General features: G+C 42.2%; 1 protein-coding gene across 3 annotated transcripts; it reads left to right on the top strand.

The window, feature by feature from the left end:
* Nucleotides 1-18,602: 18,602 nt before the first annotated feature.
* SYK (spleen associated tyrosine kinase) lies at nucleotides 18,603-55,358 on the top strand. Of its 3 annotated transcripts, none has more exons than XM_080972708.1 (14): nucleotides 18,603-19,353; nucleotides 34,522-34,973; nucleotides 36,175-36,335; nucleotides 38,053-38,191; nucleotides 40,562-40,643; nucleotides 42,074-42,114; nucleotides 43,535-43,603; nucleotides 46,402-46,516; nucleotides 47,685-47,856; nucleotides 49,695-49,904; nucleotides 50,564-50,750; nucleotides 51,381-51,521; nucleotides 52,223-52,335; nucleotides 53,458-55,358. In XM_080972708.1, exons 2-14 carry the CDS (start codon nucleotides 34,566-34,568, stop codon nucleotides 53,528-53,530), a joined length of 1,911 nt encoding a protein of 636 aa, XP_080828834.1. In that variant the 5' UTR covers nucleotides 18,603-19,353; nucleotides 34,522-34,565; the 3' UTR covers nucleotides 53,531-55,358. The 3 variants fall into 3 exon arrangements, with proteins under 3 accessions (XP_080828834.1, XP_080828836.1, XP_080828835.1); XM_080972709.1 differs by lacking the exon at nucleotides 18,603-19,353 and adding an exon at nucleotides 24,885-24,966; XM_080972710.1 differs by lacking the exon at nucleotides 43,535-43,603 and having other exon boundaries at nucleotides 18,604-19,353.
* Nucleotides 55,359-72,089: the final 16,731 nt, after the last annotated feature.

Here is a 72,089-nt window from a genome sequence, read left to right as displayed (position 1 = left end):
TTATACCCTAAAGTGCACACATTATTTCTGCATTTATTGACTGCAGTACTCTAATAATTTCTAGGTTAACTTGAAAATGACCGTTGATGGGAAATTCATAATTTTGAGGTGGTTTGTCTATGGTTTCATTTGAAATGTTATCTGCCAAGGTACAGCTCTCGGCGGCCTCAGTCCATGCCTCTGTGCATCTTCTGGGTTTGCATATGGTCCTTGGTTGCCTTAGCAACCATTAGCTCCATGATTGACAGGCCAGCATTTCCAAGCACTCTTTATCTTCCTAATTTATTCCTTTGTATTTCATTCAATCACATTTGCAGTGATAACATTTGAAGAAATGTTTTCTTTTCTGTCATTAGCTGCATTCAATGTGTTTTGCGCACAGCGTTAACAGTTTAACATGAGATTTCTCCATCCAGTAACCCTGATGAAATCCAGTAACGAGAATGAATGCTGGTATTTGCTACTTGAATCAATTGTGTTGGCAGAGACAGAGAGGCTGAACTTTCATTAACTGCTGCCACTTCCTCATCCTGTGAGTAACATGATATCACAAAGTGTAGCAAATGTTCTTCCTCTCCTCAATTTGCTGAAGTTTCACAGATAAAACTGACAGGCACAATCCATTTTGGTACGGCTGCTAAATGTTTCCTTTCATGAAATGCTCTCCTTATAAATGCAGATGCCACTAAGAACTCTGTTGATGTGTAAAACATTTTTTGAAAAGCAGGCAAGAGTTTTATTGAATTGAATGTAATGACTAGGAAGCATTCTGTTAAGAATTTTCTGGCTTGCCTGGAAATATTTCACAGGCTATACAGGGGGGAGAAAGGAAGGAATGCACAATATCTATGATATCAAAGCTGACAAGAAAAAAAAATCTGCTTCTGTACCAGTTCTTCCCCCATCCCTACTTTTATTTCCCTTCTCACAAATTCTTATCTCATGCTTTTTGCCACCTCTTGTAGCAGATGTGTCTAGCACAGAGAGGATCAGCATGGTGCCCTCCCATCGTGCGGGTGGCACTGTGGTCTAAACCACTGAGACTCTTGGGCTTGCTGATCAGAAGGTTGACAGTTCAAATCCCTGTGACGGGGTGAGCTCCTGTTGCTCTGTCCCAGCTCCTGCCAACCTAGCAGTTCGAAAGCACACCAGTGCAAGTAGATAAATAGGTACCACTGCGGTGGGAAGGTAAATAGTGTTTCTGTGCGCTCTGGTTTCCATCACAGTGTTCTGTTGCACCAGAAGTGGAATAGTCATGCTGGCCACATGACCTGGAAAGCTGTTTGTGGACCAACGCCAGCTCCCTCAGACTAAAAGCAAGATGAGTGCTGCAACCCCATAGTCAGCTTTGACTGAACCGTCCAGGGGTCCTTTACCTTTTTTACCTTTCTACCTCCCAATGTAGTGTGGTCTACAGCTAGGGGTAGTAAAACCTATCCATTTCAGTTTCTCTTCATTTCTCACTGTTCTAATCTTAAATTCAGTTCTCCACATTTTCATATTGGTTTGTGAATCATATAAATTCACGAAAATCATCAGCATTTCACTGAGAATTTTTTCTCCTATACTTACATTTATATGCAACTTTCTCTAATGTACAAATGTTACAAAGCTATTTCTCCTAAAATAACACATTTGTCACTAACGTATGCATTTTCATTTTTCATTTCTATGTTGCTTTATATTTTTAAAGAAAATACCTCAAAATGATTTACAACACATTAAAACATCAAATAAAACAATCCAGAAAAAGCATTACTGAAGAAAGTCAAATATGGAGTATACACTCAAAGCAACATCATTAGCAGGAAACTCAAATATTATTTTAAATATTTCAAAATAAAACATTAGAAAGTAGATAAACTACAGAACACACATAGCACAGCTAACAAAAACCTTGAAGATTTCAAAAGAAGACATTACTAAATGAAGTCAAATATAAAATGCACATTTGAAACAGAATAATAAGCAGGACACGGGTGGCGCTGTGGGTTAAACCACAGAGCCTAGGACTTGCCGATCAGAAGGTCGGCAGTTCGAATCCCCGCGATGGGGTGAGCTCCCATTGCTCGGTGCCTGCTCCTGCCAACCTAGCAGTTCGAAAGCATGTCAAAGTGCAAGTAGATAAATAGGTACCGCTCCGGCGGGAAGGTAAACGGCGTTTCCGTGCGCTGCACTGGTTCGCCAGAAGAGGCTTAGTCATGCTGGCCACATGACCCGGAAGCTGTACGCCGGCTCCCTCAGCCAATAAAGTGAGATGAGTGCTGCAACCCCAGAGTCGGCCACGACTGGACCTAATGGTCAGGGGTCCCTTTACCTTTAATGAAACATTATCAGAAGCATAGAACCTTGCTGCCGCCGCCACTGCTGCCGCCACCAATCCTGTCAATGGTGCTTCAATGACCTGGGCCTGCATTTCAATGGTCTCTGTACCCTAGCAAATACATTATTGCACACAGTTTATACATACACCGGAGAACTGAATTACTAACATACTTGGCAAGTAGCTTCTCTTACAGGCTATGGGCCTAGACCAGCCTAAAATCACCCAGCTTTTCTTCTTGCCTCCTGGAAAATGACCAGTGTGGATTTCTGGTAGCTTCCCCAGCTAACTCCAGATTGAGGATAAGGCTTGGCTATCACTTAAAGATCTTTTGCTGGCCTGCACTGCATCAGGATGTTAGCAAGGGAGAAGCCAGAGTCACAAACGTCAACCTTGGTGGCTCATTTAGAAGAGTGGGGAAGGAAAGCAGGATGCAGAATGGACTGCTAAGGTTTTGGGGGGAAATTAACATTTTATGCATCTTCTGCCATTTAACCCTAACCCCTGCACTCTCGATGACACCAACATAAATAGGAAGTGAAAGAAGCACGCTGAGAAGAAGAAAAGAAGCTGTGGATAAAATGGCAAAACAGGAAGGTCTCTGGGAGGGCAAAGAGCACAGCAAGCTCTGTACAGTTGTATCTCCCACAATGGCCCAATTAAAAAGAGGTTTGTTTGGCAATGGTATTTCCCTCATAGATCGTCTTCTTCTATATGATTGATAATTCAAGCCTTAAGGATGCTTTCCCAACCAGTTTTATCTAGGATAGATGTTATCAGCCCTGAGTGCTCACTGGAAGGACAAATCGTGAAGCTGAGGCTCCAAGACTTTGGCCACTTCATGAGAAGAGAAGACTCCCTGGAAAAGACCCTGATGTTGGGAAAGATGGAGGGCACAAGGAAAAGGGGACGACAGAGGATGAGATGGTTGGACAGTGTTTTTGAAGCTACCAGCATGAGTTTGACCAAACTGCGGGAGGCAGTGGAAGACAGGAGTGCCTGGCGTGCTCTGGTCCATGGGGTCACGAAGAGTCGGACACAACTAAACGACTAAACAACAACAACAAGATGCTAGACTGTCATACATCTTTTTTTCTTTTCTTTTTACAAATTTATTTGGTTTTTCAGATTAAAATTTTACAGTCACATGTGCAACATACAACATAAAAACAAGATGCCAAGGAATCTCCTGGACTTCCACCCTCCGCTTTGTGGGTCCTATTATCAATCATTTCCTCCCGCATCTTTTATGATACTCCAAATCCTTTACCTCTTCCATTGCGTCCAGAATTCAGCATTAAACTACAAGTGATATTCCGATCCTACTAATGATTTTTACAATGGTCTTTAAGATAAGTTATAAAATTTCCCCATTCCTTATTAAAATGTTGGTCTTCCTGATTTCTGACTCTTCCAGTCATTTTAGCCATTTTAGCATAGTCCATTAACTTCAACTGCCATTCTTCTCTGGTAGGGACTTTATCCTCTTTCCATCTCTGGGCCAGTAACAATCGTGCAGCCGTGGTCACGTACATAGTCTTTTCTGCTCCTTTGGGATTTGGCACCTAGAATTCCTAAAAGGAAGGCTTCAGACTTTTTAACAAAGGTTGTTTTAAACATTTTTTCCAACTCATTATATTAGACTGGTATACATCTAGGTCTGTAACTAAGCTGGATTTCCACTGGCTCCTTCTTAAAAGTTTGGTATGTTACTGGCTACTTTCTAGCGAGAAGGCTGATTGCAGGGAACAAGGGGGAATTGCAGGGTCTCTGCGTGTGGCAGTCCTCTGGTGGCAGGGTGGGGGAGAAAGCAGAAATTGGGGAAGGGGCAGGCAGAACTGGGTGGAGGAATGAGGGGGGAAATGGGAGGGTCGGAAGAATTTAAGCGTGTGACGGAGACCATTCTAGGGCTCTGGCGACAGAGCGGAAGAAAGCTGGAGAGCAGGAGAATTTGTGGTTTGGGGAAATAGCTGGAGGGAGCATTGGGAGGAATAAGGCAGATATGGGAGAGAGAGGACAATGTAAGTTTGGGAGGAGGGTTAAGATCCACCACAGAGAGAGCGCACACTCTAATGGGTTAATGTATCCAGGATCAGAAGGCTCTGTGGTCTCCCTGGATTGGAAGTTTACATTCATTTACTTTTCTGTTTGCTTCTGTTATAGACCACTTCACCTATCAGGAATGGCAACGTAGTAATCATGGCAACTCATCCGTCAAATACAGAGGGTTGCTCTGGGGCTCTTGTTTCATGTCTGAATGACAGACACCCAAAGGAACATGGAAACTTTTCCCCAGGCTCAACCTGAATCGGAAGCATGCTTGTGAATTTCAGCTTCAAAATGTTTCCCGAAATCCAATTAGATAAAATGAGATGTTTTGATGCCAAGGGCCTGTCCTCTCAAGTCTAGTAGAGTCCAATGCCTTGTACATCTCTTTCTAACGACATCAATGTCCCCAGCATAATGAGACTTTAAAATTAAATATAAGGAAAATTGGGAATCTATTATAAATGGGGTAAAAATAGAAACCCATTCAACTAGGATAAATAGGCATACCCTCTTCATCTTCTTATAAATCAACTCATCCATACTGGTGGTAGCTCAGCCAGATCAATCTGTCATGGCCAGTTTTGTTGCACAAGGACAAAACTGCACAAAAATGAAATACCTTATTATGGCTTTAACAACTAATTGGCTCTCCATTTTCCCAATACAGGGAAGGCAGAAAGCCAAAAGGCTGTTTTCAGCTTTTAAATAAGCGTTTTAATGATTGTTCGCCCTTGGTGAAATTATCTTTGCAGACTGAATCTGATGGGCAGGAGGTCATCCTTGAACTGAATGACAAAGTGCTGAAAGCTGAAATTGGGGCATGAAAAATTAGCACTTCTATAAAGAGCCTCTTTGAGAAATGCACGCACAGACAAAATAGGACTCTAAGCTGCCGAGGTGTCACATGCAGCCATATTTATAACCATTCAAGAGCAGCTTTCACAGACCAGTTTTGGCTCTATTTTTACAGAAAGGTCAATTGTCACCTGTTTAGAAGCATGAGGAAAAGCTGGCCAATTTTGCCTTGATGCTTAAAGTACCTTCTTGGGAACTGTGAAAAAGAACTGCCTGCAGTTCCTATGCAATTGAACAGTCCCATCCCCTAGCCTGATTGACAGACAGGAGAGCTAAAAGGAGCAGTCCTCTAAATGGAAACAGTGTGATAGGTAACTTCTAAATGCCAGAGGGATGGAGTCAATGCTTTTTGTTGGTGTGAGCAGTCAGCGTGCCTTAATATGTGCATTAAATTTGCAGCCAGATCCGTCCCCCACTTTTACTGAGCGCAGCAATGGGATGGTCATCTGCAAGGCAGGCTGTTTGAAAGGTTACTGAGGAAAAAGCCCTGGCTATCACTCATGGAAGGGTAAAAGTGATGTAATGAGACAAGGAATTGAACTGAAGGATCTTCTGCTCCCTTTAATCCCTATCACTTCTACAAACCAGACACCAGAGAGAATGCCCGTGACTTCTCATTAGCAGGCAGGCTCTTGAGAGGTGAAATGTCATATTCTGGGAGCCAGAAGTCACAGAACATTTTTTTAAAAATAAAAATTAAAGAAATTTTAAAACACTTTCTAATGTTAAACTGAGACCACTGTTACAAACTTGAGGTTCATTCTTGTTCTGCAGTATCTGGATGCTACAGGGAAATGATTTTGAGCTTTTTGATATGTGAGACTTAAATTCAGCTTTAAGCTCAGCTGTTACATTAATGTCTCATTGCTGCATTCCAGAAGTAACTACAGGGGAGAGGCACTAGTCATGTGAACGAGCTTTCTGGTCAACAACATGGGTTTCACATTCACATTGCAAATTGATCTGGTGCAGCAAGAAAACTACTTCAAACCTTATTTGTGACAATACTCCAATTCTATAGTTTCAAACACAGAAATGGATCCTTAGTGAGCAATCCTATTCACATTTACCTGAAAGTGAGCCCCAATGAACATAGGGGGACTTAATGAATAAATGCATAGCATGGTAATACACATTTCATGGAGGGAATGTTTTCAATGCTGTTCCTTACCTTCATCTCATTATCCTGGCCTCTGTTGTAATGTTATTTAAGTATAGCTCACTTTCTCAGAAAATCCCAACTTTTTGGGTTCAAAAGGGAACATTCTAAGAGGCAGCTAGGTTGTGCCTTTGATACAGGCTTAGATGAATATTTCATCCTCAAGTCTTCTCCTGGATCTATCTAAAACATCTGAAAATGATTGTGTCTATTGAAGCTTTGAAGCAGAGATGCTGAGCAATGCAGAGATGAACTTCATTTGTTGGGCATGTTGTTCACTGACTTTTTACCCCTGTGATAGATAGATAGATAGATGATAGATAGATAGATAGATAGATAGATAGATAGATAGACTGGTCTTTTGGAGGGGGACCACTACCCCAACCCTAGAAATTAATAAATGGACAGATTTTGATTATTTAGGATATACAAGCTGCAGAGGAGTTCCTGGAGTAGCCTCCGCAAAAACGAACAGGCCAAGCTAGGGCCATTAAAAAATACAGGGCTATTGACAGCCATTGGCAATGAAAGAGAACTGTCCTCTCCCCTTGCCCGGAAGTATGAACAGAGACTGGGGGTTTGAGAGGTTGCCAGGGCAACTGGGCATGATGTCACAGAGAGAGTTTGGGGCTGGCTGGCTGAAGGCAGGCAGAGAGAGATGCTTTGACTCCAGTGCTGCACTGCTGTGAGGTACAAGCCCCTCTTCAGATGGCTGTGCTGTCGAATCTGGATTCCCTCCATCTAAATGCAGGTGTAAATATGTGAATAAAACTTATTTCTTAAAGCTACGACAGCGTCCACTGCGTCTTCAATTCTCCAAAGCAGCCCAGACCCTGGCTGAGGGCCAAGACCTCTGGAACCCTGTGCGTGGCCTGGCAGTGATTGGGGTGGCCAGTAGCAATATTTTAGGACCCACCCTCTTTTCCTGTTTTTTAAGTTATAATTTTATTTTGCAAATTACGGTACGATAAACGACTATCTGATATAGCCTCTCCAAAACCCAGTGTGGGTAATGGGAGTTCATGTTAGGGATGGAAACCATGCAGTGTTAAATTGATGTGATGTAGTTGGGTTGTTGTTTTTTAGCATTATGCAATCTGCTCCGGGATGTTATGGGGAAGTGTCAGATAACATCATCACCATAGCTAAAATAAGGCAGACTCATTAATATCCTATACAAAGGGACGGGATTAAGCTTATGTGTCGGTGACCATGGGAAGGGTTGCGTGGGCTTAGATCAGCGCCTGCTGTGCTAACTGAGGCTGCCAGATCTTTATCATATGTCTTGCAAAAAGCTATCCAGTTAGTTACATTCTTAAGTAACTGTAACAAAAGCAGGATGCTAAAGTCCAGATCTCCCAGGCTGGGGGTGGCCAAATGCTGGAACTTGTTTTTAAGCAGGCTCAGGATTCATATCATGCCATATCAAGTTTGAACTAGCTCTCTCTGTCTGCGTCTTATCCAAAGTCCCCCATGGCAGCCCACTGGTTAATAATTCTAAAGCTTTGAGTGTGACTACATGCCACTCACTGAAGTTGTATTTGTTAATGTAAGATTGCCTTCTTCTATGAGGAAATGTATAAGACTACTCTGGTTTTTCAGCTTTGCAGGCTGCTATTACAAAATAGTGTTTAATATGTACTGCAGAGAATGACTGAGAAGGCAGATCTGCTCTTCTTCAAACCACCCGTGAAATACAGTTGTAACCATGCCACTAATCTGAGTTCCTGCAATGCACTGTGCCATCTGCTGGGAAAAGGAAACAATCCAACACAGAAACTTCACTACCCTCTCTACAGGATCCAGAGAATACATTAAAATGCCAATGTCCAGCAATTATAACAGTCAACAGTATATTTCCCACCTGGGAAATACTGAATACTTGCCTTATGCAGAACCCACACTGAAATATGTATCTATCACCTATCTCTGTATTTATTCAGATGATTTTGATACTGCCCTTTGCTCAAGCTGCAGGGTGGTTTACAGCAAGGAAATGGATTTTTAAAAAAATAAATACCGGTAAATCATGCAATCCCTTTGAAACACATAGGAAATCACTTAAAGATCAATTACAAACAGCAGCTGCAATCAACTGTACTCCAAAAAGCTGCTGAAAAATATCTTCCCTAATGAAAAGACAACAGTAGAGAGAGGGGACTTGGCAGGGAAGGAGTGCCATATATGAGGACACATCTCTGAAAAGGCTCTTGCCTACCCCCCTCTCCATCACATACCTTATACATGCCCAGAAAACAACTGCTACCCCATGCAGCTGCTTCAATATGCTTTTAACATGTTTTAATATGTTCATGGCCTGCTGCCCTTACCAGCATTCTTGCCACAGTATTTCGCAGTAGTGTCAGAGGAGTCAAATATACGGTTGCAAATAAAACGCTTTAAGTGTGTCGTAAAAGTGCATTATACACATGTGACACTAGATGGCGATGGTGAGCTATGGCAAATTCAATATGATTTTTTTTTCCCAAAACTTTTTTTAAGAAAGCATTTTCACAACTTTTTTTTATATGTATCTATATTCCACCAGGGACTGGCAGAGCTCCAAGGAGTTTGTGGTAGAGGCGGGGGTGGGGGTGGGCATATATACTATACAGAATGTGCATAGATACACCATTAAAATACCGTTAGCCAAATTATACACACATATATATGCTAAAATACAAACTAAAACACATGAGTTTCTACAGTACTTTTTTCTGAGGGGAGGCAGGGGTACGCATACCTCTAAACATTTTGTGAATTTTTGTATTTTTGTCCATTTACTGTATTTATTTTTCCCAATTTGAACTATAAAATGGTGATTTTCTTGAGTAAAAATGAGAGTACCCCTAAACATTATTATTATTATGTTTAAAAAAGCACAGAGTTTCTATATTTCATTGACAATTGGATCTTTACAGTCCACCATGTTATCCTTCTCAGTTTTGAGGCAGCAACCGCAAGTATTCTTAGTGATTAAATGTTTTTTTTTTACCTTCTACAAGACTGTTTGTGTGATTATTGTTTTAAGGGGGAGAAAAGAGGGAAATACCAAGAGAATCCAGTCTGCCTTAAAGCATCCTGGATTATTTAAACTAAAGGCTAAAACCAGCCTATCTAAGCTTACCTTTTAAGTTGCAAAGGGGTGGTACTCTGCCGAACTCACAAACGTGGAGGAGGAAGGAAGGATAATATCTAACAAATATATCCTCTCCTAGCATCTATTCACATCCCAACACTGTGCCCCTTAGGAGCTCCTGTAACTACATGCTTTGTCAATACAGAATTAAAATACTGTTTGTTTGACCTCCTTCTGCGGGGTGTGCTCAGGACAACTAGTTGCACTTCCCAGAAAGTCTTCAATGTAAGATAAAGGAAAAGGACCCCTGAACAGTTCAGTCCAGTCAAAAGCGGCTATGGAGTTGCGGCACACATCTCGCTTTCAGGCTGAGGTAGCCAGCGTTTGTCCACAGACAGCTTTCTGAGTCATGTGGCCAGCACGACTAAACCGCTTCTGGTGCAACGGGACACCGTGATGGAAGCCAGAGCACATGGAAATGCCGTTTACCTTCCCGCAACAGTGGTACCTATTTATCTACTTGCATTGGCATGCTTTCAAACTGCTAGGTTGGCAGGAGCTGGGACAGAGCAATGGGACCTTCCAATCGGCAAGCCCAAGAGGCTCCATGGTTTAGACCACAGCGCCACCTGCATCCCTTCAAGGACATCCACCATGTAGAGCACATTACAGCAATCCAGATTGGAGGTTACTAGAGCATGACTAAATCTGGCCAGGCTATCCCTACCACAATATGGCTGTAGTTGGCACACCAGCCAAAGCTGGACACAGGTGCTCATGTCCACAGAGGTCAACCTTGAGTGGCAAGGCTGATTCCAGAAGCACCCCACAAACTACACACTTGTTTCATTGAGGAAAATGCAACCCCATTGATTCTGCCAAGCCCCATACATGGAAATAACCCAGTCAGAGCACATCCAGCCTTTCTTGACTTCCAGTACTTCCTGGAAACAATGGAACAGAGAAATAGAGCAGAGTGCCATCTGCATACTGGTGTTGTTGTTGTTGTTGAGTCGTTTAGTCATGTCCGACTCTTCGTGACCCCATGGACCAGAGCACGCCAGGCACTCTTGTCTTCCACTGCCTCCCACAGTAGCTTCGAGAACACTCTCCAACCATCTCGTCCTCTGCTGTCCCCTTCTCCTTGTGCCCTCCTCACTAAAAATCCACTCTTGGCAGCTTCATGGAGATGTTAAATAACATGGGCAGGCACACATTTTTGGTGAAACCATACTTGGAGAGAGGAGTGGAACCGCAGAAAAGCCAAATCCCAACACCTTCAGACAGCCCAAGAGGGTAACATGGTCAGTATTATCAAAAACCGTGGAGCACTCCCTTTCCCAACAAATGTGACTGACCAAACACTGTATTTCAGTCTCAAAATGTGGCCTGAAGGCAGATTGAAATGGGTCTATATAATCAGTTTTCATCCAGGCACACCTGACACTGTCTCCACCTTTTCAAGTTGCATTTATATGCATTTGTGTACCCTTTTCTTGGCTGGGAACTTCATTGCAATATCAGGAGAACTTCACATTGGATAATTTTGAGCAGTGGTAGTTGCAGTAGAGAATCAAGAAGCCTTAAGAACCCAGGCAAGCAAATGTGATGTGCACAAGTTTATGAAAGCACCAAGCTGAAAGCACCCAGCAGAAACAGTGTGGTTGGTCAAGGGAGCCGTGGACTCAGAAAGGTTGAAAACCACTGCTATAAGGCACGACATTTTTATCCAGTGGTTTCCAATTTTCACATTGGCTAGAAATATAGTGTGATGTGCAGAAATACTAGTGCATTTGTACAGCAAAGCCACCATCAAACGTCAAACCTGATGCTATTTACAGTTTGCTAATTAAGAGGCCCAATTCAGAGCAATGCATGCAGGGGAAAAAGGAAGTTATGCAGCACTTTACTTACTGTAAATGAGGGTGGTGTCAATACAGTGCTCAGAAACCTGGCATGAATTACAAGTTGCCAGTGAAGAAGGAAGAGCTTTCCTTCTGAGCAATGCAAAAATATTTATTTTTGCATAAGCTAAGCAAAAATATGAGATGCCATCTTACTCGCTTTATCTCTGAAGATGGCAATGTCACACAAATCCTTTGGCTTATTATCAGCTCCCTCCTCTCTTGAAAAAATGTAGCCTTTATTTATTATTTGATCTCTATGCTTAGCTGCAGCAGTAGACCACCAGCTCCATCCTTATTCAAGAAATGTAAGAACTGCCGCAGGGACTTACACCCATGGCCAAGCTAACAGCATTCTGTTTCTTGACAATGGCAGCTACTACTGAGCATCTAGTAACACTGGATCTCACATTGCCCAATTAGTTTGAAGAGCTTCCTTGGGAGCACTTCAGAGTTTACTTTCAGCGCTATATATTGTTTATTTTATTTTATTTATTTATTATTTTATTTTATTTTATTTTATTTTATAGTGGCCTGCATCCAAGGGCTTCACTGCAGTGGACATGATCTCATATTGTCTTCACAACAAACCTGTGGCCAGCAGAGGACTCTTCCCTTCACAAGCAGATGCAAACCACCGTCTGTCTCAGTTGCTGGAAAAAGACAGGCTGGATCTAAGAAACCTGAGCATACAGTCTTTTATTCATATTTATTTATTTATTTGCAACTTTCATTTAAAAAAATTGGCAAGGCATAGTACAACATGTAAGGATACAATCAACAAAAGATCCATAAAAACATTAATAAAACCTCCACACAAAAATAATAAATGCTGACTGGTTAAAAGAAATCAAATCATGTTGTAAAGGTCTACCTAAACAAAAAGTTTTTAAAAGATGTCTGAAAGAAAGAAGGGATGGTTTCTGGTAGAGAGTTGCACAGAGCAGGGCCTGCTAGACTAAAAGCTTGCTTCCTATTGAAGGTCAAGCTAGCCTTAAGGGGTGTGGAGGACCACCAGAAGTACCCCTTCAGAAGATCTCAGTGACCAAGGTGGAGCATAACGAACCAGGTGGCCCCTAGTGTTGAACCTCAATTGCTTATGGCTTATGAATTACTGCAAATACTTTGAACCTGACCCAATAGCAAATCAGCAACCAGTGCAGCTCTCAGCATCGGAGCATCATGTTGCTGGTAATCTGTTCCTGTGAACAGTCTGGCCTCTGTATTTTGCACTAATTTCAGCATCCAGATCAGATGCAATCTCATTAAGGTAATGAAGATTTGAGGTTAGCAATGCATGGACCACTGTGGTCAGGCTGTCACGGTCCAGGAGTGGAGTACTAGCTGGAGCTGCTGAAAAGCACTCCTGGCCACAAAAATCCCTTGTGCCTTCAGTGAAGGAGAAATGCAAGATAATGTTGCTATTTCATGTTGCATGCATCTTATTCTCACAGTCCTGATTTTCAACTTCTCCTTTACCTCCAGTTTCACAAATCCCTTTTCATCTAGCCTGCCCAGTCCAGAGAAGTGGTATTTAACGTGCTCTCCGCTTGGTTTGTCTGAAAGCCTCAGGATATCTGCATGACTGAATATAATACAGAGTGACGTACCGCCAATTTACGATGCAGCTTTAAACTGCACAAACCCATTTGTGCCCCACAGTTATGAACCCTCAGAATCTGAACTGACCAGTTAACTTAGTACACATCCCCAATAGCCTCCCTCATCTCAAGGGAAAAGGCCTGCTGGCAGATCCATCTTTGAATGATGAGTGAGATGATAAAAATACAGGCATCCTGCTGGTGGAATGAATGAGTATTCAGAAAGCTGCATGGTGAAGGGTAGTAGAGGGAGAATTTGGACGTGGCACAAAATGTCCACGGTTTTATTATTTATTTGATCTCGAAGTAAACTCAGAGCAGAAAAGCTATCCAAACCCTATAAAAGATGACATGCAGAAATTTGAAGGAAACCAGTAAGACAGCAAAATATATAGCAGAAGAACAGAACAGAAGCAATGGCAGGAGAGGGTCAAGAAAAAATAATGACCATCAAACTTTAGTTGGCGAGGGCATCTGGTGTGGAATTTGGGAAAATACTAAAGAAGGCAATACTCTGGCAACTCAAGTGCTAAGCCAATTAGGTAAAAAACTAGCAAACTGTATTGAGCATAGAAATGAACAGGCAACCAGCACACTCAGTTAACATAACACAGAAGTCATGCTCCTCTTGCTACTAAAATTTGGTAGGGGACCTTTGAATATAAACATAGCAAGACTGCAGGTTGGAACACAAAATAATCTGGACTAGGATTTCCCAAGGATTTAAAAATAAAAATAAAACGGCCACTATTTATATAAATACCACTCTCAGAACTTTCTGTGTTTCATCTCTTTGCGTCCTCCTCGTCTATTGATTGAATTTTTATTTTTTGAATTTATATACCACCCCATACCCACAGGTCTCAGGGTGGTTCGCAGAATAAATAATTCCCCCATGATGTGTCTATATTTCCATGGCGCAGAATAACACTTCACATATCTAATAGAGTGGCATGTACTCCATGAAAGTTTGTGCCATAATACATTTGTCAGCTTCCAAGATCTCACCAGAGGTTCTTTGTTGTTTTTATCTAACACTAATAGACGTTTATCAGAATATTGCAAACTGTGTGAGGGATAGTTACCAGAATGTCCATAACCTGCAAATTTCAGCGTTTTAATTTTCATTTGTACTGTGCATGCAATTTTAGCCATCCCTTAATTAGGGGAAAAATAGCACGGCAGCATATTTGTCTGTAACCACTTAGGCTCAGGGTAGGGAGGATGCAAGCCCACAGCAGGGGATATTATTCACATGTGGTTAAGCTAGCTGGACACTCTGTAGACTTGCAGTTTCCGTTCTCATCACCAGCCCTTTTAAACAGTATAATGTCTGATAACAATACAGGTGTTCTCGATGTTTTCTCTAGCATGCACATTACTGCTCTCGTTTTCTCTATATTTGAGAAATGAAGAAAACTCATATATGTTCTAACCATACCATGCATATGCAGAATCTTGAATCTGATGCATAGTCCCCTGAAGATCTCAAGGAACTGTGGAGTTCATTTGGACAAAGGCATTTCCAAAGTTAGGCTGTGCTCAACCCATTAGGAATGTATACTGATCATGACTAGCAACTTGAAATATGTCCCAAAATAACAAACCAGTTCAGTATCAGGTATAGGCATTAGCATTATGTGCTTCACCTTCCTGTTCTAACTATGAAGCAGCAAACTGTATTCTGCACCAGAGGAACTTTAGAGCAATGTGCACAGACAATCCCATGCAAAGAGCACTGCAGCTGAAATATATATATTTGAAATTAAGCCCACAGCATCCTGAGAAAACACTAGTGGGAGCTGAATGTTGTCATCTCCAGCCTTCATTTTCTCCAGCCAAGCACCCTATGCCCTCCCCACAGTCCCCTATTGATCTCCATTTAACCATCTCCCCAAATCTCTCAAGTATTTTAATAATCCCAGATGTGATATTGTTGAAAATCTAAAATTATCCTGCCCATTTCAAACTGAACAGGTGCTTTTTTTGGAATTTTTTAAAGTACTACAGTTATAAACAAAATAACACACCTGTCATTTAGACATCAAGAGTTTCCACCCTGCTATTACTACCAATGCTGATCATATTTTTAGGGAAATTCCCTGTTCTGCTTTACTAGAATATTTTGCCCTGCCCCGTTTTAGATTTGAAGGACACAGGTGAGCTGCAGAACGCTTCATATAATTCAAAGCAGCCATGGGTGGCAGGATACACTGAGAGAAACTAGTAAATAATGAATTTATGATTCTGCAAGTCTTTCCTACTTTTCAGCAATGGCATTTTTCCATATTTTATGGTAGAATTACATTCTACGGTCAGGGCTGTTCTTAACCTGCCACAAAACAAATTACCTCTAGCAATATCATTCTGCACGCAAAATAGATGTTATCTGCACAAAATTTGTAAAAATGTGTATTTTGTTATTTGCACACATGTTTTACAATGCTTGCTTATTTTCTGAGATGGCAACAGCAAGGCCTGACCGATCTTACCACTGCCTAGCCCCTTCTGTATGGGCAGTTTGTCATGGAAAGAATTTCTTAATTATTTTTTTTAAGTCTGACCCAATGCATCCCGATTCTATATAATTGCAACTCCGATTCTATATAATTATACCAAAGGAGCTCCTGTTTAGAAAGGCTGTGTCTTGACTTGAGTTAAGACTGCATGACTTGAGGGGGCACAAACATTTCAATAAGAGGATGGTATGATGGCAGATGGCAGTAAATTTAACACTGTGTGCACACTGAAGGGCATCACCCAAATTACTCATGCTAAGCAGGGTGAGGTCTCAGAATTAGCTCAGAAGTACAGAAGGGAAACATCTGTTTGTGGGCTGTCAATGAAATCTCTGCATAGCAGAGAAATAGGCAAACATACCTTTCAGGGCCTTTGAAGAACTAGAGAGGGAATGCATTTCAGAAATACATTTATGTAGCAAGTAAATGATATGTCAAAACCATTTTAATAGCTGGAGACAATTGTTTCCATTAATTTCATTAATTCAGGGGTTGTTCACACAATAGTTTAATGTAAATGTGAACAGCAGGTTTGTGCAAAAATGATTTTTTTTTTAAATGACCAGGAATCAACAGCTCCAGTATGCATGCATATGACAGATCACTGCCCCTGCCCCACAACCCTGCTCTTGCACAATTCCTGGGGATGTGAAAGTGTGTACATGCATGCCTGTTGTTTTTTTTATGGTAATGGAGGGTAGGTATGTAATTGAATGTATGGGACATGCATATGCCACATAGATACATCCCATCAAGAACACCCACTAGTGTATATGGGAAATATTGGCTTACAATTCAGAAGCAGAACAGTTAAAACATCTGTGGACATACTTGCACCTGCGTGCACATGGAATAAACAGATCTGAGCTACTCATTGTGTAAAATAATACCCCCATAGGGATACAGCCTCAGTCTCTTCATCCCAAACAGTTCATTTCCAGCACTGTAGATTTATCCTGCTTGTGGCACTCTTAACTTTTCAAATTACTAATTATTTCACAATATCCAAGGGAGAAAGAAAGCAGCTCAACCTGCTGGATGGGAATTCTGCCTATTGGGAAATTTGGAAAAGGCAGGTCCTTAGTTCTTGCACAACCTAATCCACCTTTTCCCTCACTCACACCTTTGCAAAGAAGGAGTGGCTGGGAATGCCCTGGCATTATGGGAAATCGCTGCGGCTGGGGTAGCATACCTACTAAAACTTAATTTCCAAGAGTAGCTGAAGCGTGGAGCAATGTTCTTTGCTGTTGTGGCTGAGGTTAGCTAGAAAGCACATATATATGCAAGGACAATTGCCAAATTAACAATACAGTGCCCCCCCCCCATTACTTCCTTGAAAATCTGAAAGGTTGTGCTATCCTCAATTATCTATCATGCAGGCAAAGGAAGCTGCCACATAGATAGCAAAATGGATGAGCCACTCATGAAGATATAATGCTTTGGCAGGCACATTTTAACTACAAACAATCCAATATACTCAACCAAAGGTGTGTGTGTGTGTGTGTGTGTGTGTGTGTTCTCCTAATTTCCAGATCAGGGATGTACGACTCTAACTCCCATCATCCGTGACTGGCTGGGACTGATGGCAAGTGCTGAGTCCAACAACATGAGGAGTGTGAGGAGGTCTCACAGTGTGATAGGTCAACCCAGTATAATCAGGAGCAACTGCATATGTAAAGGTAAAGGGATCCCTGACCGTTAGGTCCAGTCGCGGACGACTCTGAGGTTGCGGCACTCATCTCGCTTTATTGGCCGAGGGAGCGGCGTACAGCTTCTGGGTCATGTGGCCAGCATGACGAAGCTGCTTCTGGCGAACCAGAGCAGCACATGGAAACATCGTTTACCTTCCCGCCGGAGCAGTACCTATTTATCTACTTGCACTTTGACGTGCTTTCGAACTGCTAGGTTGGGAGGAGCAGGGACCGAGCAACGGGAGCTCACCCCGTCACGGTGATTCGAATCGCCGACCTTCTGATCGGCAAGCCCTAGGCTCAGTGGTTTAGACCTCAGGATCACCTGCATCCCAGTATTGTCAGGAGCAACTGCATATGTATATACTTCCAACTCATCTGCCTACTTCCTCCATTCAGATATGGGTATCCAAGGAGGTAAGACCCAAGGATGTTCACATGTTACAGGCATGGAAATCCACAGTGATGTCACTGGGTCACATGCAAGAGTGCTGCTTTCGGCCCACCAAAGGGCTTAGGCATACTCAGTCTAACTGACAGACATCCCTTTTGAAAAAAGAACACATTTTTTTTTTTTAATTCTAAAACTCTCCTGGTATGCTCCAGGGCATATACTAGTGACTATCACCAGAAGGAGAATATTCTACAGGCTGCATATGAACAAAATGAATTCAAGGAACTGCAGAAAGAAGGGGAAGGGAGTCAGGTTAAATGTTAAAATGATTGTAAGATTAGATGTTTTGTTATATTGCTTTTACTATTCCCCGTTCCCTTGGCCAGGCGATGTGCTGATTTTACCTACTTGCTCTGGCCATCCTGCAGTGCCATCATTTTTATAAAAGACTTCCAACATTTACTAGAAGACACAACACCAGATAAATACAGTGCCTCGCTGTCATGTTGAGATCTGCCCAGCCTTGGGGAGGCCCATATATTTTTCTGGAGTGATCCATGAAAATGGCAGGGCAATCCACCCTGTTTCCTTACAGAATTATTTTGTGTAGCAGGACGTAGGGAAAAGGCTTTTCGGGATCGCCTGTTATTTTAACGAAGGAAAATAAAATTGTAAAATTAGTGAAATGTATGAATTTGAAAAGCATAAATATTTTTAAAATATGTACAGTGGTACCTTGGGTTAAGTATTTAATTCGTTCCGGAGGTCCGTTCTTAACCTGAAACTGTTCTTAACCTGAAGCACCACTTTAGCTAATGGGGCCTCCTGCTGCTGCTGCTGCGCCGCCGCTGCACAATTTCTGTTCTCATCCTGAAGCAAAGTTCTTAACCCGAGGTACTATTTCTGGGTTAGCGGAGTCTGTAACCTGAAGCCTATGTAACCTGAAGCATATGTAACTCGAGGTATCACTGTATCTACTTTTAGTTAAGTATTTTTATTTATTCACTTGATTTAGGGAGGTGCAGCTGCACGCCTCAACCCACTCCATGACTTCAACGTTAAGAAGCACAAGATTTCAGGAGAAATCATAGAGTCACAGAGTTAGGAAGGGGACCCCAGGGGTCATCTAGCCCAACCCCCGCTGCTAGGCAGGAGCCAATCGCTACGGCGCGCGCAGAAAAAGCAGAACCTGCGCTTTTACTTGGCATGGAAATAAAAGCGAGGGCAGGGAAGGGGAGAATACTGCCGAGCGCAGAGGCGCCGGGGAAGCGGCAACCGGGTCGGGCCCCATCTCCCCCAGCGCCTCCGCCCCACTCGGGGTACCGAAAGCCCCAAACACCGCGTCCCCCGCCCCCCGTTAAACCGCCCTTAAGCAAATGAAGGCAGCTGGCCTTGGCGCCGACGAGGAAGTGCCGCTCTGCCGAAACCCAGCCGCTGAGGAAACTCGAAAATGAGGAAGCGGGCGCTCCAGTCATCCTGAACGGACCCGGGGCTCCTTCGGCGGGGCCCGGCAGGCGTGGCCCGCGAGAGACCGCCGAGCCCAGGCCGGCCTTCTTCGCCGCCGACACTCGGGCTGCTGCTTCGGCGAAAGGGCGCGACAAGCGAGGAAGAAGGCTCGGCGGCTTGCGGGTCGAGCCTCGCCCAGGCAGGTGGCCGGCGGCCGGTCTCCAAGCCCGCGGTCTCTTCTATCCTCTCACCCCTAGCCCCCGGCCTGGGAAGGCCGCGGCTCCTGAGGAGAGACAGAGACGTCACGTCAGTTTTCCCGCCCATTCCCCTCAGGTAAGAGACGCTTCTTCTGCCTCAGTTGAAGGAGGGACGGGGCGGGGGGGGGGATGGGAACGAAGGGAGCCACGGCTTGGGGCCTGAGGGCAGTGCCGGGTTTACGTATAAGCTAAACTAGCTATAGCTGAGGCCGCAATAAAATTTAAAACCCTGGATGTCCATTTCCAAAATATGAGATAAAAAATAAATAAAATAAAACCTACATACAGCAACAGTGTTTTGTGTTGTGTAGGCTCCTGTGATGTAAGTAATGGGCCCTGCCTCCTAGCCTAGAACATCAATGGTTTGCTCATTTCTAGATATACCTCGGGTTAAGTACTTAATTCGTTCTAGACGTCCGTTCTTAACCTGAAACTGTTCTTAACCTGAGGTACCACTTTAGCTAATGGGGCCTACCACTGCCACCTCGCGATTTCTGTTCTCATCCTGAAGCAAAGTTCTTAACCTGAAGCACTATTTCTGGGTTAGCGGAGTCTGTAACCTGAAGCGTCTGTAACCCGAGGTACCACTGTATAGGGTGCCTACATTCTGCATGTACAAATGGCTTTAGATACCTACGAGGTCCATAAAACACCATATATTCAACACACACAAAAGCAACAATTTGTTGTTGAGAAAGGACAGCTGGACATATAAAGAGCCCCATTACCTTCAGTAGCTTACTTTCATCAAACCTAAATCCAGCCCTGCCTGAGGGGGTCGCTTGGCTGAAGAAATTCACGCGGGAAAGAGCTGGGGTGGGGAAGGGGGGCAAGAGTGAAGTGGTACATCTCTCTCCCCCCCCCCCACCGCCATAAGTAAAAGTAATAATAATAATTATTTATTATTATTATTCTGGTACTCTGGGTGGCACCCAACAGAATATTAAAAACATAATAAAACATCAAACATTAAAAAATTCCCTAAACAGGGCTGCCTTCAGATGTCTTCTAAAAGTCAGATAGTTGTTTATTTCCTTGACATCTGATGGAAGGGCGTTCCACAGGACGGGTGCCACCACTGAGAAGGCCCTCTGCCTGGTTCCCTGTAACCTCACTCCTCACAGGGAGGGAACTGCCAGAAGGCCTTCGGTGCTGGATCTCAGCATCCGGGCTGAATGATGGGGGTGGAGACGCTCCTTCAGGTATACTGGGCCGAGGCCATTTAGGGCTTGAAAGGTCAGCACCAACACTTTGAATTGTGCTTGGAAACGTACTGGTAAAAAGGTAAAGGACCCCTGGACGCAAGAGCCCATACCCAGCAGGCATTAATCGGGCCAGAAAGAAAGCCACAAGGGACAGTGCATGAATGGCAGGGTGATTTGGCACCCCGGCATTACATTGGACCAGGGTGAAAAAAGGTAAAGGACCCCTGAACAGTAAAGTACAGTAAGAGGTGACTATGGGGTTGCAGGGGTCATCTCGCTTCAGCGGCATTTGTCCACAGACAGCTTTCCAGGTCATGTGGGCAGCATGACTAAACCACTTCTGGTACAACGGGACACTGTGATAGAAACCAGAGCACACAGAAACACGTTTTACCTTCCCGCCACAGCAGTACCTGTTTATCTACCTGCACTGGCGTGCTAGGTTGGCAGGAGCTCAGACAGAGCAACGGGAACTCACCCCATCACGGGGATTCGAACCGCCAACCTTCCGATCGGTAGCCCCGATCCCAACAGTAGTTAGGGATAGCCTAACTACTGTTGACTATGCTCTGGTAACCTCAAGGTCAGATTACTGCAAAGGGCCTCTGAAGACAGTTCAGAAACTGCGGAATTCAGCTGCCAGGTTGCTCACTGGAGCAAGACAGTTTGAGCATATTACACTGATCCTGGTCCGACTGCGCTGGATACCATTTAGTTTCTGGGCCCGATTCAAAGTGCTGGTTTTGACCTATAAGGCCTTAAACTGCTCAGGACTGCAATACCTCAAGAACCGCCTCTTTCCTTATGAACCTACCCAGACTCTGAGATCATCTTCTGAGGCCCTTCTTCGTGTGCTTCTTCGAGAGGTCCGGAGGGTGGCAACATGAAAAAGGGCCTTCTCTGCAGTAGCTCCCCGTCTGTTGAATGCTCTTCCCAGGGAAGTTCGCCTGGTGTGTTCATTATACACCTTTAGGTGCCAGGCAAAAACGTCTGAAGAAGTGTGCATGTACATGAAAGCTTATACCCAGAACAAAATTAGTTGGTCTCTAAGGTGCTACTGGACAATTTTTTAATTATTTTGACTGCGTCAGACCAACATGGCTACCTACCCAAACCTTTTTAACCAGGCCTTTAGTTGATCCGATTTACATCCTATGCCCTTTTAAAATGTTCTTTTGGGGGGGAGTGTTATTGGGTTGTTATTTTGATTATATGTATTGTGGTTTTGTTCTGTGAACTGCCCTGAGACCTCCGGGTATAGGGCGGTATGTAAATTCAATAAATAATAAATAAAAGCAATAAGGTCACATGCTACAAAAAACAAAGCAAAAAAAACCCCTCTTGCAGCCATTCCTTTTTCTCTGTGCAAGTCTGTGGTCATTCCTTTTTTGGTTGTTCCTCCTTGTAGTTCCCTATAGCAAAATCTGAGCAAAAAAAAAACACAAAACTAAATGCTTGGAAGGATTTCATAATTTCTTCCCTTGGTTTCGGTCTCAACAATATTGCAGTTTATTCATTTTGAAAGAAGCATGAATATTTTTATTTTAATAACAGTATGGTAAAGTTTGGGGGGAAAGGGAAGGGGAGCTGGACATGGGGGTGGGACCCCAAGCCTGTCTTTTGTAACACTCTTGTGCAGGCTTTAATTTGGTTGAGTCCGTTGAATGCAAAACAGAATTCAGGTTTCACTACTGGGGCAAAGGAACATCATGTTTGTTTCTACATTGTAGAAGTTTGCTTGAAGTGAAACATCAAATGCATCATTTTTAGAAGGTGCATTTGGGTTCGCCACACTCCATTATGAAACTTTCAACTTCTGCTACATGCAGTCAGTGTGATAAACGGGGAAATATTTTCAGGGCTGACTCCCCCTCCCCCTTTGTGCTTCTTGTGTGAAGAGAAGAAATAAACAATCTAATTTAGCCATGCCCCTATTTCTGTATGTTTTTATTTATTGGACATATTGGCCACTTTTTAAAAAACAATATGTTAACTCAAAGTGACCTACAATTATTTAGTCTAATGCAACTAAAATATAGCATCATGGAACTGCATTGGTCCAATTGGTTCAAATCAGTGCTGCAAAATTGTTAACTGGGAGCGGGCAATTTCAACATATCGCAACAGTGTTTTAACAGCCAAGCAGGCTCCCAGTCTTTCTGGACCCAATTCATTGTCTTGGTTTTAACATTTAAAGCGCTTAACAGGCTGGGACCAGGATAGCTGAAAGATCATCTATTCCCATATATACTTATACAAACCTTAAGATCCTCTTCAGAGGACCCATGAAGTGAAACAGGTGGTACCAGGGAGAATGTGCTCCCTCAGGAGGGCCACAGTACAGTGGTACCTTGGGTTAAGAACTTAATTCGTTCTGGAGGTCCGTTCTTAACCTGAAACTGTTCTTAACCTGAGGTACCACTTTAGCTAATGGGGCCTCCCGCTGCCACCGCACCACCACCGCACAATTTCTGTGCTCATCCTGAAGCAAATTTCTTAACCCAAGGTACTATTTCTGGGTTAGCAGAGTCTGTAACCTGAAGCGTCTGTAATGCGAGGTACCACTGTATTTTCTTCAAGGCCATTTGGGCACCAGGTTTAGTCTTCCAGTCCCTTTTTTTAACAAACTACCAGTATGTTTAGTGTTCTGAACTACTGGCTTTGTTTTTCTCTTTGCTAGCAGCTTTTATTCTGGAAGTATTTTTCCATGTATAAGATGCCCCCATGTATAAGACGACCCCTATTTTTTTAACCCAAAATTAAGAAAATGAAACCTTAAAATAGAAGTGAAAATCTGGATGATTGGTGGTGGCAAGTTGTTGATCTTTTGGGGGGCAATTGCCCTCAAAGTTTCCAGCATGAGGTGCATGCAGTGCACCGTGGTGCAGAAGCAAAGGCAGTGACGGGGGCTCCACATGCTCCCCCTCGGTGGTAGCTGCTGCTGTGGGGAAGCAGGCTCCCAAGCAAGATGCCAAGGAAGAGCCGGGGGAAGGCAGCGGCCACTCTGCGTCAGGCCATGCCGTCGAGCAAACTGAGCTGAGGAAGGTGATGAGCGGGCTGGGGGCAGGGTGGGAGTTTGAGAGGGGAAGAGGAAAAAAAGGAAAGAAGGCCAAGGAGAGGTAGCTGAAGCAGCTCTCAGTGGCGGCAGCGGCGGCTGCTCTTGATCCGGTGGTCGAGCCAGTGGGGGCTTCAGGAGGCGAGCGAGTTGGCAGCATGCAGCCCCGGGGGGGGGGGGGGAGAGAAAGGTGGGATGGTAACAAGAAGGACCGCCTCAGTCTGCCCAAGCCAAAATCCCAGACATATGCTTAAATATTTTTTTAAATTCCCCCAGATGCCCATGTTCCGTGTACAAGACGACCCCCATTTTTTTAGAGCAAAAAACCTCGTCTTATACACGGAAAAATACAGTGATATTACTGGGCTGCTTTTTATAAATACAATAATAAAATATATAAGTAAACCTTAGGACTTGATGGTTGCAATGTGCTCTATACAGGGTTACCCTTGCACCCAGTACAGAAGCTACAACTGGTGCAAAATGCAGTGGCTAGCCTGCTGGTGGAGACAGACCATGGCCAGCCCACAGCTCCAGTGCTTAAAAGCTTGCACTAGCTGCTCATGCATTACTGGTAGCCAGATTCAAAGTTCTCGTATTAATATACAAGGCCCTCCACAATAAGGGTCCAGTAGATCTTAAGAACTGCCTGATCTTTTATATCCTGGCCCAATTACCAAGATCTATGCAAGAATCTCTGTTGGTGGTTTCCAATGATTTAGAGGCACAGCTCATAACTACTAGATGTGCATTCAGTGTGCTGTGTCCAAGCCTGTGGCACACCCTCCCAGCTGAAATTAGACAGGCACACTCCTTTCTAGCTTCAGGTGCATGACGAAGTCTATCTTCTTCCAGCAGACCAGGTTTTATGATAAAGTTTTAATGTTTTATTATCCTGTATTTGTCATGCATTTGTTTTCTGTAGATTGTTTTTATGTACACTGCCATGAAATGCAAACAATTAAGTGATATATAGATGTCTTCAACAAACGAATAAAAGATAGAATGTAGCTAGACGTCCCAGATGGGATTGTAAATCCCAGTTTTCACCAAGAGAGACATCTAGCAATTAAGTCTTGCCTGAACAGTACAGTGCATATGTGCATTATCCTGTTTATGATTTCCAATCCGAAAAGATAGAAATCAGTGTGCAGAAATCTTGTTTCTGCTTGTAGATCTTTCTTGTTGAATGATGGTGAATATGTTTAAACAGTATTATTTTATTCCTTGTCAAAATAAAAACTGAGCTCAAGAATTAGAACACTTCTGATGGGAGGAGCAAGTATTCTGCATTTAACAACGGAGGTTATTTGCCCCTCCCAAGTCAGTCTTAGCTTGGCCAGAACCTAGACAAGTTACTTGCCAGGAAACCCGAGTGAACTCTTCTGAGCTTTCCAGCGGGAGTTTGAGATACAAGCATAATAAACAGGTAAATAACATCATTGGAGATTAGATAGATAGATAGATAGTCACTTCAACAGGAGGTGCCTAGTTCTGTTCTAATGGGCTTTCTTGTATTTATTGTAATCTGCTTTTCAAAACCGAAAGGGCCAGTTACAGGATTCACTTCTCCATCTGTAAAAGTTGCAATATAAAGAGTGGCCGTAATGCACGTAACAAGTTACAAGAACAGCAGGAACGGCAGAAAGAAAGGAGGAGGGAAACCTTTAATACTGATTGTTAAAGAAAAAAGACTGGCAAGAAATTAATAAGCTTTCACTTGTGTTTTTTGCAAAACAGAATGACTTTTGTTCCATTGTGATAGAAGTATTGTAAAATTTATCCAGCGCCACGTTAGAAAAAAAATAATGAGACAGCTATTTAGTTTAAGCTGGCATGAATCCCAGAGATAAAGGGAACAATGTTGAAAGGAAGGGATAGAATTAACATTGTACTAGGAAGATACTTATTATAAAATTACACAATTTAAAACAGTAAGTACATAAACATTTTAAACACTGCATTTACAAACCTTAATAAAGGTATTTAGCATACTTTCTAGTAGGATTGCTAACTATATACAGTGGTACCTCGGGTTATATTACCTTTGGGTAAAGTAATTTCGAGGTACGAACGCAGCAACCCTGGAAGTGTATACTTCCAGGTTTTGCTGCACATGCATGCGCTGAAGCACTCTATCATGCCACACGCATGCAGAATCGGCGTCTCCGGATATGGACTTTTCGGGGTAAGTATGGACCCCCGGGACGAATTAAGTTCGCATCCACTGTACTATAGGGCTCAACAGAAAATACTCCCCTAAACAAAATTTCCTAGAGGTCTAGACACAAGCATGAGTGAAATATAGCACAGCAAGTTTCAGATATGTTACATTATAGATCCACAGATGAACAAATCTGATAGTTATGTGGCTGGTACTCAACCAGAGATGTCTCATTTAATAATTGATTTGGGTTAAGGAGATACAGCACCTTTCTACATAATATTCCACATGGTTGTCTACTAGCATTGACAAGAAAGGTACAGTTTGAAAGCAGAAAGACAGGGGAACAGAACAGCTGGCACAAATCCAGCAAAAATTATTAGCAGGTAAACCCTATTGAAATATATGGAGCTTAAGTAAAGTTCACCTCCACTGCTGTCAATATGACTCCATTCAATTCCATTGCTATAAATATGGTTTACCTTTGGTTTGTAGAACCTACAGCTTTCCATCTAGGAGAAAACACTTTCCTCCATGGATCTGAGGACCAGACCACACACCTGACATAAGAGATCTGTGACCAGATCTCTTGATATTGTGAGTTTTAAACTTTAAAACAGGAGATTCTGAATTTGACTGAAGGCATGTTTAACCCATCCTCACTGGTAGTATTAGCCCTTCCCCCAGATACAGATACACAAAGATCTGGATGATCAACAGTAACCATGGAAGATGGAACTAGGAAACCCCGCTCAGGCCTCTACAGTGAGCAATAGCTTTGAAATGTCCAATCTAGACTTTTTGTTTGAAATTGATTCAACATTGAAATTGAGTAAACATTGGAACCCCTGGAGTCGCTTGCTGTTCAGAGATTGGGGTTGCACGGAATAGTATTAACAGTTCTGCTCAACTTTTGCCAGATTTTCCTATCATTGCCCCACATCCTATTGCATTCCTAGTGTATGGACCCTGTCAAAACACTGTAAAAAATAAGTTCAATGAACTGTGCTAGCAGCTGAAGAGATTATATGGCAGCAGAGGAAATCTGAGAATTAAAGCCACTTCACTGAGTGGAGGACATTTTATTTATTTACAATTCCCTGGGCAGCTTACAGTAAAAAAGAATTTAAATACAACAGATCTTGAAGTGAGTGCCAGTGATAGGAACCCCTTTCAGATAGTAGTCAAGGATGTGGAAGTGGGATCGCGTATGTTTGACCATACATTCATTGCACAGGATTAAAAAGAGCACCTGTGCATGCAAAATGTGCCAGTTTCCCAACTGCACAGAAAGTGCCTGCTGCATTTATAGTCGTACACATGGGGCTGTTTCAAACCTTATACTGAAAACGTGAAGGCCGAGCATACACAGTCTTACTTTGAGCCTCATGCATTCATCCAAGTTCTGAACAAGGCCAAAGTTTGGGTGTGCAATGCTCAGAGTAGTACTTAGGGGTTGGTAAGGTTGGTCTTTGCCAAGGGTGCAGGCCAGAAGGTGCAAAAATTGTGCCTCTCTTGGAACTTCAGCTGAGGAATCTGAATGCTGGTATGGGCTGTCTCAGCAGCTGCAGAATCCCCTTACCTGTCCCTGTGAGGGCTTCTCCCCACCCTCTGATCCCCCTGCTTGCCCCAAGACCAGCCTTTCAGCTGATGTTGTAACTGAGAAACAACATGTACCTCTTAATGTACGGTAGCCAAGCCGCTTTTTCCTGGTTTCTTTCCCGGCTTGACCAGTTTCCAGCACGTGGGCCACTGCAAGTTTACCCCAGAGAGCAAGGGCCATTGAGTTAAGCAGGGCTTACTTCTGAGTAAAGAATGCACTGGGGTGCAACCTCCAGGTTATTGCCTTTCTGCTGGCTTCTTGACTGAAGTAATGAAAAGGCAAGTGAGGTATTGTCAGAATTTCCTGCCTCTGACTTGCCAGATTTAGGCTGCAGTCCTGTGTACCTACTTTCATAGGAGTAAGCTCCACTGAACTTGGTTGGATTTACTTTTGAGTAGAATGCTGTTAAATGCCCAGTTCAAAAGTCATTTGTGATGATTGAATTGCATCATGTACATACATCTCCTTGTCAAGGGTGGAAGGGAGCCTAAGGCACACCTCTGCCAATGCTGCATATCAGGGTGGATAAAAATCATATATATATCCGATTTTTTTTTATTTAAATCGGATTTTTTAAAATTTAAATCGGATTTTTAAAATAAAATGCTTTTGGAGGAAAAATCTTTCTAAAGATAGTTTTTTTATTTAAGTTACATTATAGTCCAAAGGCTATTCATCAGGAAATAAGGATTTGTTTTAAGCTTTTCATGTGTGGTAAAACTTAGCCTAAGTTTGTTTAACCACAACAGTGTTTGCCTTTCCACCTGCCTTGTCCTGCTCTACAGTTTTCACAAGGAAGTTGCTGCAAGAAAAACTCCGAAGGGGCTTTCTGGACATTAAGGTCAAGATATAAATGTTATGGCAGGTGCTAGGCACTAATGCCACCAACTTTGTGGCTACTTTGGGATGTGAAGGTATTGTATACTGTTAATTGGAACTGTTGGTAAGCTTTGTAGGGATATAGGGAGCTGCCTTACACTGAGTCATACCATCAGTCCATCTGGCTGATTATTGTCGGAGTAGACAGGCAGAAGCTCTTCAGGATTTCAGGCAGGGGGCATTCAGAATCCCACCTGGAGAGCTGGGGATTGAACCTGGGACATTCTATATGAAGTGTTCAGTTTTTGATATATTTCAAATTAGCAGTTAATTCTTAGTGTTTATGTTGTAGATCTAATTTTTATTATGAGTTTTGGTGATTGTATTAGACTTGTGTGAAGCACTTTGAGCAAAAATGTGTATGGTCATGGGGACACATTTTCAGAGAAGCACAGGAAGCGTTTCTCAAAAACTGACAAAAAGAGTGTGATTCTTGTAAGACCAGAGTATAATTAGCATAGGCAGACTAAAGCCAACAAAGGCTTGAATATAACTTTTTGTTTGCATTGAGCATAGTCAGCTTCAAGTGTTGTATCAAGCTGTTGCTATTGTTACTGTTACTGTTATATTTATTAGTCTCTTCCCCTCAGAAAAATGAATCTCAGAGTGACTTACAAAAATGAGTGCACTGCAGTTTTAAGAATATAGACAAAGCAGAACCGGGGTAGAGGAGGGCAAGAAATGAGTGATATGTAAAACAAATCCTAGGAGGAAAGAGTGAAGAAGTTGGGTATGTTTAGCCCAGAGAAGACTAAGCAGGTGAAGTATGAGCAAGAGAGAACGTTTTCAAATAGTTTTGGCTCTTAGTGACACAGAAGAAGACAAAGGGCATGACTAGATTAAATGGGCTTAAGTTACGAGAGGGTTAGAGTTGTGCCTGAATGTTAGGAGAGGCATCTTCACAGAAATAATAGCTCAGTAATGAAATCAATTAGCTGGAGGAATGATGGGCTCTCCCGTGCTGGAGGTCTTAAAGCTGAGACTAGACTTAGATATCTTTTGGGGATGTCTTAAGCTCTAGATTCTCTACGCTGAGCAGAGGATTGGAATAGGTGACCAGAAGGCCTTCTCCAACTCTTCTACAGCACAGCCTTCCCAAGTTTGATGTCCTCCAGTTGTTTTGGACCACAGGCCTCACTGGCCCTCACCACTGGTCATTCTGCCTGTGATTAACGGGAGATAAAGTGAAAAAAGGGGAAGACAAAAACAGGTTTCAGTTCTGCCTGTTTTAAAGGCATATTTTCTCACAATCTGTACTTTGCTCTGATATGTACTGGATTGGCGTAATTCCTGCCTATGAGCTGCAGCTCAAACATTTGGTAAAAAGTTCAGTGGCTTCTAGATCTATCATTAACTTTTATGTAAATTTATCGACCTGTAATCTGGACAGGGTGAGAAGCGTCTTTGCATAGCTACCTCTAAGAGGATAATTTTCTGAATGTTGCTAGTGAGTTACTTTCACTTGACACAGCAAGCGTATGTCCTTCCTTTGTAGTGACCTCTTCCAGCCCAACATCACTGAAGTAATGTTACACATCTATGGTGCAACCTGAATTGGAGTACAGTGTACAGTTCTGGCCACCTCACTCAGAAAGGACACCGTAGAGCTGGGAAAGGTTCAGAAAAGGGCAGGCAACCAAAAAGATCACAGGGGCAGAGCAGTTCCATTATGAGGACAGGTTACAACAATTGGGGCTTTTTGTTTAGAGAAACGGCAAGTAAGAGCAAACGTGATAGAGGTGTGTAGAATTAAGCATGGTATGGAGAAATTGGGTAGAGAAAAGTTTTTACCTTTTGAAAAATTACTTTAACTTCAAGACATTCAGTAAGGCTGAATGTTGGAATATTCAGAATAGGCAGAAGTACGTAGTTAAACCATTGAATTCACTCCCACGAGGTAGTGATGGTCATCCACTTGGATGGATTTTAAAAGATTAGACAAATTCAATGGATACAAGCCAGTCCCTTTGTTCTACCTCCACTGCTGGAGACGGTATGTTTCTGAATTCCAGTCGCTGGGAATAGCAACTGGGGAAGAATACTGTTCTCAGCTCCTGCTGATGGGCATTTTGCTGGCCAATGTGAGAACAGGGTTGCATGCAAACCATACATTTGAGCCACATAACTTCTCCCAAGACTCCCGGGATCTGGCGTTACCTCCTTTCAGAGCTACTATTACTAGCACTACAATTTCCAGGATTCTTGTGGGGGAGAAGAGTCCTGGGTTTAAATGTGCTTTAAATGAAACCCCCCCCCCCCCGGGAAGTTCACCAGGTACTTTAATTATACACCTTTAGGCGCCAGGCAAAAATGTTCTTTTTTAACCAGGCATTTGTTTGATTTGATTGAACTCCTATGCCCTTTTTAAATGTGTTTTTTTGGGGGGGGGCGTTATTGCGTTGTTCTTTTTATTTTGATTATATATTTTGTGGTTTTATATTTTGATTTTGTTCTGTGAACTGCCCTGAGACCTCCGGATATACAGTGGTATATAAATGCAGTAAATAATAATAATAATAATAATAATAATAGTTTGTATGCAGCCCAGGATGCTGGTCTAGATGGGCTATTGGCCTGATCCAGCATGCCCTTCTTATGTTCTGATTTATTGCTTTACTTCTTTATAAACATAAAAATAAAGCGAATGCTACCAAACTGACTTTTCGGGTACATTACTGCTGTGGGTCACTGCAAATTACGGATGTGCAATTAGTGGCAGGTGACATGCATATGTATACTGAAGAAAGACTTCTGTTTCCTTGCTATTCCTCTTTCATTGTATCTCTGCATCTGTCCCCTTAGCTTCTGTGCCCCCCAAAAGACTATAGGATGCCAGGCAAGAGGGTGATCCCTCTATTTTCTTTACTAGACTAAGCAAGCATAATGACTCTTCAGCCATGCATTTCTGTACAGAGGTTGGGGTGTAAGCAGCAATACAGCATAAAATGATATGCATGGCGGGTGACAGAATCAAGTTCTGGGATGTGCTGCCCCTGCTTGAAGTTTTTCAGTGCACTGGCTCATGCAATTTGGGCCTTTGTTTATCTATAGTGGGGCTCTGGCATTTCCCCATCTTAGCATCTCAGACTAACACATTGCCAATCTTGCCCTAGTTTTGTATTTTTTACAAGTTGTAAAACAATGGGATATTTCTGGGATATTTAATTTTATTGTGCAAGTCCTTCATATATATTTCCCCATTGCTTCTCTTGTGGAGATGAGAGAACCTAAATTTGGAAGATAATTTGACTTTTCCTAATTAACAACACTTGTTGTTAAGTATCAACTTGAGTGTTATTCAGCTCATGTTTTGTGTGAAAGATTAGCTTGATTCCTATCTAAGCTGTCTTAGAAAACTGCATTCCTCCTCTTGTCTAAAAGTTAAAATCCATCTGGAAAAGTGCTATGTTGGCATACTAAATATTTTTCCCCTCATTTATGCTGAACATAAACATTCAGGGCATTGGATTGACAGTTATTTTTAGGGCAACTTATTGCTATTTAACTTTTTTATTACACAGCTGAGCTTTTCATTTTTGCATATCATTACTGTCGTAGCTCTGACTCTAGTGCCTTTTTTATTTACATGTACCACTTCCTAGAGATACCAGCTTTACGTTTTCACACACTTGCAGATGTATAACTATTCAGCTTTCTTCCCTTGCATCATGCTAAATCATGGGTTGGGGTTGGGGGGTTTTCTTCTTTTGTACAGTTCAGTTAAGTGAGTGGCTGGTAAACTCAAATGTCACTTGAAAATGAGAGAAGCCTTAGTCTCTACACACATAAACAGAGCCCAGGAACCCATAATATAGTGCTGTCAGCATCCAAACCTGCATCCATTTCCAACAAGGTAGCAGCACCCATAGAGCTTTTTGACACCCATCCTTGTTACCACCCCATGGTGTGCCAACAGCAAGTCTGATAATGCCTCCCAGCAGATCCTTCTGTTGTCTGGACCTAAGTAATATGGAAAATGTGCCCCCAAAATTCCATCATTTTACACAACTTGGGATTCAAAGAGATACCGTTGAAATTCTCAGGGGCTCTAACATCCCTGGAGAAACATTTAACTTTTTCTATTGAATTAAAAAGAAGATTGTCATTTGGCCAGGGGTCCTGTATTTCAAGGGCTTCCTGGGATGGTACCCTCTTTCCATACACCCAATACTGGGCATATGGGATGAGGCAGGCAAAGACAAATTTACCTTCCTTCTTTTTTTGCCTAATTAAGCCAGAGGAAAGCCAAAAGCTGAGCTGCCACTGCCAGCTCATGCCTGCACTGCAGAACAAAGCTTCAAATGCCGCTTGTTGGGAAAGAATGAAATCAGCTTCCTTTCCAGGAACCTTCTACAGGAAAAGAAATGGCTCCCATTTCTTTTTCTGCATAATACACATGGCAAGGAAACAGCATCATATCTCAGAGGTATTTCAGATTCCAGCTCACAGAACAGCAGCAAGGTAGCAGTGGCAACTCACCTGCCAGGTGAGAAGAAAGGAAAGAAAGAAAGAAATCACTTACCTGCCACCTCATCTTTAAAGCCCTAAATGGCCTTGACACAGTATACCCGAAGGAGCGTCTCCACCCCTGTTGTTCAGCACGGACACTGAGGTCCAGCTCCAAGGGCCTTCTGGTGGTTCCCTCACTGTGAGAAGTGAAGCTACAGGGAACCAGGCAGAGGGCCTTCTTGGTAGTGGTGCCCTCCCTGAGGAACGCCCTCCCTTCAGATATCAAGGAGATACAGAACTACACAACTTTTAGAAGACATCTGAAGGCAGTCTTGTATCGGGAATTTTTTAATGTTTGACGCTTTATTATCAGACCCTTTCTTGATCTGTCAGTCATTGAAACAGTTCTGATTTTGGAAACAGGGAGGGTCCGTTGTACCTTTCATTCTCAGTTTCACTAGAGACTGGAAGCTAGGCACTTGTTTTATATGTATCATTCTCAGTTACTTCCCTTATATATATATATAAGTTAGTGTTTATATATCTTGGTTTTTGCTGAGGGAAAGGTGTTTCATTGATCAATAGTTCTGTGCTTGTCTCTGTTATCTTCCACTCATTTTCTTGCACACTGATAAAAAGTGTCTTTTAGTTAAAGTAGGCAACTTTTGAATGTCCACTAGCCACAGAAGGAAACAGAAAGGTAGGTTAGACGCTTTCAGCTAGAGAGATACAAATACTTAAATGCTGAGGAGCTGAACATTTGTGGCTTCCTGTGTAACATGAAAATAATTTTTAAAAGCATAATCGAAGTGCATTGCAATCTAGAAAAAAAACTAGTGTAGTGGGTGGAGAATAACACAAGCAACAAAGCTTATAAGATGGTTTTTTTGGTCTAACCATAGACCAGGGCTGCAGTATGATAAGCAAACATGGACTTTCCTGTAATTCAGCAGCAGTTAGAAAGATTTAAAAGGCAGTTGCACTTGTGGTAGCAAACCTAGCATGTATGTTTGAGCTGTAAGTATATAGTGGTATAGGCAAAAAGTCTCATTTCTGTTGAAATGGGCAGAGCAATGGGTAAGCGTGTGAGCCAGGAAATCCCTGATTCAAATCTCCTCAACTATGAACATGGCCTTAGAAGAGCCACAAGCTCTCATCTCAGCCATACATCTGCAATATGATAATATCTTTAGTTCACTGGAATACTTCTTCATATGCCACCCATATAATCCAAGCATCACTTCCACCTGTGTTGAATTAGCCAAGTTAACTTGTGTGTTTTCAGGATTAAATCTCACCTACAACCAAGGGTATCTCAAGAGAAGAAAACAATAAAGGTAATTTGAAGGTTATACAGTGGTACCTCGGGTTAAGAACTTAACTCGTTCTGGAGGTCCGTTCTTAATGTGAAACTGTTCTTAACCTGAGGTACCACTTTAGCTAATGGGGCCTCCCACTGCCGCCACACCGCTGGAGCACGATTTCTGTTCTCATCCTGAAGCAAAGTTCTTAACATGAGGTACTATTTCTGGGTTAGCAGAGTCTGTAACCTGAAGCATCTGTGACCTGAGGTACCACTGTATTTCCCCCCATTCTCTCCCACCTATTAATAGGGAAATGATTCTGGTCTAGTTGAGTTCATGGCAGTAGGGGCAAACAGATTTGTAGGACAATAGTCAGAACCATGGCTCTTCATCTTCATGGACACAATTCACAGAATGAAGGGTAAAAGAATCACCAAAATATAGATTCTCTGTAGTTTAGCATTGCATCCTTTTGGCTACATATGGGGCTCTCATTGTGTTGTGTGCATCCCAAAGGTGGCCCTCAAGGTGATATACTTTAATATGAGGTCACATTTCTTCAGACAATTTCTTCTTTCCTTACAGGTACAAAATAATCACTATAAGCAACTAAGAAGTGAAAGGAAAAAATGGCAAGTGCTAATCCTGTTAGTCACCTCGGCTTTTTCTTTGGCAACATCACACGTGAAGAAGCTGAAGACTACCTGATGCAAGGCGGGCTGAGCAATGGACTGTATCTCCTGCGACAGAGCCGCAACTATCTGGGTAGCTTTGCTTTGTCCATGGTTCACGGTGGTAAAGTTTATCATTACACCATTGAGAGGGAAATGAGTGGTTCTTACGCCATTACAGGAGGAAAGTCCCACAGGAGTCCTATAGAACTCATTAACTACCACTCAGATGAAGTTGATGGTCTTGTTTGCCTGCTCAAGAAACCGTGTCATCGACCACCAGGAGTGGAACCAAAAACAAGCCAGTTTGAGGACTTGAAGGAAAATCTAATTAGGGATTATGTGAAACGAACATGGAACTTGCATGTAAGTTTAGTTCTCCTGTGTTTTTCTGTTTTGCATTTGACACCTGGTGAGTATGGAGATGTGTGAAGGAGAATAAGAAAAGAAGTGAAACCTCACACTTTTGCAATGGCACCCAAGCACTGTGAGCATAAATGACAAAATTCCCCAGCTAAAGAAAAATACCATTCTTGCCAGCACTATTCAGGCAGGGGTTGGGGTGGAGACTACTTGTAAGTTTTCCAGTTTCAAAATCCATGTAGCGATCAAATTTACTGTCAGAAAAGCACAGGGTAGATTTTAGGGTGCTGTGTTTTCTTGCATGGGCCAGTCTTTTATGAAATCTGTTGGATTATTTGGCATTTTATTTTTGCCTTCTAAAATGTGCCTTTTGAAGTATTGTAGCCTATTCTACTACTAATTGTACAGTTTTTAAATAAACAGATATACCAGGGGGTTAGCAAACTTTTTCAGCAGGGGGCCGGTCGACTGTCCCTCAGACCTTGCGGGGGGGGGGGGGGAGACTATATTTTGGAGAAAGAAAATGAATGAATTCCTATGCCCCACAGATGCATAGATGCAGATGGATAGATGCAAATGACCCAGAGATGCATTTTTTTAAAAAAGCACACATTCTACTCATGTAAAACACGCTGATTCCTGGACCGTCCGCGGGCCAGATTTAGAAGGTGATTGGGCTGGATCCGGCCCCCGGGCCTTAGTTTGCCTACCCATGAGATATACAGTGGTGCCTCGCAAGATGAAATTAATCCGTTCCGCGAGTCTCTTCGTCTTGCGGTTTTTTCGTCTTGCGAAGCACGGCTATTAGCGGCTTAGCGGCTATTAGCGGCTTAGCGGCTATTAACGGCTTAGCGGCTATTAACGGCTTAGCGGCTTTAAGAAAAAGGAAACAAACTCGCAAGACGTTTCGTCTTGCGAAGCAAGCCCATGGGGAAATTCGTCTTGCGGAACGACTCAAAAACCGGAAAACTCTTTCGTCTTGCGAGGCATTCGTCTTGCGAGGCATTCGTCTTGCGAGGTACCACTGTACAGAAAAAAAGTGCTTTGCTTAATATAGCTTAAAATGTTGTTGGGCTAAACATGCCTACCTGCCAAACACACACACACACACTGGCAAAATACTCTGGATATGCCCAGCACCTAGCTCAACTTCTGGAACTGCTTATTTTGTATTCTTACAACTTTCCCCCATTTTCCCCTGCAGGGCCATGCCCTTGAGCAAGCGATTATTAGTCAGAAACCACAGTTAGAGAAATTGATTGCTACAACAGCACATTTGAGAATGCCTTGGTTCCATGGGATAATAACTCGGGAGGAATCAGAACAGCGTGTTCTTCTGGGCACGAGGACCAATGGGAAATTTTTGTAAGTAAACATGTTTTTCTTGCAATTTCTAGAGGCTTAATGCCGACAACCTGAACTGCAGTAGGAAGACTAAGTAGTAGAGTCATTATTTCTAACAATACCAAAGTTTGCCAAGTATGTTTATCTTTACTCATCCATATTTCCATCTGGCCTTGCCTTCCTGGAAGCAGCATTTATGGCTTATTTGCCGAGACATCGTAAGTTATTTATGAAATATTGAATTGACTCCCCTTTTTCCTTGTTATGGATATGGGATAGTGTTTTTCAAGACAGCATTGTTAAGCTAACAGTGGATTATACTTTAACTGTTATTAACCAACTTTATAACTATTTTTCTATGAGAGGCAATGGTGATGTGGTGTTCTTCAGCATACTGGAAACATTAATTGTTCCAAGCACATTCCACTGTTTTATTATCTCAAGTACTAATCCCTTTTGGTTGTTGAGTATATTCAAACCCAATGATCTTGGGGTAAGATTGTTGATTTGACTGTGTGCAAACCCAAATTTTATAAAGACAGAGATAACTTACCTAAGTCTACTCAAAAAGCAGAATTTACTGCTCTGGAAAATACTGTTTGGTTGCTACCACACTGTTGCTCATGACAGGCATTAAAGGCCGTGAATTTCTTTGCGGTGGAACAAATTAAGTGAATCCCCATCTCATATTTCATTCACGTTTTATATTTTGGGGGTTCTCTCCTCTTTTATCTGACTATGTCCTGTAATAACAACATTTGTAACGCATGGTTGCCTTTATTTCTGTTAACAGCTACGTAACCTATTTATAGATAGGCCAAGAAGTGCACAGTGTTCTAGTAATTCAGGAACTGGAAAATCCGACTCACCCATGTAGCTTGGACTAGGCAAAATCACATTAGTTGTTCTGCCTCTCTCCCCACTACCACCCCAGGCTGTGGCATAAAAGAAGTATGATAAGCCAATAGATTTGCTCTTCCTACCACATTACTTCTGTCCTTCACTTTGGAAGCCAGTTGTTTTTAAAATGAAGGACTGCTGTAGTAGACAAAAATGGAAATCCTGAATTTTAAGGGTGTGATGTTTTCTGTAAAAAAGTAAAATCAAGCCACACTTGGGGGGACCTTTGTGTAACTTGCAGGGAAGTGAGAACTTGTAGATGTTAGTGCCTGTTAATAATAATAATAATAATAATAATAATAATAAATTTATTATTTATGCCCCGCCACTCTGGGCAGCTCCCAACCGAATATTAAAAACACAATAAAACATCAAACATTTAAAACTTCCCAAGGAATATTAAGGAGCTAGGAAGGTATTTGTTTTATGACAGAGTAATATTCTGAAGTAATTATTATTTTATAATAATTGGGATTATTATGATAATTAAGGAACCCAATAATCCTTACTAAATGGACTAGGTAACTGCACCAGTCAATTCACACAGATGTTTTTCTGGATACTGCTCAGTCTGTCGAATCTCAGTTGCGAAAACAGCTGTACTTTGGCTACTAGTTTGGGGTCTGGGGGTGGGTGGATAGTATGGCACTATTGTCTCCAGCAGCTATTAGACAAGTTGTGGGTGACAAAAGTAATTCTGAAGACCGTAGAAAACATGTTGAGAGCTTTACACAGCTAATAACAGTGAAGAAGAATTAGCCTCGTATTTGTTTACATAAGAATGACTCTTTGCAGTTTGAAAATTGTTCCTTTGTTTATTTCTTTCTTTTCTTTGCAGAATCAGGGAAAAGGAGAATCAGGGATCCTATGCTCTCTGTCTGCTCAATGAAGGAAAGGTGGTACATTATCGTATTGAGAAGGACAAGAGGGGGAAACTCTCAATCCCAGAGGGAAAGAAATTTGATACACTCTGCCAGGTTTGTCAAGTGTCACTCGCTGAGCTGTCTGTTATGTCTGCATATTGACAGCATAGACAACAGGAGTTTTGCTTTGCCGTGGGTCTATAGATTAAATGTGTTATGCAAAATCACATATTTTCCTGTTTTCCATTGTGGGCAAAAGTATGGGAGGATAATGCTTACTTTGGTTAATATGAGCTGTTTAGATCTTCCTTAGAAAAAAATAGGTTAATTTGGGCTACGGTTGTTGTTGAGCAAATTGCAGGAAATCCCAAATCATCTAATTTATTCATGAAAATAGCAGAGTTATAGAAAGACAGTGAAATTCCATTTTTGTTATGCCCTCTCTGAAACACTATGTGCCATAAGGGAATATAAATTTAGGATTGCATTATGAGACATCTGCTGTTGCCTTTATTCCCCCCCCCCCCCCACCGTTTTGAGTCAAATAACAAAAGGCTCTCAAACTGGCAGAAATGTGCTCTTTTTGAATGCAGTTTTGTTAACAAGTATGAATTCAAGATTTTCAGGATGTTATACATGTACTTGGTATTAGTTCAGTGTACGTTGGGCTTGGATCCATGATGCTTGAGTCAGTGTGTAGGGTCTGCCATTATTTTCAGGTGAGTTTTCTACAAAGGAGTAGCAACAGCAAATGCATGAGTGATTTGTACAGTACATTCAGTTTTCATAATTCTAGTGTATCATGGGAAAGGCAAAATCCCTACGGCAGTGATGGCCAAACTTGGCCCTCCAGCTGTTTTGGGACTACAGTTCCCATCATCCCTGACCACTGGTCCTGTTAGCTAGGGATGATGGGAGTTGTAGTCCCAAAACAGCTGGAGGGCCAAGTTTGGCCATCGCTGCCCTAAGGGAATGTGTGAACTTTGGACCTTTTTTTGAGCATACACATCTTTCTGCTGGGGAGGTGTGCAAGTTGTTCCTTACATGTTCCATACAAGCAACAAAAGAGGATGTACAAGTTAGTTGAACATTTTCCATTACCGCTTCTTTTTAACTGAGGAAACCACCCTCGGTCTTGGCTCCCAATTATTATGAATAATAGTAGTATTCATTAATGAAATGTTCAGTATTGCACTTTGCAAATAATAGTGGTCCTACCAACTGTGGTCAAAAGCGGGGGAAACTGTCAAGTCTTTTGCTCTGTAAACCTGGTTCTTTAATTCTAATGTGGGTTGGAGAGGATGGATAACGTGTTGTGAACTAATGAGATAAATGAGCTCTGCACATGTCCAGAGGAACATTCATAAGTTATAGGGCTGAGGGTATTTGAATACATGGTTGAGACCTAATGAGTCCTAGCACATATGAGATACTGCATAGTACTCTATTGTTCTCTGTTATTGGGCTGTCTGTATGAAAGAGAGGGAGAGGGAGGGTTTGAATTTCTGAAGTGGCACAGGCATGATAAGGACTGAATTTTGAATCCAAAGTACATACCACTTGCTTTTGCATCACTGTAAGCAAGACATAACATATGTGTTTGGAAATTAAATATGACATTTCTTGAGTGGAGATACTCAGCACCTCACATGTAGGATATATCTGTGTTTGCAGAGCAGGGCCAGGCTTCAGTATCACCCTTCTCGTCTGATCTTATTCTGCAACAACCATTCCAGTGCACAAGACACTACTCATATAGGGACTACATGAAGTCGGGATACCCAGTTGCACAGGGGCCCCAAACATGGAAAGCCCTGCAAGTGAATAGTGGTCATGCATTTGAATTTTTCAGCAGGCAGTGCACACAAGATAGATTTGTTGCAGGAAAAACACCTGGGGGCTTAGCTAAAATTGCTGCCACACACCATCATCAAAACAGGTATGGTCTACATGCAGGCAACGTGTGAACAGGGCTACTGTGGACATTGTCATGTTTGAAACATGGCATGGGATCCTTAGCTAATGAGTGCTAATCGGTGACCTGATTGTGTCCTTCCTGCAAAATGAACTCTTTTCCAGAGGGCACAGCCAGAATCTCTTCACAAAGGTCTCCATTCACATAAATTCTTCTGTGGCTCATAGTAAAATCTCCTGGCCACCCCTACGCTACAGTATTTTGCTCACCACAAAATTGACCTAAGGGGAGCAGGTGCATACGATAACTTAATGACTAATGGCTAATGAGAAAGTGGAGCTGCCTGGGGATAAAATTATTGGCTTCAGAAGTGGGGAAACAAAATGAAATATTTGAACCTGAGGACCAGAGAACCCATAGAGGGCAGCAGGACAGGTGGCTGAATTTTACATATTAACTAGAAATGATTAGCTAAATGTCTGGCCCTAAGCCACTGTAGCAGCTCAGTAGCTTGTTATTTCTCCTTCCTTCTAGTCTATTCTTTCTTATTTGTTTTCTTCTCATGATAGCTAGTGGAACATTATTCCTACAAAGCAGATGGACTTCTAAGAATCATCACAGATCCAGTTCCAAATCCTAACTTGAAAAATGGTGAGTGATTGGGTTTATTTTTAAAATGTAGAATTTGAGTCCCCATGGTGGTGTACATGAAAATCATCCATAAAATTATAAGAGCGTAAAATACATAACTGAATCCAATCAATTTTCTAAAAACACTTGGTAAATCAAAAAATGGTTTCAGCAGGTTGATAGGATATTGGAATTGTGGGTACCTGTATGATTCCAGTAGGAACAGTGTCCCAAATTACTGGTGCGGCTACACAAAAGGTCTTAGTAAATGCGGAAGCTGAAAGAATATAAAAACTGTGGGACTGTCAGGAGGACTTCTCCATATGATTGCAGTGATTGATCCGTGTATACTCATTCATTTAGCCTTTATTGGCATAATGATTGATCTGTGTATAAGGGACAAGGAGGTCAGGCCATTGGTCAGTCTAGCTCATTGTTGTCCGCAGTGGCTCTCCAGAGTTTCAAACAGATTTGCAGCCATAGGTTGCCCAATCTTACATTACCTGTAGCAGTGCAAATGTGTAAAGCAGCAACACCCTGTGTTAAGCAAGTGGGCCAGGGCTTTCTCGGAATCTCTTCCAAATTCCCTTTTAGTGCTGCGCCTTGCATCAGGGACACCTTTTCAAGTCTTGGGGCTTAATAACAGCAGAGCATAGCATGGATAGTTGCTGGCATCCATCTGTCTCCATGAATGAAGTCAAACTGCTGTGTTTGTAGCACGGAAGGGACCTCCTGGTGGCACAAGCCTGGGCAGTGTGTCTGGAGGTCCTGGGCTTCCCAGATGACAAGACCGCCCTCTCAGCCTTGCTGATTTAGTCCAAAGGAAAGCAGAGCAATACGTTTGATACCAGCTTGGCTGCAGAAGTTGCCAAAAGAAGGCATACAAGGTGCCATCCAATTGCCTTAGGGACTCCACTCTGAATTTGTGTATGGTTTACTCCTTAGCCTTTTTTTCGAGTAAGACTATATTTATCAGGTTGCTGCAACCTCAGAGTCACTTGGGGCTCACCCAAAATTCCTTTTGCCTCATGCTGGTACTGGTCTGTGCTTTAAAGCTCCATGTCCCGGCACTTTCCCCAGGGAAGACCCGTATTTTGCCATCTTCTCTGGGGAAGGGCCATAGCCCAGCGGTAGAGCATGCAGAAGGTTACTTGTTCAGTCCCTGGCATGTTCAATCCAGGGAGAGACCCTTCTCTGAAACACTGGGGAGCCACAGCTAATTGATGCAAGATGACCCTGAGCTGGGTGCAGCTGTGCTCTGAGTCTGTATAAGGCTGATTCCTGTGTTCATTTCTTGTTAGTTCAGTAATTTCATTTCTTATGCCACAGCTACACTGATGTTTGCATATTTATTCCCTTGAGAGTGTCCTTCTCCTGTCTCCCCCCCCCCCCCCCCAGAAATGTATTTTGATAAAAGCAGCAATAGTAATTAGTGTACCTCATTATCTTAGGCGTATTCACCCCACCGGATCACAGGCCTAATTTCAGCAAGGTAAGAAAATTGTGCTGATGAAAAGCATTTATGGTGGTTTTTAATAATAAAATAAAGTTCAAGGATGGTTAATTTTCACTTTTTGAGATTCTTAATATATGAACATTTGCTATAATTTTCAGATATATTTGTCTGTTTTATATGCAATAGCATTAGACATTATGTGGATTAATTTTTTTGCTCCAGCTTTTAATTCTTCATAAGAAGTATTTTGGGGTGAAAATATCATGTATTCCAGTCTGCAGTGGGTGGACTCCAGTTGGTGTTGTTCCACAGTAGAAAGTATGGGAATTACTCCAAACTTCCAGAGCAGGTTAGGGAAGGGCATTGGGAAGAACCACCAAGATAAATCTTCTTTCCTGTGCTGTTGACCGAGCTATATCTTGCATCCATGGAGTGGCACCAATTGGCTTCTACTCTTGTTTCACTTTGTACAGTGTATGATGTATTCTCTGTCCAAATTTGGATATGAGAAAATACAATTATAAAATCACAATAATTTAAATTAAGATGTTCTGCGTGCATTTGCTTGCTCTGCAATCATTGTTCTTCCAAAAATTTGGTTACACAAGGGATTTGAATGTGTTGACAAGGACTAGAGTAGATAGTGAGAGAAAGCAAGATAGGAGAACTGGGTGGAGGAAAAATAACGGGAACGTTTGGTATAGAAGCAAGAACATTACTGAGGGCCATAAAAGCCATTTGAAGAGTGAATGACAGGAACCAGAACACGAGAAATGAAAACTCATGGTCTCAAGCACTGAGCCCTTTTGAAAATTCCTGCTCTGTCTTGTATGATAAAGCTTTTCTTGTCAACGTTCGTCTCAGGGGTGAAGGAGGCAAAGCATTGACTTCAGACTGAATGGAGATGCATTTTAAAAGTTTGTTCACTTATTCAAATTGCCACACCCCTTCTCTCTCCTTTACACCCAACCCATGGGTGTTTGCTTGAAACACAGCTGTGCTTCTAGCATCTTTTACAATACAAACCCTCACTTGTTGCAGTTTAGCATGATACGGTGATAACTCCTGGATGCATTCAGGAGGACAAATACATTGTACAAACAGATTGCAAAGTGGAGCAGTCTCTTTTGAGTTGGGTTTGAAGCAACCACTGACATGCTTACATGGATGAACTGGGCTGAAGAGTTTCAAGGTGTTTTTCATTTTTTAAAAAAAGAAATATTTGGTTTACAGTCTGGCAGTGCATATTATAAAGGATGTGTACAGGGCAAAAGTGAAGGTCCTTGTATGTGAATCCTAGCTAAAAATGCAAAAGTTTGCAACCAAGTCCTATTCTCAGTAGAAAGTTTGGAAACCACTATTGTAGATGACTAAAGAAAATAAATGTGTGTGTGAAATATTTCTTACTTTTTCTGATACACTTATTTATGCTTTTGATATCCTTTACGGTTTCTAGACTTGGTCAACAGGTGGAATTTTCACCAGAATCAAGTCATACACTTTCCCAAAGCCGGGAAGCAAAAAGGTGCATAAACATGGTGTTTTGTAAATTTGCAAATGTGTGGAAGGACTTACTCTCATGAAGCTCACTTACAGCTCTTTTCAATGATTTGGCTCCACGCCTTGCTGCTAACGCTCTGCGCACATTTGGCAACTTTCTTCAGCTTCTACTTCTGGCCTAATATAATTAACCCATGGCTCAAATTTAGCTATGTAAAAGAAGTGATTGCATTTTATTTGTTGCCAACATGCTGTGCCATAATATTCATAACTGTAATAATAATGAGATCAGTTTGGTAGAATGGAGTTGAAAATAAGCTAGTATCACATGTGTGTGCGCATCTTTGAAAACAGCCTTTATGTTTCAGTGAAACAATATTTATAGTTTTGTTTTAAATCTTAGTTTTTGATCTTAGTTTTTGTGTGAGTTATCTCTCTCTCTGAAACATAGGAAATGTGGAAAACAACTGTCCCTGCTTCTTTAGAGAAGATATTCCACTCCTCTGTTCTTCTACCTCCACCCCAGGTTTGGGGGCTAGTGCCACTATTGTACCAGCTAATAACATGAAAGCTAGCACTGAGCATATGTACTCTCCTGCCCCCATCCCACCCTACCCAATTCCAAGACCTATGCATTTTAGACACAATGATTGCTGGAAAAAGCAAAAGCCAATCACAGTGGCTGCAAGCTGAAATTAATCCTTAATTCTCCTGGGAAAAGGTTTATTTGAGGACAAATGGATGAATGGTGCCCATTTGTATATTACATTACAAATAAAATATTAATAAAAATACTTCCTAATTTGTGGAGCAGATTGGCACATGCCTGCTTCTTTCCCATAACGTTGGGTCAGATCAATTCTCTGTGTGAATTTTCACGTCTGTCTCCTTCATGCTAGTCCTAATGAATTCTGATATGAACAAACATCGTATTTAAAAGTAAATCTCCAAACATTTAAACTGGTTTAGCCCTACTTAGTTGGCAAAAAGACGTGGCTTAGGATAAAATTTTAAAATATTGAGAGGACAGGAAGCACAGGTATTCCACAGTTCCTGTCTTGGTGTTTTTCTTTTTTGTTGAAAGTCAAGAGTTTGCATCTTCCCTAGCAAGTGCAAGTACCAAAGTATGAAACATATGTGTCAGTTGGGAACCTCATATCTATGTTTTGCTCACTACTTATCCCCTTTAAATATATTGCTCCAGTGTCTCAGAAACAATTTCCCACTTCCATATATTAACAGGATACACAAGAAATAATATACGCTTGCACTCTTTATAGTTATTCCAGAAGATGTGCACTTGTACTATAGTGTTTAGAGACTTACTTCTGAGTAAAAATGTTTAGGATACAATTGCTTGCTTTGCGGAGAGAATAGAGTTGATTTGTCTGATGACATGACTTCCCTTTAAATCGGTCTTATCTTAAACGCTACATTTTTTCTTCACCCAGGCATCTTTAATAGTGTTATTGATTGGTAGAGATGCAGGAATCTAAACAAGAGTAAGGCTGATAGACAACACCAAAATTATTTTCCGGATCTCTGTTTCTTTGCAAGTTACACTGAGTGACACAAGCCCTGGACTCATTCCGCTGCAATCCCATCAAAATTTACAGAGTAAATATTTAAAAGATCAGCTCAACAACCTTAACAGCAGAAAGGCCCAGGGTGTACATGTTGCTTTTAAACATAGATGTGGCGCTGGGTCCCACAATGCATTTTTTCCCCATACACCAGCCTTTGGCAACCTGGTGACTTCCAGATGTTTTGGACTACAGTTCTCATCAGCCCCAGCCAGGACAGCCATGCTGGCTGGGCTGATGACAGTTGTGGACCAAAACATCTGGAGGGCACCAGGTTGGCAAAGTGTGCTTGCTGTACACAATCTACCCACAGGTATTCCTGGCTCAAGAATGCATTGACCTTTAATGGAAGAAAACTAGGTAAACACAGATACAGGTGGCAGAACTTTTCCAGACACCAGAACTCTGGGAATTTCACCTGTTTGACCTGAGTGCCCTCCAACTGTCAGCACTAGTTGCAGACAGAATAAAATGTAAGGTGTGTTTCAGTCATTTAGTATTGCCCTTTTGTTGACTTACGCTGAAAAGGGCCAGCGACATAGATGAGTGAGTTCTCAGCACAATAGCAAACATCTGGAGAGGGTGGAAATGGTTTGTGGGATGAACCTATGTCTGCCACTTTCATTTCAAATGTTGGTAAATGTGTCAACCTGGGCTCACTCTCAAGCTTACCGATTCAGAGTTTGCAGGAGACCTGTTTATATGCTGCATATGCCATCAAAGGGAATCCATGAAAAGCATAGTACTGATTGGAAGAATAAGACTGAGCAGCTCCAGATTAAGCAGATGTAGGTTTTTTGAAAAAGACCAACTTTATTTGCTATTGAGTTCTCATTTGAACACAAAGCCATTAGTTCAGGCATAGGCAAACTCGGCCCTCCAAATGTTTTGGGACTACAACTCCCATCATCCCTAGCTAACAGGACCAGTGGTCAGGGGTGATGGGGGTTGTAGTCCCAAAACATCTGGAGGGCCGAGTTTGCCTATGCCTGCATTAGTTAATTCCCTCATCAGGAAGTTCTCCGAAATACTTGCCAGAATCCTTTTCTGCTTTAGCAGCATGTCTCTTACCTTGCTGACACAGATATGCAAGAAACAATCTGAAGATTTAGGTAAGCTTCGCTCGCTTTCTTTACTCATGCTTTCATTGCCTACATCTTTCATTGCTTAATTTTTCTTATCATGCTCTCTTTAATACCCCAAATATGTACTAATGGAAAAATCTGTTTGTGTGCCACAGCCACCTTTACCTGTCCGGAATGATGATTCTGGATTACCTTTTAGAACATCAACAACATCATTACCATCTGCCTCTTTCTCAGATAACCCTTATGGGCCACCACGTGTAAAGCAAGGTAGGCAATTGAAATCAGTTCTCTTTTGATAATAGTTGTTCCCCAAGTTTCATTCTTATTTTGCAATGGACAGACTTTTCTGTAGAATATTTGAGGCACTAAACATGGAGAGTGATAGAACCCTGAGTAATTGTGACCATTCATAATGCAGAAACCTTTTTTTGAAAGAAAGAAAAAATCCTGGAAACGCTTTTCCTATTTAGAACAAGTACCGTATTTTTCCGTCTATAAGATGCCCCCATGTATAAGATGCCCCCTATTTTGGGGGATTCAGATTTAACTCAGCGGAAGAACCTAGTCTTATATACAGAAAAATACGGTATATTTGTCACCAATCTACATCTTTGCAGCTATCTGTACTTACTTACTGACTTAGAAAATTTATAAACGACTTGATCAAAAGGATCTCCAAGCAGTTTACAAATTGAAATTGTAAGATTTGTAAGGTGATTCTAAGTACCGCTACTTTCAGATGCTGATATTGCTGGAGAGAAATAACAGCAACTATAAATTCAGGCAATTGACCCGGTAATTCAGAGGGAAACTGAGAAATGTCCTGTTTCAATTTGGTACAGCCCTTGTCACTGGTGAGGGCTGGTACCCATGGAAAGGCATTTCTTTTCTCTTCTAAACTGTAAATAAATTCCAGTTTAGCAATGTTTAGCAAGGGTGTGTGAGAGAGTATGCTACTTGAAAAGGTACACAGCATTTTGAGTGAAACCCAGCTCCTCTCAGAACCCTTCTGTTGAGAAAAGTACAAAACCCCATGATGCCAGTGTGAATTTTTAGGAAAGCCATTATTTAGATGAAAGCCAAACAGGTGCCTGTTAAGCAGCACAGCAGGGGGAGATTGGAGAGAAAAGCTGACAAATGGGAACTGAAGGTGGGATAAGGTAGGAGTTAGTCGGCAATGGAAGTGCAGCTAAATTGAGTCTGGGAGGAGGACTTGACATAAATGTCTTTGCTGCAGAACTGGATATCAATGAGGGAAGTCCGGAAATGAAAGAGGCTTGCCAAATAGTGGTAGGGATTGTTGCTAGCATATTGCACCACATAGGAGGTGAAATGGATGAGAAAGCAGGCAGAGTACTAACATTTGACAGGCAGGGAGCACAGAAACATTTGTGTGCCAGAAAAAGCTAAACCTGTTCTGCTGTTCAACACCCAGGTGATCAGAGGTTGCCCATGGACACAGAGGTCTACGAGAGTCCATATGCAGACCCAGAAGAGATAAAAACTAAAAATGTCACCCTGGACCGAAATCTACTGGTCCTGGAAGACCATGAACTCGGTTCTGGTAATTTTGGCACTGTGAAAAAAGGCACCTATGAAATGAAAAAGTAAGTTTTGAAATGCTGTCATCTTACCATCCTTCCCTCTTGACTTATTTTATTTTATTTGTCCTATTCCTTTGATGATACCGCTGTTCTTAAGCCCTGGACCAGACTTCCTTTGCCTCAATCAATAGAAACCCATGAGAGAGAGAGAAGGACCTGCCCTGCCTTCTTATATCAGTAGAGGGACGCAGGTGGTGCTGTGGTCTAAACCACTGAGCCTCTTGGGCTTGCCGATCAGAAGGTGGGCAGTTCAAATCCCCGTGATGGGGTGAGCTCCTGTTGCTCTGTCCCAGCTCCTGCCAACCTAGCAGTTCAAAAGCACGCCAGTACAAGTAGATAAATAGGTACCGCTGTGGTGGGAAGGTAAATGGTGTTATGTGTGTTCTGGTTTCCGTCACGGTGTCCCATTGAGCCAGAAGTGGTTTCGTCATGGTGGCCACATGACCCGGAAAGCTGTCTGTGGACAAATGCCAGCTCCCTCGGCCTGAAAGCAAGATGAGCGCTGCAACCCCATAGTCACCATTTGACTGGACTTAACCATCCAGGGTTCCTTTACCTGTATCAGTAGTACAGGTGTCCAGGATGGAGTGGGGTATGGCAGCCAGCTCAGGGGGGAGCTCCAGGTTAGCATCCCGAAGGTGTGTGTACTGACACCACCATCTCAGAGCTCCCTTGAACTCACCTACACCCCGTTGCAGCAAGCAGAAGCACTTCCAGTGCCAAGAGGGTGGCACTGCCATGCCTCCATCCTGTGCACAGCCTACCCCAACTGTTGTCCTCTGGATATTTTAGACAACACCTCCCATAAGCCTTGCCTGCTGCAGATCACCAGGTTAGAGAAGATGATTTGGCACCAGAGTATGTTCCATAAAATAACTATGATTTATTTTTCTACAATCCACAATGTTTTATTTTGGGGTGGCCTTTTTAATGTTAAGGGTATATTAAAGTCCTTTTCACTCAGTAATTTTAAAAAGCGAAAGCTTTTAATGTGTGATCCCATGCATTGTTTTCCCTAAAGAAAATCAGTAGTTAGTTTGCATAGATTCTCTGCCTCAGTGACAAAAGAAGGCACATATTTGTATACATTTTGTATCATGTACAAATTTTATCCTTTGTTGGGGGTAAGGTGGATGGATGAACCAGGCCACACACAATTAATAAAATGTCTGACCTGCATCTTATGTGAACTAGAGGAGCTTTCCCCATAATTGTATTACCATACTAAAAAAAGACTTCACTTGCTGAATTTCTGCCTGCTTTTAAAGGCACAAGAACCTTGCTGTCTCCTAACTCCATTGGGATGTGTTCTCAACAGATTCATTTGTCGAAACAGACTAACAGTGTTCCATTGTGTGTGTGTGTTGCTCATTGCCCTATTCATGTCGTGTTTATTTCCTTTTAAATACGCTTCTTGAATACAATACAGTATGTTTTCATAACTTTGGGTCTTTGACCTGTTTTGATACATAAGCACCAAACAGCAAAGCTTTCCTTTTCTTCTTTGACAACAAGAACTTGTGCCTTTGACCAGAATATATCAATTTAAGTGCTTATACCACCAACAACGATCCACCCCCAAGAATGCTCCCTTTTCCCCATCAGTGGGAAAGAAATCAATTAACCTTCATCCATATTTGTGCCCGTATATTTTGCTTCATAGCTTTTGCTTTAGAAGGACTTATAGTGCATGAATTATGCAATGTTGCCTGTTCCTCCTCTGAGGTGTTGCATGCAGCCGCATTTCGAAGCAGAAACTGGATAGATTGAGCACATGGCAAACAGACAAGAATACTTTGAGCACTGCATATAATGTAGGCTTCCTGGTGGTTTCTTTTCAGGGGAAAGAAGACAGTGGCTGTGAAAATTCTCAAGAACGAAAGCAACGACCCCTCCTTAAAAGATGAACTGCTGAGAGAAGCAAATGTTATGCAACAACTGGATAACCCATATATTGTCCGAATGATAGGCATATGTGAGGCCGAGTCCTGGATGCTGGTAATGGAAATGGCTGAACTTGGCCCCTTGAATAAATATCTGATAAAACACAGGTAAATTGGCCGTCTGTATTATTTATTGAATTATTGTGTGTTAATAGGCAAAACTGATGGACTAATCACTAGCTGAGTAGTTCTCCAAAGCTTTGTTTTTTCCAAGAGCACATTTACTACTGGTTTGTAAAAAAATAAGTTCTACTTTCCCACCACATTTGTGAAATTCAGTCAAAAGGTGAAGATGTCCTCCAAAAGAGTTGAGTGCATCATTACTGTTTGTTCTCCAGTATGGGTCCCTTTGAGGTGGGATCCCTTCATTCTTGAAAAGTGTAAGCACATAATGTATTTAGCATAAGTATATAGTTAGTTAGATAACATAAGTATTTAGTTAGTTATGAGATATTTGTTTCCCCTCCACATTTCCCTCACATGAAAGCAAAGGGTCTGATTCTGACCGGAAGCAAAAGGACACATGCCGTCAAAATATTTTCTGGATAGTTTGCTAACCCTTGGAAACAGATTTTTAGCTCATGGGGGGGGGGCGGACTTTAAGGGACAGGAAAAGAAGAGCAGGTCTACTTGTGTAACATTGGATTCCACACAAGCAAAATCCAGGAACAACTAGTTAATTACCAACAAAATAAATGGAATGGAATAATGAGGAATGAAAATTTACTACAAATTGCTAAAGTAGTAAACTAGTTCTGGTTTTTCAGAGATGTCGCAGAAAAGAATATCATTGAGCTGGTTCATCAAGTTTCCATGGGGATGAAATATTTGGAAGAAAACAACTTTGTGCACAGAGATTTAGCTGCGAGAAACGTACTGCTGGTCACACAACATTATGCCAAAATCAGTGACTTTGGACTTTCCAAAGCCCTTGGTTCTAATGATTATTACAAGGTACTATTTCACCCTGTAACTTGTCTCGACTGTGATTTCTTCTCATGATGTCACTGTGGCTTCCTGTGATGTGCATGCAACCGTCATGGTAGTTTAAAATTTGTTAGCTGTCCTTCAACACAAAACATGATCAGGGCAGCAGGCATGCCTCTGCAAGGAATCTTTCCTTTGCTAACACACACTCTCGAAACTACTTTTATTTACAACATGCAAGCCATCACTGCTGGGAGCTGAACAAGGCAGGGGCCTGGGGGCTGCAGGTACAGCTATGTTATATGTGCTCAGTAGATTCTAGCAGGTTGCCCACACCTCAGTGTACACATACACACACACTGATGACATCATCGGCTCACAACATGATGCAGTACTGGGAAAACTAGATCCACCAGTGACTAACCTTCCCCCTCTGATGGTGTCAAAAGAGGGTGGACTTTAGAAACTCTGCAAAATCATAATTCCTTCCTCTTGTTGCTGTATGCTGTGTTATATTGTATTTTAGTGTTTTGTTGGAAGCAGCCCAGAGTGGCTGGGGAAATCCAGCCAGATGGGTGGGGTATAAATAATAAATTATTATTATTATTATTATTATTATTAGTCTAATATTCTCTTTTATGTGTGGCACCACTGTAGGCAGAACATTATGGGAAATGGCCAGTCAAGTGGTATGCTCCAGAATGCATGAACTTCTTCAAATTTTCGAGCAAGAGCGATGTTTGGAGTTTTGGTGTTTTAATGTGGGAGGCTTTTTCCTATGGGCAAAAGCCATACAAGGTACATTTTATATGTTGCTTTCCTTCATTAAACGACCATATTTTAATACAGATTCAGGTCTTCCTGTGCTTGTGCTTATGTAGCCAAAACCATACCACTGGAACGCAAGATGTTACCACTATCAGACTCAGAGTCATGCTGATGCATGCTCAAGTATTAAAAAATTGTGGGGGGAAACGGGGGCGGGATACCCCAAACAGCCCTATAATAACTCAGTGACATGGACTAGTGATAGATTGAGAGGAGAAATAAAGGGATAAGTGAGGGGAAGGGTGAATGGTGTGGCTGGAACAGGAGGACAGAGAAATATATGTAGCTATATCTGAATGTAAAAAGAACTATCTCGTCTGGATCAGTCTCTTCCTGGTTCCCACTAACAATCTATTTTTAAATGTCCCCAGGGATAGAAGAGAAAGCTGCTCTAGACTTGAGCGCAGAATTTAGTATAGCTGGGATTCAGCACAAATATGCCTACCCAACTCAAAACCCAAAATGCAGATTCAGGATGCTCAGTGGGCACAGAGTGCTGATGGACTTGTGGCGGGTAGGAAACAGATCTTGGTTGTGTGGGCACGAGCAGAATAAAGATGCTGGAACCAGGAAGAGGAGCACTCTACACTCCATGTTGTTGCAGAGCGTCACTTGTCCCTAAATAATTGAGTTTGACAAAAATAAGTAAATCCTTTCTCATTCTGTTGCAGGGTATGAAAGGTGGGGAGGTTGCTCAGATGATTGAAAGAGGAGAGCGAATGGAATGTCCAGAAAACTGCCCACCTGAGGTCTATGAGTTAATGAAATTATGCTGGACATATGAGTGAGCATCATCATATTTGTGTTTCTTCTGATAAAATACTGGATTTCTTGTGCTTTTCACTCCCCACTCTGTCTTCACTTTTTCTGCATTTTAAACCATGAAATAAAAAGATGCAAACTGCCCTTGAAGGAACATTTCAAGCCAAAGGAATAAAATGTGAATTAACAATCATTGTCGCCCTACTTAACGCCCTCTTGATGAAAATGAGAAGTAATGCCCTGCAAGCCAAATTGCAATATAGCTTTTAGATGAGATAACTTTCTTATAACCACTGTGCACAGCTACATAGCAACAGATTGTTTCTGGTATAACATTTTCCAGAAACGGACTGGCAAAAGCTTGTTGAGCAGAACACTGGACCACAAGAGCTGTGCAACATGAAAAAATTGATTAAAAATATACATAGGGGTGTATTTTTTTTAAAAAAACCCCTCAAAAGTACAGTGATGTTCTCGGCACATCTCACAAACAGAAGAGCCTTCAGTGATGAGGGTGCCCTAAATTATTGCAGTAGAGTACTTAGATGATCACTTAGCAAATGTTCTCTGTCACATGGGAACCCAGAACAAACTAATCCCAGGGGATGGTGTTCTAGGGGCCCCTTTAAGTACTTTTCTGCGAAACGCCTATCTAGATCTCTGAGATAAGTTGTATAAGACAAAGGAGCATTATTGGCTGCTGATCCAGTTCTGCTTGTGGTCTTCAAGGAAGGGTCAAGAAATAGCTTATTCTTCCCAGCCTCACAAGTTCTCCTTGAGAGCTCCCACCCCCTTTGTGGAGGGGATAGACTCTGTATTCACACTGCAGCCAGGAATTGCAGTTTTACTTCAACTACCTGCATTTCTTCTCATAGCCATTATTCCCTTGCTTCATCTGGTATAAAGCAGCTTGCTGTTTATTGCTAGGGGCTAAATGTCTGTATTGCCCTTACAAACTTCCACCTAGTGTCTCTCAGGACCTTCTTGACACTGCTGGGGAGCAACATTTTCTGGCATTACCTGCACATGTGGTCAAAACCCATCTCCACTTATGATGGCTGGAAATTGCCCATCTGGACTTAAATGAGGAGAGAGCAAAGGATGTGTGTGCCTATAACAAAAATGAAATGTCTTTCTTTTACAGCGTCGATGATCGGCCAGGATTTTCTGCAGTGGAGTTCAGGCTGCGCAATTTCTACTATGACATGGCACAATAAGAGCACTGTGTACTGAATGGCTGTAAATGGAGACACCATGCAGGAAGCAAATATGAAGAAAGAAGATGCTCTCCAGTGAAAAGAGTTCTGCTGTACAAATGCCTTTGCAGCTTTTCAGAGCATTTCTGCAGGAATTGTTTTCCAAGCGGGGTTGCATTTGTTCTTTGGATATTAATTATGCTTTTAACCTATTGATGCTGTTGGACTGGTAAGAATGCTGGAGAACCGAGCAGACTGTCCCCACGCACTTTTCCTGCTCTCAGTAGAATACCCGTAATGCTATTAAGAGATATTCAGTGCCTTATTTGATACTGCCACTTTCATAACCTTTCCTTGGGATAGTCAACACAGGGATTGATTTTGGACCGGAACTGAGTCCTGAGCCTGCTTCAAGTAGCCGATTTCAGCCTTAAAACTGTGTTTGCCAATGCAAAATGCAGAAGAAGTGTGTTGTTCATGTGCTAAACAAGAGCCTTGCTTTGGCCTCTGCTAGTACTTCTTCCTCACTGTTAAGTCCTATTGAACACAGAAATCTAATTATTCTGTAGGCTATGTTCCACAACAGCAGCCTAATCACACCCTCTTTCTTGATCTATATAACTTAAGGCTGCAATACCTAAGGAAATACTTGAGCAGTGATTCTTGTTGATTGACTTCTGAGTATACATTTTTAAAAATGAACTATAATTTTCACAGTAACGAAATACAGTGGTACCTCAGGTTAAAAACTTAATTCGTTCTGGAGGTCTGTTCTTAACCTGAAACTGTTCTTAACCTGAAGCACCACTTTAGCTAATGGGGCCTCCTGCGCCGCTACTGCACGATTTCTGTTCTCATCCTGAAGCAAAGTTCTTAACCCGAGGTACTGTTTCTGGGTTAGCGGAGTCTGTAACCTGAAGCGTATGTAACCTGAAGCATATGTAACCTGAGGTACCACTGTAAATAAAATACACGAACTAGCCACCAGCAGTGCAACTAATCTTAACTGGTATCTGCAGGCTGTAGCCACCAATCCAGTGTGATTGTCCCATCTTGTAGGCTGCTGAAAAGTACTTCCATGGGAAGACACAGGAGTTGATGGGCATCACCTTTTGAAAGACTTCTGCTGCCCCTCAGAATCTCCCGGTGAGCACTGCACATCTCAGGATTTGCTTGCATGGAGAAGCTTAGATGTGACTGAACCAAGGAATGCAGCAAGAGCCTTCAGATTTAGCACCCACTATGCAGGAATCCTTTCATTGGTCCCCATGCATAGTTTGTCGCATTTTAAATAAGCCCTCATAGCCTGCATTATTGCTACAAGAAGCTGGCTGGCGGAAGGCGCACCCCTGAATTTCCATCCCCTACCACCCTGAAGGGCCCCTAGATTTACTGTCTTGAGCATAAGCACTGCTCCTAAACAGTCCTGGATCCATTCCACAGCCTTCCACTGAGCTTTCTGAAGTGGTTTTGTTGCCTTAATTGTGTCCCTGAAGACCAGCAACCAAAATGATCATGGGACTGCAGGAACTCCCCTATGAGCAACGGTACAACAGTTGAGTCTTTTCAGCACCTCAAATGCAACAAATAGAAAGGATCATGACATTTAAAAAATGGAAGATCTCTTTGTAATCAAGCAATGCTGCAGAATGTAAACTAATGCCAAACAATCAGATTCAGAAATCTTAGCACTAGGTCCTATGAATGCAAAATGACTTTTTAAAAACAGTTTTTTAAAAAATGAACTTCTATTTTCATTGCCTATTTATGTACAGAAAATGCTTCTCTTATATTATTTCATATGGTCTACATTTTGATTTTGAAAAACAAACATCTGTTTATTCCATTTTTCCTGGCTGTTTGTTTTCCTTGGTCTGGTTTCTCAGTGCCTTTGTTCAGGGCCAGTTTATATCACGAGAAATTCCACGGATGGTGGTGGGAGTTGTATTAGGACTGTGGTGATAGCCCTTCCTTGTATGAATTTTGTGGTTCATACAAGCCCTGCCTGTGGCTCATAGAAATCTGTGAGTGATGTAGATTGGGGAGTGCGGGCAAGGTAACTGGAAGTCCAGTCATCAGGAAATGTCACTTTCATTTGCCCAGGGACATCTATATCAGGAACAGGCAAACTCGGCCCTCCAGATGTTTTGGGACTACAACTCCCATCATCCCTAGCTAACAGGACCAGTGGTCAGGGATGGTGGGAATTGTAGTCCCAAAACATCTGGAGGGCCGAGTTTGCCTATGCCTGATTTATATCTATTGTGGTTCTGTGGGAATGCTGATACACTCAGGCTGTCGTATTAGGTGCAAAATTCAGCTGCTTACACATTTCAGTTTATGTTTTAATGTTTCTAAGCTTTTGTAGCTGCAAAGATGTGCTTGAGAGGGTGCAGGCAATGCTTGCTGTAAACTCAGAAGCTGAAGATAGGACTGGGAACCTTGATAGATGCCTGAAACGAAGGGCTCATTCACACTTCCATTTGCCCCGCTGCTTTCAGATTTCCCGTGGATTGCCGTTTGTTCCAATTTAGCACTAAAGAGCAGGTTTTCCAGGGAAAGCGGAAGGACAAGGGCAAAACAGCTCAGACCTGTGCCTTATAGGCACAGTACAAGCCTAAGTGACACCATTGGTCCATTTAGTGGGGTGCTGACGGCAGTTTCAAACTGGCGGTGAATCCATCTAGAGATGTGGTTGTATTGTTCCTATAAGGTGTGCAATGTCCTTACATTTTGCATGCCATTAGTCCTTTTAAGTTACTCATAGCGTTTGAGAAATTTTATAGAAGGCTAGGAGACACACCTCTCAGAAAGCTAGACAAAAAATTTGCCCTCTCTCCCACTGGTGGTTTTTGAATCTGTGTACACACAATGTTACCTGGGATGCAGAGCTATCCTGTAGTTTTCTGGAAATGTTGTGGTTTGATGTGGTTTCCCAAATCCAGCACTGACTGTAGGAGGAAACTAACCAGACAGTTTGCATCCCTGCCTGCTCTCTGCCCATTGGTGTGGACAGACTGCTAGCGAGGTGGAAACACATCAAAGCATACTGATGTGGACAGAAAGGTGCAAATACACCTTGAAACACAGGGGGGGAGGGGAACAACTTCGCTGCATTTTAAACTAGCAATGTGTACAGAGTCTTAAAGAAAAGCAAAACAGCAGGAGGAAACTCCTGACTCCATCCAAAGGCCAGCGCCATCTAGTGAGCAGATGATAAAATGGCAGTGTCTTCACAACAGTTTACTCTGAAAGTGAGCATGATAACTACGTGTTTCTTCGGGGGGGGGGCTTTGTAAATACTGCAACTTAAAATAGATTAGATCAGGTGAAAGGAAGAGAATAAAAAGGATCCTAACGGGAAAGCACATGAGATCTGTGTCCTGGCATTGTTTGTTTATTTATTGGAATACAGTGGTACCTCTGGTTATGAACTTAATTCGTTCTGGAGGTCCGTTCTTAACCTGACGTACCACTTTAGTTAACGGGGCCTCCCGCTGCCGCGCGATTTCTGTTCTCATCCTGAGGTAAAGTTCTTAACCCGAGGTACTACTTCTGGGTTAGCGGAGTCTGTAACCCAAAGTCTTTGTAAACCGAGGTATTTGTAACCCGAGGTACCACTGTATTTATAGATTGCACTTTCATTAAAACAACAGTAAGATGGTATATGTCATACAAAATTAGAATAAGGTCAATAGCAATGCCCATTATCTTGAGCCTCCAAGGATACATAATTATACCAGCAAAAAACAAAAACAAAATCCAGTTCTTATTAAACACCTCCAAATCTTTCCCAATCTAGAAGAGCATGTGAAGAAGGTGAGAAATAGTTTGCAGCCCCTTCCTGCTCTATATGCAGGAGCTTGGACTACCTCAAAACTCCAGGACTGGCATGAATTTGCTATCATGAGCATCTTGTGGGAACCGAACCAACCCTTAATTTGACGATTATTCAATATTGACTTGTTCTCTGACTGTCTGTCTGCCTCTCCAGGAAAAGGTTCCCCTTAAACCTAAAATTCAGTAGAAGAAATAGCAAGCCCATTTTCTAGTCTGATTCTTTCAAATCAGAACCAGTGAAGGCAGTGAAGGTCCTGTGTGAGTGTCTGGAGGCAGTTGGAGGATAGATGGCGGCTAACAGATTGAGGTTGAATCCTGACAAGACAGAAGTACTGTTTTGGGGGGACAGGAGGTGGGCAGATGTGCAGGACTCCCTGGTCCTGAATGGGGTAACTGTGCCCCTGAAGGACCAGGTGCACAGCCTGGGAGTCATTTTGGACTCGCAGCTGTCCATGGAGGCGCAGGTCAATTCTGTGTCCAGGGCAGCTGTTTACCAGCTCCATCTGGTACGCAGGCTGAGACCCTACCTGCACACGGACTGCCTCACCAGAGTGGTGCATGCTCTGGTTATCTCTTGCTTGGACTACTGCAATGCGCTCTGTGTGGGGCTACCTTTGAAGGTGACCCAGAAACTACAACTAATACAGAATGTGGCAGCTAGACTGGTGACTGGGAGCGGCCGCCGAGACCACATAACACCGGTCTTGAAAGACCTACATTGGCTCCCAGTACATTTCTGAGCACAATTCAAAGTGTTGGTGCTGACCTTTAAAGCCCTAAATGGCCTCGGTCCAGTATACCTGAAGGAGCGTCTCCACCCCCATCATTCTGCCCGGACGCTGAGGTCCAACGCTGAGGGTCTTCTGGCGGTTCCCTCACTGCAAGAAGTGAGGTTACAGGGAACCAGGCAGAGGGCCTTCTCAATAGTGGTGCCTGCCCTGTGGAACACCCTCCCACTAGATGTCAAAGAGAAAAACAACTACCAGACTTTTAGAAGACATCTGAAGTAGTGATGCTAAATTCTCAAGAATAACCTTTTGGACATCCGAAGGCAGCCTTGTTTAGGGAAGCTTTTAATGTTTGATGCATTACTGTATTTTAATATTTTGTTGGCAGCCGCTCAGAGTGCGGCTGGGTATAAATAAGATGGGCGGGGTATAAATAATAAATTATTATTATTATTATTATTATTATTATTATTAGTCCCAAATTCAAATCTATGCCTGTTAATAACCAGCATTTAATGCTGCCATGGATGGGGCACCTTCTCTGCTGGATTTTTCCACGTGTTTTGTTTAATCTTTTGGTGTGTTTCTGTATTTCAGTTTCTTACCGGCTTATCATTAATAATAATATTATTAATACACATTAAGAACTGCCAAGTACCTAATTACTGCATTGCTAGAATCCACACACTTCCTCTTAACTCCGGGTTTCAAAAAGATCACAAACAGGGAGCTGTATGGTGTGAAAACACTGGTAAGTGAGGATTGTAGCAACAGCAAAGAAGTTGTGTAATGAAGAGTTTGATGAAACTTTTCATCTCTCTCACACACACATTGCCCTGACAATCTAAGCAATGCCTAGATCTTTCCCCCACCGCCCCCTTTCTTCCCGTTAAGAAGAAAGTCTTCTTTATTAGCATCAACCTATTTATTTATTTATTTATTTATTTATTTATTTATTTATTTATTTGTCATTGCCCTCCCATCATCTCATCCCTTCATCTAGCAAAAATGGAACAATAAAAGCAAAAGTGGAACCCCCCCTATGCAAAATGTCTCCACCGTGCCAAGTAACCTGTAAGAAATATATTTGACCAACAGATGGCAGCCTTTGAATGTATATTGTTTCTACTCTGCTTTTAATTCCAACTTTTGCTTTTTTTAAAAAAAGAACCACCATCACTCCCTTTGGTTAGTGGTCTACAAACTTTCAGCAAACCATGAATGCTTCATAAAAGCAATGAAGGCTCAAATACATAAAACAAGAATATGTAACTTTATGTCTATGAAACAGTATTGAAGGGCTTCCCCGATTCCCAGAGCCATATATAAATATAAATATAAATAAAAATAATATAAATATAAATAATATAAATATAGTGGTACCTTGGTTCTCAAACTTAATCCATTCTGGAAGACCGTTGTTCCAAAACCAAGGTGTGCTTTCCCATAGAAAGTAATAGAAAATGGATTAATCCGTTCCAGACTTTTAAAAACAACCCCTAAAACATCATTTTAACATGAATTTTTCTATCTAACGAGACCACTGATACATAAAATGAAAGCAATAACCAATGTACTTTACTATAAAATAAATAAGACAGTATTATCGATGATAAAAATTAAAATTATTATTTTTTCCCACCTGTACTGATGATAGTCACTGTTTGGATAGTTTTTTTAATCCATTTCTACAGTCACACATCAATCAATCAGCAGCTGAACTGGGTTCCACACTCACAAAAACAATTAACTGGAAAATCCTCAAAAACAGAAAGGCAAAATAATTAGCAAAAACAAATACAGTGGCACCTTGGTTCTGGAACGTAATCCATTCCGGAAGTCCGTTTGACTCTGAAATGTTCCAAAACCAAGGCACGGCTTCTGATTGGTGCAGGCGCCCCGGAAACAATAGCTGACAACCGCATCAGACGTTCGGCTTCTGAAAAAAATTCAAAAAAAGGTTTTCAGTGTTTGGGAATAAAGGAGTACCAGGGCATTTGAGAACCAAAGTACCATTGTATAAATAAATGTACACACACACCAGTTTAATGCATGCTTACTTGTAAAAAAAAACAAAAAAACTCTTTGAAATCAGTGAGGCTAATTCCCAAGTAAGCATGCACAGGCTTACACACTCACCAATGGAGTAAACCCCACTAGGCATAATGGGGCTTTAATGGCAGTTTATTCTGTTTTTCTGACACTTCCTTAACTGTTGCAGCGGTTCTCAACCTGTGGGTCCCCAGATGTTGTTGGACTACAACTCCCATCATCCCTAAGCTCTGGCCTTGCTAGCTAGGGGTGTTGGGAGCTGTAGTTCAACAACATCTGGGGACCCAAAGGTTGAGAGGCAAACTAAGGCCCGGGGGCTGGATCCGGCCCAATCGCCTTCTCAATCCAGCCCGCAGATGGTCCGGGAATCAGTGTGTTTTTACATGAGTAGAATGTGTCCTTTTATTTAAAATGCATCTCTGGGTTATTTGTGGGGCATAGGAATTTGTTCATTTACACACACACACCCAAAAAATATAGTCCGCCCCCCCCCCACAAGGTCTGAGGGACAGTGGACCAGCCCCTGCTGAAAAAGTTTGCTGACCCCTGGTTTAAGGGGTACTCCAGGCAAGGAGGCAGGGAATAAAAGGAGCAGTAATCAAATAATTGTCCCATGTGAGGCATGCTTCAGATGAAACATGCTTTGGCTCCAGCTGCACAGCCGCAAGCTAATATTAAGTGCCATTGTGCTCAACATGGCACACTTTTATTTGGGTGTCAATTTTAGCCAACATATACTACCAATTAGGCTGGCATGTACTCTGACAAGGGGGATGCAGTCGCGTGCAGTGAAATTTTTCATAGGGGAACAGTTAGAGCCAGAGGCCCTAGCTTGCGAGGGGTGGGGGTTGATGTCATGAGTGTGACGTCGCGCATGTGTGAATCGCGCCTGCCTCCCTAAGCCGGGCAGAAACTTCCCGGGATTTGCGAAGAGGTGCCAGGGCTCAGACAGGTTGCTGGAGCCCTCCTGACTCCTTCCTCCTTCCAAAAACCGGATGGGCTTTGGGAAGATGGCAGGACAGACCCATCAGAGCCTCGCACCCCCATCCTTAAGCCTGGCAAAAGCTATCCATGCTTTAGGGAGGCAGAACATTTAGGTAAAGGTAAAAGGTAAAGGACCCCTGGACGGTTAAGTCCAGTCAAAGGCAACTATGGGGTTGCGGTGCTCATCTCACTTTCAGGCCGAGGGAACCGGCGTTTGTCCGCAGACAGCTTATCAGGTCATGTGGCCAGCAGGACTGAACCGCTTCTGGCACAAAAGAACACCATGACGGAAACCAGAGTGCACAGAAACACTATTTACCTTCCTGCTACAGCGGTACCTATTTATCTACTTGCACTGGCGTGCTTTCGAACTGCTAGGTAGGCAGGAGCTGGGATAGAGCAACGGGAGCTCACCCCGTTGTAGGGACTCGAACCGCCAACCTTCTGATTGGCAAGTCCAAGAGGCTCAGTGGTTTATTTTTTTTTTTTTAATAATTTTTTATTAAGGTTTTAAACAAACAAAAAAGAAAAACAACACACACAAAAAACAATACCTAACTTAACAATAAAAACACAAAACATAACAATTAAAAACAAACTCTCTTTTCCATTTCCAATTTTAAATTACTTATTTTCTGGACTTCCTCATACCTCCCTCTTTTGTATTCCAATCCACATTATTTGTCCAGCAGTTTCTTTTCCACTTTTTTAATCTCAATCTTTAATTTAATAAAACGTTAAGATATATAACTTCAACTTTTTTAAACCTAATCCTTGATCTTAATGTCATATAGCTTTAAATTTTTCCCTTTTATTATCAAATTTCCATTTCTTTAAACATCTTTAATCTTGATCTTTAATCTTAATCTATCCTTAACTTTAACCTGTACAGCTGGAAACCACTTGTTTTCAGTCCAACATCACTCTAACATTCCTTAATTTTGCAGTGTTTCTGAAGATAGTCTTTGAATTTCTTCCAGTCTTCCTCCATCGACTCTTCTCCCTGGTCACGGATTCTGCCAGTCATTTCCGCCAATTCCATATAGTCGAGGCTCAGTGGTTTAGACCACAGCGCCACCCGCATCCCCTTAGTCCAATGACTGCATGCCACTGGGTGCATGAGGTATGTTTGTTTGTAAGCAGGCGATCCAAGGCAGCCTGTCTTCCAGCAATTATTTCTACATGCACATCTATAATGGAAGTTAGCAGAAGCAAAACGTTTGCAAAATTTGTTTGTCCTATTTTTCAGTAGTGCGCATCTTCCTTCAGAGTGATGTGTAACTGGGCTGCCCTACCACCTGCATAAAAACCAGTTTAAGCTCTTGGATTTTGTCCAAGAGGACAAGAACTTTTAAAAAGAATGGGGGGAAATTATTACCGTATTTATTTAGGAGACCACGGTAAGCAGATGAAAACATTAGCAGGATTTTAATCATACTTGTAACAAAGACTATGGAAAATTCAGATTGATAAAAAATGTGGATAACGGAATGATATGCAGTTGAAAACGTTGACAATAGGACCCATGGAGGGGGTGGGGGAAAGTACTGAGATTTAGAGAAATCTCTTTCTATGATATGTAATTGATTTTGTTATAAGTTTATATTTGTAAAATCAAATAAAAATTATTTCATAATAAACCAGTTTAAGTTAAAGGCCAGTTCTACAATATATCAGCACAGCAGAAAAAGCCACATTATTATTATTATTATTATTATTATTATTATTATTATCAGTGTTATCATTATCATCATCATCATCATTGTCATCCTTGAAAAGAATTGTGCCAAACAGCTATTTCCAAGGAAGCTGATTGGTGGATTTCCAGTTTCCCATAAAAGGGCTGTGCACTCATAATCCCTGCCGCTGGCTTGGCCTGTATGATCTTGCCAGTAGCAGCTATCTGTGCATGCAATTTCCTTATGCAGTTGGAAGACCTCTGCAAAGCTGCTTCCATGCATATGAGGCTTCCCGGCTGGATCAAGACAAACACAGATGCATTGGCTGCAAATGAAGCGATGTTCTATATGCACAAATAAAAAACAAAGCATTTTTTTCATCTTGTAGGGATCATTTTGCCCGCGAGCTCTCAGCTTAGCAACGTAAGAACATCAAGGCACACGCATAGCGGTGTGTTCTCAGACCCTGGATTAATTCCAACCATTTAAATGCCGGTTTGTGAGTCATTTTTGCTCTTGTTCCTGCTGTGAGTATGGAGGGGGAGAGACTAGGAAAAGGCAGCTTATTGCTAGAAGCAGAGTCCATGGCCACTAGCAGCTATGAAATATTATGCTTGCTTGGCACTGAGTGCGTAAACAACACATGGATTTGACGTGGAAAGCAGAGTTCTCAGAAAACTCTCTCTTGATTGTCTCATCTAGCGTGATGGCTATTTTGGACAATATCCTATTATTTTCTAATTTACATGCGCTTTGCTTGAAGTATTTTGCAGGCAGCACATCATGTACTGAAGCGAGCAGCTCTAAGAATGCCTGCTTGCGTTCCCTACTCAAGGAGCTCAGCCATAAAGCGCAAGGCAGATCTCTCGTCTACTTTTTTATTGCCCCATCTGTTCCTCTTTTCTTTCTCTCTTCCTTGCTGCTGTTGTACAGCACAGTGCCGGATTTACGTATAAGCTAAACAAGCTATAGCTTAGGGGGGCCCCAAAAATGTAAAGGGGGGAAAACTGGATGTACATTTCCAAAATATAAGATAAAAAACAAATAAAATAAAACCTACATACAGCAACAGTGTTTTGTATTGTGTAGGCTCCTGTGATGTAAGTAATGTACCCTGCCTGCTAGCCTGCTCCCTAAAATATCATTGGTTTGCTCATTTCTATATATAGGGTGCCTACATTCTGCATGGACTGGTTGCACGGCAACATGTGCAAATGGCTTTAGATGCCTATTAGGTCCATAAATTACCATATAACATATATTCAACACAAAGAAACAGCAACAATTTGTTGTTGACAAAGGACAGCTGGACATATAAAGGGCCCCATTACCTTCAGTAGCTTAGGGCCTCATCAAACCTAAATCCGGCCCTGGTGCAGTGACGTTTAAACGCAGTCTGATGCAGACAATCCTCTGCAAGCTCGCCGGAGACAAAAGCTGGTACATTTGCAGCCTGCAAAGTGGCTGAAGAAGCAATGAAAGATGGAGGGAGGGAGGGACGAGTGGAAGAAAGAGAAGCTGTGCACACACCAACAATTTCAGTTCAAACACAATAATTGTTTTGCATTTCTTGCATGTCCAGATCCAGCTTTGGTGAGCCCTGGGTCATCTACCATGCACAATCTAGCGGTGGACTCGTAATTTGGTGAACCGGGTTCGATTCCCCGCTCCTCCACATGCAGCTGCTGGGTGACCTTGGGCTAGTCACACTTCTCTGAAGTCTCTCAGCCCCACTCACCTCACAGAGTGTTTGTTGTGGGGGAGGAAGGGAAAGGAGATTGTTAGCTGCTTTGAGACTCCTTCGGGTAGTGATAAAGCGGGATATCAAATCCAAACTCTTCTTCTTCTTCCAACTTTACAATTCTGTGATCCCATGATGTAGTGAAACTATATGAGTTAACTCAGCTGACCTCACTACCCTTGTGTCATCATGATACTAGATATGATAAATATGCCTTGGAATCTCTGTGCTGGTTTTACTAAGCCCAATCATCATCATCATCATCATCATCATCATCATATTATAATATTTTATTATTTATACCCTGCCAATCTGGCTGAGTTTCCCTACCCACTCTGGGCGGCTCCCAACAGAATATTAAAAACACGATAAACCTGGCAAGAAAACTGATGGACTATGCGGAATTGGCAAACTGACAAACTACGTGACAAGGATAACTGTGACTTTAAAGATGAATGGGAACCTTTTACGAAATATTTGAAGAAACAGCAAAATGAACTGGACTCTTTGGCAGGTTTTGAATAAACATTCACAAAATCTTTATTGGTAATATATAGATAGATAAACTGAGGATCTTCACAATTTTATAACATGCAGATAAAAATATATGTTGAGAAACCAGAAAAAGGAGCTGATGGAAGTCGGGGTGTGGGGGGGGGAGGTTGGGCATCTGTTTAGGGGGGGAGGGGGGAAATGGGGGGGAAACAATGTGGATGGTGTATCTTTGTTAAAATTACCATGTTGAAATTTCTAATAAAAAATATTTTTTTAAAAAAACAAACAAAACGATAAACCATCAAACATGAAAAACTTCCCTAAACAGAGCTTCCTTCAGATTATTGATGTGAGGTGAGAATATTCTCTGCTAGAAAATTCTCCGGAGAATATTCTCCACAAACTGTAAATTCTAATGTAAGAACCGGTTTTACAACCCACATTTAAAAAATCTAGTAAATAATAAGTCAAGCGGTGATATTGACAGTGTAAGCAATGAATTTTTTTTCATCCAGTTACATTACTGGACATTGTGTCATTCACCATTAGCAGTTCTGAAATGTGAGCTACAGAAAACATTTTTATTTATTTTTTTAGTTTTAAAAATGCTATTTGTTTAATTTGATGAACATTTGAATTCGTATGTATTTCAACTATATGTAATAGCCTTTTTTTCTATTTTGGTGTGACCTTATTCTTAGCAATTCTATACCCTTGGCCATTCAGTGTGATTCCCTGCCCCCCCCCCCCCGAAAGTAGCTTTAATGCTTTATACGCTTAAAGTACCTAGGCCTATACAATTATGTGTAACAGCATGTGAGGTGGCCTTGATTTAAACAGTTTTTTTTATTTATTTAGTGTATCCCCTCTTCAGAGGTCTTCTAAAAGTCAGGTAGTTGTTTATTTCCTTGACATCTGATGGGAGGGCGTTCCACAGGGAGGGCGTCACCACCAAGAACGCCCTCTGCCTGGTTCACTGTAGCCTCAATTCTCATAAGTAAGGAACCGCCAGAAGGCCCTCAGAGCTGGACCTCATTGTCCGGGCAGAACGATGGGGGTGGAGACACTCCTTCAGGTATACTGGGCCGAGGCTGTTTAGGGCTTTAAAGGTCAGCACCAACACTTTGAATTGTGCTCAGAAACGTATTGGGAGTCAACATAGATCTTTCAGGACCGGTGTTTTATGGTCTTGGCGGCCACTCCCAGTCACCAGTCTAGCTGCCACATTCTGGACCACCAATTTACTGAAACTGAAGTCAGTGTTTACACACTAACATTAAGTTTACACACTAACATTCAGAACATTTGCTGGGGGTGGACCGTACTAATCTCAATCATCATCATCAAACCTTTATTGGCATCACATACAAGCATTCAGAATAAATAGACCAGTGCGATCTCATTGCCATTTCAACAGTACAGTCATTTGCCAAAGGGAAGAAGAGACGAGCAATCTATTTCATCTCTGTGGGTCTCCAGCAAGGGCAGGATCCTGTAGCGTACTTCGACGACAAAAAATCAATAGAGGAACTTAGCTACTGTCTTGGTGAGCTCCTGGTCTCTCTCCTATCATAAGAAGCGTATAACCTCTGTCTCTGGTTTCCATGTTGGAATACATAGATGGTCTAGAAATTGTTGGCGGAGATAATCATACATTTTACATTTAAGGACCATGTGAGCTAGAGTTTCCACCAGGTGGGCATCGCATGGGCAGATCCTATCTCCTTCTGCCATACCCTCAAACCTACCCCAAGGGAAGTTAGAAGGGTTAGAATTGAACCTAGCCAGCGAAAAAGCCCTTCTTTATTGAAGGTTAAACAAAAATAGTAAATAATTAAGGTTAAATTCCTTCGCCCAAGAGAGTCGAAAATAAAGAGGGGAACATATTTTTTCCGCAGCTGAGAACTATTCTCAATAGTGCTGAATTCCCCCTAGGACTTCAACCCTATGTGAAATTCCGCTATCTCTTTGAACAATAAAAGGGAAGGTGATTTCAGGGAGGGGGACATTTTGAACTTCATACAGAGAGAGTTGCATAACCTAAGATCCATCGCAGAGACAGACCTTTCTGGGAAGATAGACTAGTCCAACAATGGTGACTCAGGGTGATTGTGGTTGAACACATTGAGACGGCTTTAGGGCCTATTCTGTGGTGGGGAGGACAGCAGAGGAATCTGACCTCTCTAATACTATTACATCTGCTTAGTGTTGTTCAGTGGAGCTCTTCCAGGTATTCGATGATCTGGCCAAGGCAATGGAGTGATAGAACCATCAGTGGCCTGTTGTGACCACTTTTTGCATATCAAATTGCTCACATCAGCTCCCAGATAGACATTGGAAACAAGACAGAGAACGTTTATGGTGCAATCTGGAAACAGTCCAGCCTAAACACCTGGAGAGCAATAGGGAGTCAACCATCGTCAACATGGAGCCATGCAGACTAATGGTCCTATGTCCCTATATTGTTCCTGTTGTCTGGTTCCAAGGATGCAGTGGAAATTATGGTAGCAAATCAATAAATTAATAAATAAGGAACCCATGTTAGCTGTAATTCTGTAAGCAATGAACTGCCAACCCCAAGCAAGACTGCCCTTATTACCCTTCAAACATACTATTAGATGAGGCTTCAGTAGCGCTCTGCCCATCTCTAATAGGTCTCCAAACCTGATCTGCGATTCCCTTATATAAAATTTCCATGCTGTCTTGGAAGTAGGATTAAGAACAGGTACAGGTGCCCTAGAAATGGGGCTCAGGTGTGCTCATCCTTTAGAATTCTTTGGGGTACTTTGTTCTTTGTTTAAAGGTACTATCCCAAAAAACCCAGAGAGAGTCCTTTCTGTTCAGGATAATTCAGACTGAAATCCCCAGGTGTCAGAAAAGGTTATTTATGTATGCAAGCACTGTGGCCCATGTTTTGTTAGCCCCAAAATGAAAAATGAGCGAGGTCTCAAACAAAGGAGAACGGCAACTTAAGTTGACAGAATATGCACAACTTGCAGACTTCACATATAGAATAAGAGAACAAGAAGAACATACGTTTAAAGAAGATTGGAAAACGTTTATTGAATATATGGGAAATCATTGTGTATAGCTGAAAAGGCTGGCAGCATTAAGATAAATTCAACAGTGTCAACAAGTTCTGATGGATACAATAATGGAATACTGAATGGTATAGTTTTTGTAAAATATTCAGGGATTTATTATACATAAAATGAACCATGGAAAGAGAAGTCATTAATATCTGATGGATGTAAAATGAGTATTTTAAATTGTAAAACAGAAAAATTAATAAAAATTAAATTAAAAAATTAAATTAAAATAAAATATAATTCTTTGGGGAAGAGCTCTAGCTCATTGGTAGAACATTCACTTTCCATGGAAAAGGTCCCACATTCAATCCTTGACAACCCCATGTCGGGCTGGGCAAGATCCCCACCTTAAATGCTAGAAAGCAACAGGCATTCAGTGTAGATAACACAACAGTCTGACTCAGTATAAGGCAGCTTTCTAGGTTCCTATGAATCAGAAACTTTAAGCAAAAGCCAGCATGTTCCACCAGTAGAACAACACACCATCTATGTATTGTACAGCACTTTAGTCTTCAAAGAACAAATTGTAAAGCCCTCCAGTAAACTCTTTTATTAAAGGAGCGTCACACAGAAACACAACAGGCTAGCAATAGACTTGCTCATGCTGCTCTCATGCTGACAATCTCACCGTGTTCCATTTATATCCAACATCACTGAAACAATGTTATTTTCACATATCTTGGAAGTGGGAATGGGGATGGCTTATAGAACGGGAGCTAGCGTGTAAAGCCAATAGCTTTCATTTGTTTAGCTTGCTACATTACATGCGGGTAGCGCTGTGATCTAAACCACTGAGCCCCTTGGGCTTGCCAGTCAGAAGATCGGCGGTTTGAATCCCCATGACGGGGTGAGCTCCCATTGCTCTGGCCCAGCTCCTGCCAACCTAGAAGTTCGAAAGCACACCAGTGCAAGTAGATAAACAGGTACCACTGTGGTGGGAAGGTAAACGGTGTTTCTGTGCACTCTGGTTTCCATCACGGTGTCCTATTGCACCATAGTCGCCTTTGACTGGACTTAACCATCCAAGGGTCCTTCACTTTTACCTTTTTTAATCATTATTACATTAGGTACTTCAACTGATGAGGTTTGCCAGGCAGCTATAACATTCCACATCACCATCTCTGTACAATGGCGTTCAACTCCCTTGCAACAAGCAGAGCAACATGTCCTACAAACCCCCTTTCTGCCATGTGCCTTCTCTTGGGTTGTGCGGCACACTGTGGGTCAGACTTAGCTGAATGGCGCTGCCGATGGCCTGCTCAAATGGTCCATTCTGGTCCTTTTCTATGATTCAGTGAAAAACCTAGGACTTCCACTCAAATGCAGTTGCGTGCCAAGGCAACTGAGCCACAAAGTTCCCTGGAGAACAATAAAGCACATGAAGTATTTTGGTTTATGGGTTCAAAAAGACCACAACTTTATTGGTTACAGATGAGAGCAGTATGGCTTAGGCAATGGGGTGAAGCCAGGCTATACCTTGACTCTTGTCTGTCTGCAAGGAGTCCACTTAAGGGTAAACCCCTGATAGGGGGTGCCCTATGACTTACATCAAATAGGGACAAACCGAGGGGTTCCCATGGGGACTGTGACATGGCCCTAGCCCATATCCAGGCTTCGAACAGGATTCTCACCCCAGATCCCCTTGCTGAGGAGGGCAGGGGAAGGCTACAACCTCCCTGAAAAACCTAGGAGTCCCGCTCAAATGCAGTTGCTGGCAAGCCAAACTTAATACCAGGAAGATAAAGGTGGGACACGGGTGGCGCTGTGGTCTAAACCACTGAGCCTCTTGGGCTTGCCGATCAGAAGGTCAGTGGTTCAAATCCCTGCGACAGGGTGAGCTCCCGTTGCTCTGTCCCACCTCCTGCCAACCTAGCAGTTCAAAAGCACACCAGAGCAAGTAGATAAACAGTTGCTTTTGTGACATCACAAGAAACCCACAGCCAATGGCAACAGCTGAGGAGGCATCATTTTCATTGCTTTGAGCCTCACAATGGTGGGTGGACCTATCAGTGATTGTGTGGTCTAAACCACTGAGCCTCTTGGGCTCAGAAGGTCAGCAGTTCAGATCCCCGTGAGGAGGTGAGCTCCCGTTGCTCTGTCCCAGCTCCTGCCAACCTAGCAGTCTGAAAGCACACCAGAGCAAGTAGATAAATAGGTACTGCTGCAGCGGGAAGGTAAGTGGCGTTTCCATGTGCTCTGGTTTCCGAAATGATATCCCATTGTGCCAGAAGCAGTTTAGTCATGCTGGCTACATGACTCAGAAAGCTGTCTGTGGACAAACGCCGGCTCCTTCAGCCTGAAAGCGAGATGAGCGCCACAACCCTATAGTCACCTTTGACTGGACTTAACCATCCAGGGGTCCTTTAATTTTACCTTTTACCTAATATCAGGAATGAGGAAACCTACTGGGAAAACAAGATAGAATCTAGACTGTGCCTGCCCAGGCGCTAGTCACGGTTACTATCTGTTGCCTCCAGCTTCAGACGCGGGAAGCCTCTCAATACCAGCTACAGGAAAAGACAATCAGGTGAGGGCTGCTGTGGTCATGCCATGCTTGTGAGATTTCCAGAGGAATCTGACTGACCACTGTGAATACACAATTCTGCCCTGACTGGGCCTTTGATTCGGTTCAGAAGTGGCTTGTCTTATGTTATTAGGTGCCAAAGGCTGAGCTAAGGCATGAATGATGAATTCGCTGTGTTTTCAGCAATTACTATCAGCCAGTTGACCCAGTGGAGGAAAACAATATTAATATCCCTTATATGCAAGTACAATGTAGGATATTTTTGCTTATTAACCTACCATTCTTCCCAAAGTCTCCATGATGCTTTTGAATGATTCCCCCAGGTGGTTTCCCACCCAGGCAGCTTACAAGGTCAACCCTGCTTTGAGAGCCATGTGCAAGATGGGAGAGAAACTCAGTTCAGCTCCCCATTAAAAAGGCACCGACATTCTCCTAAACAATATGCGAATCGAAACACAAACATCCGACAAAGTTCAGCCTTCTCTGAATTTTTTCGGTACAGTTCTGCAGCCAAGTAAGGTGTGCAAACATGCATATATCAGGGGAAGTAATATACAAAAATGTGTTATACTGTGGGAAAATGCTTTGCCAAAAAAATGTATATTAGGTCAAATTGCATACAAACATGTGTATACAGTCATACCTTGGAAGTGGAACGGAACCCGTTCCACTTCCAAAACTTTTGAAAACTAAATCGCGGCTTCTGATCGAATCAGAAGCCGTGGAAGCCCCATCAGATGTTCAGGTTCCAAAAGATCATTTGCAAACAGGAACAATCACTTCCGGGTTTGCGGCGTTTGGGAGCCAAAACACCCGAGTTCTGAGGCGTTTGGGATCCAAGGTACAACTGTATTAGGAAGAATTCACCTCAAAATGCTGATGAATTTTCAAGCAGACTTTTATAATAATAATAATATTAGTAATAATAATAATAATAATAATAATAATAATAATACTTTAACTGATGTGTGAGTGTATAGAACTAAACTGACTGGTAAAATGAGAAACTAAGGGAAACTATAATGGAAGCATTTGCCCATCCCAAGTTGTGTGTTTTATCTTCAGTCCAGTCATTAGGCCTCGAGAGCGATTACGCATGCAAGTGAAGGACTGCAGAGGACTTTACATGCTCAAATGCATTTGGAATTAACAATAGCATCCAAATCTTAATAACGAATCGTACGAAAAATACATCCTCTTTTTATCATTATATTTTTCGACAAAGACTTTTTGCTGTACCACAAATAGAGAAGATTTAGCGGACGAAAGTCACAAATCATTTGGGAAGCTTCCGTAGGCAAAAAAAAAAAGCTAAGTCAAAAGTATTTCCATTGACAAGTGAGAGAGAGAAGGACAGGGAGCGAAAATAGTATTTTACGCAACTGTTTTTTGTGGTGGAATACCAGAGGCTCGCTTCTGGGACATCTGCCGGATGCAAGGCACCATTT

Source organism: Podarcis pityusensis, assembly GCF_964106645.2.
Source record: "Podarcis pityusensis genome assembly, chromosome: 11".
Lineage (NCBI taxonomy): Eukaryota > Metazoa > Chordata > Lepidosauria > Squamata > Lacertidae > Podarcis > Podarcis pityusensis.
This window is presented reverse-complemented; position numbering and strand designations above follow the sequence as displayed.

Bases quoted from the DNA above. Each gene is read 5' to 3' on its own strand.
- SYK (XM_080972708.1), top strand. From the start codon at position 34,566: ATGGCAAGTGCTAATCCTGTTAGTCACCTCGGCTTTTTCTTTGGCAAC. The intron at 46,517-47,684 runs GTAGGCAATTGA...TTCAACACCCAG, and splicing joins GCCACCACGTGTAAAGCAAG to GTGATCAGAGGTTGCCCATG. The intron at 50,751-51,380 runs GTACTATTTCAC...GCACCACTGTAG, and splicing joins GTTCTAATGATTATTACAAG to GCAGAACATTATGGGAAATG.